The 71279-nt window shown below is 46.9% G+C and overlaps 1 protein-coding gene across 1 annotated transcript; it reads left to right on the forward strand.

Annotated features, from left to right (window-relative positions):
* The first annotated feature begins 44118 nt into the window (after positions 1–44118).
* SIK1 (salt inducible kinase 1) lies at positions 44119–57683 on the forward strand. The gene is made up of 14 exons (XM_065638458.1): positions 44119–44277; positions 44559–44793; positions 45636–45752; positions 48284–48347; positions 48550–48711; positions 48992–49116; positions 49231–49354; positions 50352–50575; positions 50815–50964; positions 51609–51731; positions 51956–52181; positions 52877–53152; positions 53706–53937; positions 54713–57683. Exons 2-14 carry the CDS (start codon positions 44641–44643, stop codon positions 55131–55133), a joined length of 2397 nt encoding a protein of 798 aa, XP_065494530.1. The 5' UTR covers positions 44119–44277; positions 44559–44640; the 3' UTR covers positions 55134–57683.
* Positions 57684–71279: the final 13596 nt, after the last annotated feature.

Below are 71279 nucleotides of genomic sequence, written 5' to 3' on the forward strand. Positions count from 1 at the left end.
CACTACAGAATGTGCCTGCTGCTGTGAGACCAGGTGTCAGAGCTAGTGGGTACACACCAGTATTTCCCCATGGAATAGCTGCCTTTCTGATGGAAAGTTGAAAACTAACTGTTTTCACCTGAAAATCCAAACTCTTTCTCCAGAGAAAACCCCAAATCCAACCCTTTCCTACACCATTTCAAATATTTCAGTTTGCAGGTCTGCTCTTTTCGACAACAACAAAAAAGAGGTGAAAAAAATCAAGATTTTCCTGGGAAACCAATTTTTTAGTAAGGTTTTTCAGTTTGTTCTGTAACAGAACATCTTGTAGCTGACCTCCTGGTTTGAATCCCGGCAAGGGCTGGAGGCTGTGAGGCAGGATCAGGTCTCCTTTGCCCAGCTCCCAGGGCTCTTACCGTCTGGTCACACACCACAAACTGTGCCTGGTGCAGGGTGGGCTCCACAGAGGAGGGCTGTTCCCTGTTACAGAGGAAAAGCAGCTCGTATCTTAACACATTTCGCCTGTCAGGCATTTCAAAGGTTTCTCCTCTGAGTCAGGGCTGCAGGCACTGCCTACATTTCCTTTTTGCAGAAATTGGCAGGTTGAGCTATGCAAAATTCCCTAGTCCTGTTTATCTGCTGTCTCCTTCCCAAGAGGCACAAGGCTCCCGTGGCCTCTCAGAGTTTTCTTTTATGCTGTTACCAGAGTTATATTTGCCTGCTTGAAGGCCAAACAACAGGCAGGGCGAGAGGAAGGCAACCCGGGACCCTCGGCACTCCAGAATTTGGGATTTTGGCATGCAGTAAGGCAGACAAGTGCAATGGCGTTGTGCCCTTTCAGTCTTTCCTGGAGTAATAAACTCTACGGCAAGTGACTTATGTCCAGGGCAGGTGTAGGGCACGTAAAAATACTCCATTGCCTAGGGCTACAAGCAGCAAAATGATGATTTTAAGGGAGGATTAGTGCAGTGGATCGCGCTCTGCCTTGCGTTTCTATCCTGTCCTGATGCGGCAGGATGAGGGTGGCCTGAGGATGGGGGCAGGGGAGCCTGAGGTGTTCTGGACCAAAATCTTGATCTCAGTGTCCTGAACCGCTCGATGCAGGGATGCTGCTCTGTGCCGCTGAGCAGCTGAACTTTGTAGCCCCAAGGGTTAGGAGAAAATAGATCAGCGCTATCCTTAACCTTTGCACAGGGAAATTCACTTCTGCACTTCCCAGGAAGGAGGCACTGGTCTGGTCCTGAGGGTTTCTGCTCGAGGCCAGGTATGCCAGCTGGGCTAGTGCTGGGGTGCCCATGGGGGACAGAGGTCTAATTGAGGGGCTGACCAGGGGCCAGGGTGGGGTGGTGGCAGTGGGTCAGTTTGCAAAAGTACAAAGTGACGTGCTGCCAGGGTGGAGGAAGAGGAAGAGCTCGAGCAAGGGCAGCGCGAAGGAGGAGGAGGAGAGAGGAAGGGTCTCTGTTTTGGGGAATGGCCCAAGCCCTGTGCCACGGGGAGTGATGCTCACCTGCTTGGCTAGGACTGGAGATCGTCAAGGCTCCATGTGGCTGCTGTGGTTGGAGGCGTGTGAAAGCCCTTGAGGTGTCTCAGCTCTCTCCCCTCCTGGCCTACAGATGGTTTGTGCATCCCTTACTCCATGAGGTCCACAGCGAGGGTCCGGTGGTGAACTTCAAGCTCCAAATCCCTCTGCTGAGCGGGATGAGGGCCAGCGCACCACTGCTGGGTGCTCCCGAAACAGGGCTGGTGGTGCACATACACACGCAGACACAGACACCGTGCTCAGTGACCCTTGGTGCTGAAAACTTGACTTTGCAACCTTAGCGCTGTTCTAGCAAAGCTTGTGTGTGGGTATTGACTAAGAAGGGATCCTGTCTGGATATGATTCACCTTCCTTCCCCCTCAAAGGAGGTACATTTGGGAACCTATCACCAGGCTGGCAGCAGCTCTGAGAAACACTGACTGTCATCTTGTGGGGCTAAGAAGGGAGGCCACCTCAAGTATATTTCTAAAATCAGTCTCTTTCTGTTATTTACGACATTATTTTGCGTAATGAGCGTTGCTCATGAGCCTGTTCTCTGGGATGGCATACTGAAGGACCATATGTCATGGTTTGGACTGCCAACACATCAACATTGCAATCGTTTGCAGACTGTTTTATATTTCTTTGATTTAGGAATCTGTGTAATTAGCTCCCCAGAACAGCCGGGTAGAGGAAATGCAGTCTGTTATTTAGGCAGAATTAACATCCTTGTTCTCTGTATTTTGATCCTTAGTTTTCTAGAGCTGCTGCCAGAGCGGTGGAGAGACCAGTGCTGAGACATTCATTCCTTGAACCTGCCTTCATTGCAAAACTATTTCTGCTCCTTTGCTAGGCTATCCTGAGGACCCACGAACTGGTACAAGATGTGCCAGTGCCATAATTAATAAATACCCTCTGCAAGTGGCAGCAAAAGATTGATAGCTGCCATCGGAGGTTTCAGCAAGAGGAAAAGCACCAAAGCACTTACACTCACCACCAGTACAACAGTTTGCTGCTGTTTACTGTGTTTTTCTCCAGCATCCCAGCAGGGTCTAGCTAGTATTTCCTACCCTTTGTGAAGCAGAGCTTGTAAATAAATCTTTACTGACCTGTTGTGGCAGAAGTCATGGACGAATGTGTCAGTGGGGAAAGAGTTATGTTATTTTAGTAGGTTAACAAGCCCATGTAGGCTTCTTCACTGTCAGCATTTGGCCTCATACCAGGCATATGATCATTCTATTATGCTTTCCACTCCTATTCTGGTGGTTTATGCAGCTTGGTTTTTAGCACTGTCTATATACAGCCAAAATGCAGGAGGAGAGCACCTATGTTAAGTGGCCTCCCACTCCCCTGTAGGTGGGATCTTCATGCTTGTGCTTTGGAGGCAGGTAAGGGCTCTGCCCCAGGTAGAAAGGGAAGCAGGTAGCTGCAGGTGGGGGGTTAGGGGTTAGGGCAGTGCTCCCCCAGCCTTAGCATGAGCACCAACCCTACCTGAGGGCATCATCTGAAACCTGTGATGCACATGCAAGTGAAAGGAGAGCATGTTTTCATAGAATCATAGAACACCAGGTTGGAAGGGACCTCAAGGATCATCTGGTCCAACCTTTCTTGGCAAAAGCACAGTCTAGACAAGATGGCCCAGCACCCTGTCCAGCTGAATCTTCAAAGCATCCAATGTTGGGGAATCCACCACTTCCCTGGGGAGATTATTCCAATGGCTGATTGTTTTCATTGTGAAAAATTTGCCCCTTGTGACCTTCTGTGCCATTGCAAGTAGCATGTCTCCCAAACACATTACTAGCAAGACAGTCCTTGGTTGGCCTCAATGTCTAAGACCATATGAGCTTGGCCAGAGCTGTTCCTGGTGTCTGGACACTCTCTAGTCATCTTTCTTCCTCACCCCTGCAGAGGCATGTGCGCACATGGATTCTCTGTTGCCTGGTAAATAGGGAGTTTATACTGGTCTCTCAAACGGGATAAATTCTCTTTCTGGCCAGAGTAACTCTTATGGGAATGAAATCATCTTTGATACCATTGCCTCTCAGTAAATTTAATCAAAATTGGCCAATATGTTCAAAAGTTATTAAAGCTGGGAGGAGGGGATCAGAGTGCTTTGGTTCCATATGAAAACAGGCAGAAAGTGTGTGTGTGTGGGCAGTTATAGAGGAGAAATCAAAATGACTATTTGCAATCTTAGCATGCTATAATTTATCCCTCTTTCCCTTTTCTTCTTTTCCACGAGTAATACAAATATTTGAAATTATCATTATTTGTTCCCATTAACCCTTTCTACTCCCTTGGCCAGCTCCACAGACAGCACAGACAGCCTCCTCGGGTGGTTTTGAACACCTCCCTCTCCTCAGCTGCTCCTTCTCCTCAGGAGACCTGTCCTCACTGTGCAGGGAGGGACACACTTGGCTCCTCAGCTACAAATGAAGCAGAGTTAGAGCAGGGGTAGTTCACCAGGTACTAACTCATCCCCCTTGGCTCGTGCCAGTGACCCTCTCGTCCTGCCGAAAGGCGCTGCGGACCTGCTGGGTGGTTTGACACAGCGCTGGGTGTAATAACAGGAGGCATAGCCCAAGTTAGGTCTGCTGGATGTGCTGGAACATGTTCCCCCTGGGAACCACCTGACTCAGTTGAAGTAGCTGGCCTGGAGCTGACCCTCGGACTTGTGGCATTTTGGCTAGAGGGATGCTGTTTTGACGATGCTTCTGCAGATTTAATGTCATTTTGGCTTTGCTCCTACTGACATTGTGTGTCAGCTGGCCCCAGCCTCTCCTCATGCTCATCATCTCCTTTCTGCTGCGTTTTGCCTCGCTATCCTCAGCCTTAGGCTGTGGGCTTTGCTTCTCTGGGGAAGGGCTCAACAGGCTGCTTCTGCCTTTGGCTGTGCCTAGATCCCTTCCTGTCCCGCGTGTTGCCTACTTTGGTTCATAATCTTTAGGTGTTTCAAACTTCAAGGTACTTTTTAGTTATTTAGTGCTGTTTCCAGAGGTGTTTTGGGGAGCTTGATGCAGCCACCCCTACTGCTTAGTATTATTTCTCCTTTGGTCACCATCCTGGTTTCAGTCCCTTTGGCTGCCACTTGACCATCTAGAGTTTTGGGTAGCTGTAGTGGTGTAACCAGGCAGGAATTCGACTCCTGAAAAGGCTCCAGAAAGAACTGGACTCGAAGTTCATTGGGAGCTTGGTCCGTCAGTGTAACAGAAATTACTTGCTCTGACCCAGAAGATGGCATTGCGTTTGTAAATTGAGTGAAAAGCGAGAAGGGCTCATGATGCATTGATTTGTTTGATCAATATCTGCTTGGAAAGTAACAAGGTTTTGGTAAGATTTTTGTGAATGAGGCTGCTGTTAATACCTACTTATAGGTTATGGTGACCCTGAAGGTTTCTGACAAGACATTTGCAAAGTCATTGTGATTCTGTGAACATACGTGTAAATGGACTGGTATTTCCCTAATGATAAAAGGCCAAATCCAACATGTTGCAGAATATCTGCAAATGAATGTACAAAATAGATATTTGAGGTCATAAAAGGACATGCCTGAGAGATTGGTTTTGGGTCTTTTCCCAGGGTGATAGTCTTGGTCTGCTAAGCAAAGGAGGCTGTGAGCATGGACCAGATAACAACTCGCTAATAAGGTTTGTTTTGTAAAAAAGCCCCTTTGAGCTAGTTGTTGAAATGCTCTCCCTTTGACTTTTGCTGGAGTAAGCCTCTGACTTTCTGTAGCAATTTTTATCTGTGGGTCGAGCATTTAACCTCCAAAGCATAACTGGTCTGCATTAATTAAGCTTCATCTAATCTCCAGCTAAACTGATGGTCAACAAACAAACAGAGCTTTCTCAGGATGTGCATGCCTTGCATGTACATGATCCACAACGTAGTTTCACCTCCTGGACAGGAAGGTGTTCCTCAGTCAGTTTGTGGTGCACTTTCTGAGGGGAATGAATCCCCTCCTTACAGCTTATTTGTGTCAACCATATAATATTTGTAAGCCTCTTCTCCCAGGAAATGTGGGTGCCAGAAGAGGTCTGTTCGGACAGCACAGTGTCCTCCAAGCATCCACATGGTCCGACAGCTGAAGTAAAGTGCTTGTTTTGTAAGATCTAATCTTATTTTGCATTTTTTAATTTCCCTCCTTGCTGCGTCTACTTGCCTAACCTAATGCCTCTTTGGAAAGAGTATGGATTTACATTTCCGTCATATCCAAGCTGGAAAATATTACTAAACCCATGTCTTTCACAGCATTGTTTACACAGATTTGTGGGTACATCCCTGAGACGGGAGTCAGTTTGCCATGTTGCTGGCAACATAGGCCAGATGGTCATTTTGAAATGGAACTGAATGAAAGACAAGAAATTATGTAGTAACAAAATAAATACCTAGTGTATATATACTGGGCGCCTGTGCATGTGTTTTCAAGGGATATCAAGCTGCTACCACAAATGTTTTCATTAAAATTAAACCTATCAAGACATTACATTTTCTCAATAGGATTCTTAGTTTTTTTTACTTGTTTGTTTTGTGTGTGGGGGGTGTGTGTGTGGATGTGTGTGTATGTGTGTTTTGTTTTGTTTTGTTTTGTTTTGTTTTGTTTTGTTTTTTCTCTGAGGCAATCTCTCTCTTGTTCGCATCTGAACATGAATATCCTGTTCCAGCCTGATTTTATGAGAGTTGTGAAAGATCTGGTTAACTCAGGCCTTCTCATGATTTCTGAGTTTCAGTGAAGCAGAGGTGTCTGGTCTTCTCCTGGCTCTAGAGATGGAGCTGAGCAGCCCTGCCCCAGGAGGAGAGACAGAGAGAAAATAAAGGGAAATATGCAATAGTAATGCACATGTGCTAAGAGAGCTATGAGGGAACCTGAAGCCATAAATAAAAAATCCCTCTAGGCTCAGCAGGAGGTGCATCACCTCCTTTCAATGTGTTTTCACCCTTGAAACCTTCCATGGGAAGAAATGCAGAAGGAAAAACCTTTTCACTTGTACATGACAGGATGCCAGCAAGTGGCAGCAGCTCCCTGCCTGACAAAGAGAATGTCAACATCTCACATCAGCTGCCTGCTTGGTTGTTTATCTGAAAACAAAGTGACAAAAAAAAATTTACAAATCACAATCTCATCTGACACTGCTGGAATAACTTAGCCCAGGACTGACTTGAGGGGCTGCAAGAGGTGAGTTGGAAGCTGGGGGAAGGATCCTGCTTTGATCCCCTTGTGGAGACGTCCAAGGAGGAAAGGAGAAATGTGGGTTTTAGGAAATACGGAATTCCTTTTTTGCAGGAGGAGCTCCCGTTGCTATTCTGGTTTCTGTGTCTTCAATCATCAAATGCAGCTTTTGTCTTTTGATAGGGCAAGGAGGAAAGTATTGTACAATAGCTGTTCTGACAGCCCGGCACACCCCACTTCAGTAGTTTAAAGCTTTCTTTGTGCTGAATTTGTTCTTATAGTGCTAATGACTATGTTGCCATAAATAGGCACCAAATAGGTCTGGACATGGTAAAGGCACTTGAAGGTCAATGTTAGCTCCCATGTTGTACTTTAGATCTCTGTATCAAAGGACTTCATAAAGAAGGGGAAAGTGCATTTTCAACTTGGGCTTCCTTTTAGTTACCGAGGGGGAAACTGAGGCATGAAAAAGTGGTGTGACTGCGAGTCACACAGCAAGTTGCTCATCAGAGCAGGATCAGGATAAGAATGGACATGGGCTCTGCCTGATGTCCCTCAGGGTCATTGCCAAACAGCAAGTCATCACCATAAAAGGCAAAATTAATCCCCTGATGAAACCAAAGGTAAAACTGCCATTGACTTCAGTAAAGACAGGACTTCATCTGCAACTCAGCCTGAGCAGCGTAAGCTTTGAGCCAAGTGTCCCATCTAAATGTCCAGTATGAGGAAGGCAGATGTATTTGGGGTGCTGGGGTGCAGGTGCTATGCTGGCCACAACAGCTGCATCAGGAAGGATGAAAAAGGATGTGAAAAGTGCTTGTGTGTGAAAGCAGGGGCTAGATTGGTGGCCCATATGGACTTGATATCTAGGAAGCTTGTAACAGGCTTCCTAGAGAGGTGGCTGATGCCCCATGCCTGTCAGTGTTTAAGAGATATTTGGACAATGCCCTTAATAACACCTCGAGGGAGGTGATTCTGCCCCTCTACTCTGCTCTGGTGAGACCCCACCTGGACTCCTGTGTCCAGTTCTGGAGCCCTCAGTACAGGAAAGACATGGACCTGTTGGAGAGGGGCCAGAGGAGGCCACAGAAATGATCAGAGGGCTGGAACAGCTCTGCTGTGAGGACAGGCTGAGAGAGTTGGGGCTGTTCAGCCTGGAGAACAGAAGGCTGGGTGGAAGAGAGAGTCACAGCACAGCACAACCAGGGGACGCCAGCTCAGCTCCCAGTAGCCGTCGCTGCTGCCGGTGCCAGGGGTTGCCTGGACATCTCGGGTGGAATCAAGCACTGTTCCTGCCTATTAAGGTTGGTTTTCACTTCAAGGCTATGTGAGGTCATTCCGGGTTGGCAATGCTGACCTGCATCCCACCGCAGTACTCTGGGGAGCACGTTGCCCACCATTGCCAGGGGTTTGTCTGGGCTGGGCAGAAGCCAGCCTCACTGCTGTCGCAAAGGGCTTAATGGATGGGTGAGGGACACGGAGCCATCTCACGGACAGCTGGTGCCTGCAAGGACACAGCTTGCTGCTTTCTGGTGACACACACCAATTTATACCAGGTGGGGGGTCACGGACATGACTGGCTATATCTGTGGAGGCATTGCCAGCCATTGCTGGTATCTGCCAGCCCCTGTGGGCCTACGTTTAGCTTGCAGCAGCTCAGGAAATACCCTAAAAGGAAGAAAGATAAGGAGAAGTTGTCCTGCAAGCGAGGCTGTCAGCTGTGGTTGACCTAAGAGGGTCAAGCTCATTTCTGGGCAGCTCTCTGCAGCCACTTCAGTTCATGTAGGTCTGGTGTTTGTGAAGTACCCTGTAACAGCTGGCCAGACCCAGAGTGACCTGTTCCTCTTCTCTTTCTAAGAAATGAGCCCTCCCTTTTGACTGCTTTATTTTTTCCTATCACCTGTGCCTGGTCAGAGGTTCCCTGACGGGGATCAGCTGCTGTTGGGGGCTCGGGTGGCATCTGCTTGCAGCCCAGGAGGGCAGCGCTGGCTGGGAAGCTGAACCTGAGCAGGTGTTTTCCAGAACAAGGCAGCCAGTGCTGGGTACAGAAACCCACTTTCTGAGCAGGGCAGGCTGGGTTGGAGCCCAGGGGATGACCTTTTCTGTGTGGCATGTTCCCATGTAATGTGACCTGGTGTCATTCTGCTGCCACGCGGTGTTGCCACAGGACTTTCTGGCCTTTGCATTGTGCAGGCAGGACGTTGCATTCCTCCCCCTGACCGAGGCACCACTGGTAAACCACACAGGATGCCAAACAAATTTTGCTGTTCATTTTATGTTGCTTAGAATGGAAGTATTTGACCTTAAATTGCTCTTCTTTTTTGAAAAGGGAGCTTGTTGTTTAGGAAAGATGGATTTGATTCATAGGTTTTAGAATAAATCTGATATGAATCTGCCCATTGTTTGATGCTGCCCATCCTTCCCACCCAAACAGGGAGGCTACTGTATTGGCTGGCATTAGATGTCTGTCAGTCAGGTAGGGAGTTTGAACCATGCTCTGTGCTCTCCTCCTGTGTTTCAGGCTGCGATCCAGGAGCGGGTACACTTCTGGTTGCAGTGCAATGCAGGCTGCGTACCCAGTGTAAATTAATTTTACCGCACACAGGTAAACAGTTCCGTTCTTTAACACATCAGCTCAATCAGGAGACAATCTGGTGCAAAATGCTTGCGTTAAGATTAAGTCACTTCTTTTCCACTGTCTCACTTCATCCTAATCCTAATAGCTCTGTCTTGAGCCTGTGCAAGTCTCTAGAGAGAGTGAAATGCAAAGAGGTGGAAAATCAGCTCTGAATCAGCCACTGCTAAAATGAACTCCCTGGCTTCTCATTTTTAGCAGACTTCTTTCTACCAGTGGAAAATGTAACATCTCTTCCCCTAATTCTCCTACCTTTTGCTTGGGGCATTAGAGAAGCAAGATGGAAATGATGGACATCTTTGATAGAAATGTAAAAATGGAAATATCCAGAAAAGGGACAGAGTAAGTCAAAATTTGAAACTGCCTTCCAGAGGACTGCACCCAAGAATTTAGGATTTGTAATTGCTCCAGTCAAAGATAAGTTTGTGGGCTCCATAGAAAAAATGGGATAAGAGCCAGCTGAAGAAAATAATGTGACTTTTGGAAATCAGGCAGTCAAATAGTAGGATTCACTGTTAGTATTCCAATCTAAAAGAAATCAATGAATAAAATGCTCATTTTACTTAGATGGCCAATTGTTACCATTTACATGTCTTACTTTCCAAAGTCAGCACAGTTATTGGGAAAAGAATTGTATTGTTTTATTTTTGCTTCACATTGTCTAAATTCTATCCACAGCTTTTTAGTTATTGGTGCTACTGATGGCTCTGTAAGCAAGCTGGCTTGACTCTGGGAATGCAGTTGGGCTTTGCAACGGTAGCACTTTAGAAGACCTTCCTTTTGACCTCCTGAAGCAATTAGCCACGGTCTCACTGAGAGACTTATTGTGCACAGAGCATCCCCTCTGAGTACAGCTGCAGTGAACAAGCAGAAATTTCTGAGACAGCACAAACTTGTGAACTCTTCCACAAGATTATCGAATGACAGCAGGTTGAAAGTATGTAATGAGAAGCACGGGTTCACTGACTAAGCATCCCTGAAAGGACTGATGCTTAATCCTTTCATAGAGGGTGCCCTCTCACCCCACTCTGAAGGAGAAGGAGGCAAATGCACTCTAGAGAAATGACATAATTAAGAGTAAGGTTCATCTACTGCTAAATGGGAGCAATATGGAGTTTGCAAATGGGAGCAATATGGGGTTTGCTTTTTTACTGACCTGCCTAGAGCAGCCCAGTCTATCAATTAGGCCGCTGCACATAGCCCTTGATTTGTTCCTGACCCCTTGCCCCTGCTCCTCTCTCCTGGGAGGCCAGCGAGGGCTGCCACTTGGCACATGGCAGGAAAGGCGCTCAGCCTCAAGGCAGATGAGGCCGATAATCTCAGGTGTTGCCTTGGGTCCTGTGCCAGCTCTGCAGTCCCTTGTTCTTACATACACCGAGAAGTTTTAGGAGATGACTCCACTTCCATACAGCTGCAATACTGAAGTCTCAATCCTAAACCAAAGTTGGAGTAAGGAGCTGGAATGTGAGTTTGCTGTAAATCACTGCATGAACTACTGTCCACTTGGCTGCAACAGCTAATTCCTGCTGCTACAGAGAGTACTAGGTACAGCCCAGGCTAAAAGGGGTGCAGGGTAGCCAGCTACAGGAAAACTAAAGCCATCAATAGCCATCTTTGCAAATTCTTCCCTGGAAGAGATCACGGTAGTGAGAATTAAGTTCCTGTGTGTACGTGAGTCCACTTCCCTCATGATTAGCAGCTCTGGCTATCACAGCTCCACAGTGGGACATGCAAGGTAACCCTGAGGGTTTGCCATCCAGCCAGCTCATGCACTACTAGCAGGGAAGAGGGGACAGTTTGAGTACCGAAGTCCTGCACAGTTTTGTACAATCCGTGCTGACAAGCTTGTGTTAGCATTTCACTGGTGTTTTTATCCAGGCTAGGTCTTATGACACCAGCTCATGTGTATGTACTTACATACCATCATACCTCCTGACTGGACCTACAGGGAACACCCCAGCATCACCCCAGCATCACCCTGCCATCCCAGGGGCTGCAGATGACTGTATTATCTCCCTGACTGCTGGGGGTGTCCTGAGAGCTGAACAACTGGCAGCTGGTTTGAGGCACTGCGAATTCCACCTGCGAATGTCCTCCTCTGCCTCACCCCTGCCTCTGCCCTCAGTGCTCTTGCTCTTCAGCAAGGGGGCTGCATAGCAGAGGAGGCATCACACAGATTTGGCAGGCAGGTTTGTAATGAGAGGGGTGTGATAACCCTGCACATTCATCAGACTCTTGTTTTCAGCCCGGACCCATCTGTGATATTTTTATTTTTATTTTTTTTCCTCCCTCTGCTCGCTCAGGCTGCTTCAGGAGAAGTGGCACGTAGGCACATATGTCCTTGCGCACACTATACTTGTATAAACTACATCAGGAAGTCATCTGGCTAAACTTTCCAGAGCTCTGCTTTTAACTCTTCCCTAGGCAGGCTGTGTTGGCAGCCTGAGGATTTCCAGGGCATGTGGACATGTGCTGTTCTGTTTATTGATTCCCACCACTCTCCTTCCTACAAGCCCCAAGAATGCGGCTGCGCAGCTTTTGAACCCATCCTACTCCAAGTTCCAAAGTTCCCTTCAGCTGGACACATGCAAACTTGCACCCACAGGCACACGCAGGGCTTTGCAGTAAAACGCTGCCTTGGCTTTCCTGGAGGATGAGGCAGCAGAAGCCAGTTACCAAAAAGTGCCACAGCAGCAGCGGCTGCCCCGGCAGGGCAGGAGAAAGGAGCGCTGGTGGGGCAAGGGGACAATTCTCCCTTGAAGTTGTTATTTCAGAAGTGTGTCCTTACCAGGCACATGAGTAGCAAAGGAAGTTCTCACAGCCCTTAAATGTCTGCTGTGGTCAGGAAGAGATTAAAAAAAATACCCAGCCCCTTCAGAAGTGACGCTCTTCAATGAAGACACGTCTCACTGTATGTCCCACTCTGCACAGAGGCACGATTACACACCCACATAGGCACATCAGTGTGCGTATAGACGTTTCCAAGGGTTGAGAAAAACCCTGTGAGACTGTTCACGTAGGAGAAAGGCTGCTTTTCCTCCCCATGACACGTGTGGATTAATAGTTCTCCTAATGGTTAAATGCAAGATAAAAGTAATCTCATTTTGTTGGTGCTTCTTAACTGCCCATTGCCAGATTTCAATAGCTCTTACAAGAGTATGGAGCCTACTGCATAGGCGTGAATAAATGGAATTGTTGGAAATATTATCCCCTGAGAGCAGATATGGAGTGGGGGTTTCTGATCTCATTTGCTGTTTCGCCAGTGGTGCCAGCCATTTTTTGCTCCTGCTTTCCTTGGTGTGAGTATGAAACGTGTCAGACCAGCAGATCTCTGCTGGAGAGGTGCCACCAATGGTAATGCTGTCTCTCTTATCTTACACCACTGTAAAGCAGCCCAGAATTTAACCATTTATCCGTGAAGTTGTTCACAGATATTTCTCTCAGGTTTTAGTGCGTATTTGTTAATCTTCTCTAGTGTTACAAAACCATGACATTGTGAAATAGATTCGGCGTGCAGGTCTTGATTCTTCTCCTGGGCACATGGGTTGAAATCAGAAGTAACTTCATTAAAGTTAATTCAGTTAGTGTTGTGCTAATTTTGCCTCCTCTGTCAGATTTACAGGCATCTGTCTGAGATAGAGGGGTGTATGTTTGCACTCAGCCTTGCTCAGACAGCTGTGGTATAGCAGGGATTCAACCGCCAGAAATTCCCGAAAATCTAGACATGACTTTTACAGCAGACTCATCCACTGCAGAGATGTTTCTCCTCTCAAGCAGCTGTTCACGTGCCATAAACAGCAAAGGAGCCTTCTGTTTCTGCCAGACTCCTACTGAAATTCATGCCATGCGAACCACGACTGTTCACCGATTGGAGTTGGAGGTATTAATAGTGTTGCCCAGTTGAGTCTTCTCCTGCAGTCGGAGGAATCAATCAAGCTCTTGTGGTCCCTCAAGGAGGTAGAGAAGCTCTGAGAGCCAAGGAACATGCCGTCTTTCGACCATGCATGGTGTTTTCATTTTCTCTTAATTTGTTTCTTCAGATCTTTTGCTGACATGGGTTATTCCTCTGTCTCCTCAGCTGGAGGATCATAAGTGTAATTTTTGCCCCAAAATCTAGTCTCAGTTCCCCCATCCTGACAACTCATTGTAGCCTGAGCTTTTGCATGGTGAGTGGGGCATGTACAGTGGTATCCTTACAGAAGGGGTTCTCTGTGCATCTCTGTCTCACTGTTAAGAGGCCTGGGGTGGCATTCAATGTCAAATATTTTTTCTCTGTGCAAGTGATTCCCATCAAGGCATTAAAGAAGGAAACTACCACTTGTCCTGCTCAGTTTGTGCCTCAGAGATTCAGCTCTATGTGTGCTGGTGTGAAGGATGGGCTTGCTCCATCTTTGCCAAGTGCTTTCACAGGCTGACTGGGGCTCTGCTTCCAAGGCTGTCCCTCTCAAACAGCAGCGGCAGACAGGGACTTGTCTCCTAAGGCACCTTACTGCTGCTGCTGTGACACCATGAAGCACTTGGATCTTCCTCCTGTGGGCAGTGGAAGGAAGGGAGGTGAAGCCTCCTTGGCATGCAAACACCTGTAACACACTAGAAATGGTTGATGTTTTCACCAAGGCCCTAATTTTTGTCTGATGGGCCAGAGTGAAGAAACTATTAATCACCTAACTCATAACACCTCCCTCCATCACCTTAGATAAACCAACACTCGTCCACTGACAAGCCAAAGGCAGCTGAGTTTGCCTTCCAGTTTTAATGGGCTGCAAATTAATTGTGTGTAAGTACTGTGTGGTTATTCTCAAAATGTCCAGCAAAAGACACAACCTTGCACACCTTGGGGATTGGGAGCAGGGCTGTGAATTGACAAGGACACCTTGTGCAGGTCCTGGCCAGAGCTGGCACCACCACCCAGATCACTCCAGGGTCTGATTTGCTTTGCCTGTCTCAGAAGTCCCCTGGGGTAGGTCAGCGCAAGGGTAAATCCCTTCTCGCCAAGCTTTAAACGTAAACCAAAAGCAGGAAGAAACTGGCTCATGCCTGCCTGAAATCCTTCATAAACTCGTCCTGACACTGCAGACCTCAGGACGGGCTTCCAGAGGGGACTTCCCATGCGGCTGCCGGGATTTGTGTGCAGAGGTAATCTTATGGGCACCCTGGAGAGAAGGTATCCTTGTGGCTGCACTTCCACCTCCATCACAGAGCCTTTGAGATTAAGTGTCCGATATTTAGGAAGCGAAAGGATGTACAGTGCTCAGTCCTGACCTCGCTGTAACCTGTGGAGAAGAAACAAAGATTCCATTTAACCATGTACGGTGTAAACAGCGAGGAGCACGTCCATAACAAAATGAGAAAGGAATCTGATGGATAGCCCCAAAGATAAATGCCACTTTAGGCAATGTTGCTTTAAACTGTTGACAGAAGCACCATTCAGAGAGGAGCTGTGAGATTTAAGTGCTTCTGGGTGGGATAAGGTGTCATGTAAAATGCGTTTTGTGTTTTTGTTTCATCTCTCTCTCTCTACTCTTCTCCAATGACAGCATACATGCTGGAAGCATTAAAAACAGACCGAGGCGAGTTTGCTTCAATAACACATCTCCACATCAAAGGCATCACTGGAATCTATTGATTCTGGCAGAATTGCAGAAACCGGTTATGTATTCAGTGAGAAATCATGTACCTCTCAGTTGATTTCGGGAAAGAAAGAAAGAAAAAAAAAAAAAAGAAAGAAGAAAAAAAGAAAAAAGCTCCACCATGTGCAAAATTTCACCCTACTGAGAGGCTGACAAATTGCAAAATGTTTCAGTTGTCTCCCTGAGTGCCAGTAAGTATTCAAGAATGCCTTTATTGACAAACAGCGGAGCTTTAGCTCATACGATGTTATGAAAAAACAGCCTATTTTTTGTTTTCCTTGCTTGTGAATAACATGTGACACTTCTTATCTGACCTATTGTTTACTTCCTATTTCTGATGTGAATGCACCCTATGCCAGTGAACGGCATTGGCACACAGCCTCATGACTTATCTCGAAAAGCCCAGAGATTATCAATGACTTCAAGTCAAAATCATAGGACAGACTACTGCTATGCTTTGGGAGCGGTCCGGGCAGATTCACCTCCCCTGTAGGTGTACCTTAATTGCAGCCTCATTGGCAAATCTACTTCTGATCAAAAGCTCCATCAGCTATTTTGATCAAAAATACATTTTCTTTTAATTTCGCCTCTTAGTTATGAAACTGTTGTGTTTGTATATTGCTTTAACATATGTTTAACTGAAACTACTCTTTCTACTGAAAATGTCTCTGTGCTGTAAGACCTGTATTAACCTTGTGATTCAGAGCAAAACCTGAAAAGGATGTAGATCAAACCACGAACTGGGAGGAACTGTTTTGCCCTGCTCTGTTTCCAGGGCTTTAGTATCTGTAAGATTCTTTGACTCTACTTTGTTTGCACCCTGCAGATGAAGGGCTTCCAAAATGTGAAAGAATGAAGGTGTTTTCCAAAGGTGTCTGCACAGAGGTAGAGGACGTGGTTTATACAGACCACATCTATACCATAGACCTGCTGGGTTACGCTGGGATATAAAGAAGTGCGATCCTCACCCAGACAGTTTGCAGACTCCCTGAGCAAAAGCATAGCGACCACCAGTTCGCTGCAATAGTTCACTCGGCATTGTTCAGGGAGATGCATGTGGATCTACTATGTTGACCCAAAGCACAATAAAAGCCACGTGCCTTGCTAGTCTTATTGAACTCAGGTTGGTCAGATACTCCCGTCACAGGTGTGGCCTAATACAATGGGTTCATAAACGCTGTTGAAAAGAAAAGTCATACTCAGAGTCACAGCGCCAGAGGAGCCTTTTCCTTAGAAACATCCTACTTGGGGTCTTCCCAGTCCCAACCAGTGATTTCCCACACACTGTAACTCTCTGATAGGATCTCACCCTCTTGTGCTCAACACTCTTCAAACACAGCCTCTAAAGGCAAGCTGACAGCTGTAGTCCTCAGGTGTGGGCTCTGCTGGTAGCACTGTTCTCCCCCTGCCTACCAAGGCAATGGTGCCTTCTACTGCCTTCCTCACCAGCCCTAGTCTGTAGGATGTTGTGACAATCCAGCCTTGCCTCCTCAGGGGGAAGAGTATCTGCCTGGGTATCTAATTATAGTGAGATGGAAAAACGTCCACTAAAGGATGAGGATAAGTTTTCCAATACGTACCGCAAGAGTAATCAATACTTGCATCAGTACTTAATTTATCTATGTCAAGCGGAACAGCTTCAGCAAGAGGGAATGAGATCATCTCTTCCGACCCCGGTGTGCTATGCAGTGTCACATGGGATGGGAAATGTGGGTTTAAATCCCTTTACTCAGAGGCCTTAATTCTCAAATCCTTGCATACAAGGGTGCTGCTGCCAGGAAGACTTTGACAGGACGGACCCACCTTTAGCTCATGAACAGAAGTAACATCTTAATCCCTCTGCAAACCTAACCTCAGACCCTTAATCTGTGAGTAAAACCCCACTGGGATTAGTGTGAGTCTCCTTTGATCTCGGGGAACTTTTCGGCTGGCCTCTGATGAAAGGCATTTACCTCATGGTCACTGAGTTAAGCCCCTAGAGGACCCTCGTTGCTCCTTCTAAAGAGCTGCAGTTTCAGTAGGAGGCTACAGCATTACCCAAATATCAACCCCCAGGAATATGTACTCCCTTGCTGTTCAGCCAAAGGTATTTGCAATATTCCCTGAGAGATATTCATTTTTGGGCACCTCCCTGCAGGGACATCAATGGTGTGACTCAGTGACACGGAAAGCTTGCTGGGAAGTGGGGGAGAGTTGTCTGCCATGCACAAGCGGTGACATAAGTGGTGGGCAAGAAAAAAAACAACAATTCTTCTGTTGCAAGAGGAGGTGAAGGTTTCGACTCTCCATGAACGGTTCCCCTAATGGTGACTAAGCTGTTCCCTCCATCCAGCTAATGGAGAGACCGTGCAACACGCTGCGTATTCCTGTAAACCATCTGCCTTCAGGTCACCCTATTTCAAGGCTTCTCAGAAGGGATCTCTCAGTTTACTGGTTTAATGAAATCTGCTGAATGCAGATTCAGTTATATTTCAATCACTCTTTCCTTTCTCATTAAGCACTTCCCACAGGAGTTGCAGCCCCTTGGTTTAGCTGACAGAAAGGTAAGCGCGTCTTACCCTGAACTTCTGTCTGTACCTATGTTTATAGCTTGGGTCTTGCTCCCGAACAGTGGTGTGCCTTATTACCCCACTGCCTGCAATAGGAGATGACCATGACCATTTCCAGGTCACTCTGTTTTTCACATGGGCCTGTCCACACAGAAAATCTATCTGGTGTTAGTGACAGCTGTGAATTTAAAGCACAGTACCTCCTCCTGGGCACCTCAACCGAAATGGATGGACTGAGTCACATGTGTACTCTGGGACAGGGGTGCTGGCACACAGGCTTGTCCAGGAAAAACTGTCCCAGAACAGTTCCAGGAATCACTGAAGAAAACTGAAGAGCCTAAATTGGTCCCAGTTGTCTGCATGGGTTCAACAAATACCCCAGATTGCACGGAGAGCTACCAAACCAATTAACAGCCATTCTTCAAGGGCTTGTGTTTCTAAGGTTTCAATGGACCACGAGTGGTCCTCATCAATGTTTATAAATATGTAAAGGGTGGGTGTCACGAGGATGGAGCCAGGCTCTTCTCGGTGACAACCAACAGTAAGACAAGGGGTAATGGGTTCAAGCTGGAACACAAGAGGTTCCACTTAAATTTGAGAAGAAACTTCTTCTCAGTGAGGGTGACGGAGCACTGGAACAGGCTGCCCAGGGGGGTTGTGGATTCTCCTTCTCTGGAGACATTCAAAACTCGTCTGGACGCCTTCCTGTGTAACCTCAACTAAGTGTTCCTGCTCTGGCAGGGGGATTGGACTAGATGATCTTTCGAGGTCCCTTCCAATCCCTAACATTCTGTGATTCTGTGATTCTGTGATTCTGTGAGTGGTCCCTGTTCACGACTACCTTGAGTTGTTAGACCCTACTCTGAATGCCTCTAATAGGACTATCTTGTTGTCTGATAAATGGTGCTCAGCACTTGAGCAAGCGCCTCCCCCTGTCCAAGCAATCAGGCTGGCTGCCGCTTCTCTTTTTGGGGAGAGGACAAGAGAACAAACATGCCAAGCATTCATCAGATAGCCAAGTGCATTACCGGAAGGGTCTCAGACGTTGTCATGATAAGTAAATACGACAGCCTACTCAGAACACAATAGAGGCTTCAGTTTATTCCTAAATTATTAATCTTCCCTGAGGAGTGGCTTTATAGTGCTGACTTGGGTGCTGTGGGAACACGGCCTCTTCCCAGCAAGGGCGGCGGGCTCCTCCCCGCAGTATCTGCTGGTGGGATCGCGGCGGAGCTCGGCCTGTCCCAGGCGGGTTATCCGAGGGGGCAGGACGTGACTTTTGGCGCCGACTGGGAGGGGACACCTCCAGCGTGGGGTGGCAGCTTTCTGCCGTGGATGGTAAATGTCCTCTCTCCTGGTTAGCGGGCTGGCAGCACCTTTCCTGATGGCAAATGTTATAGCTCCTTGCCTCGGGTTTTGTGAGGGGGCTTTTCATAACCGCTTTTTCAACTCTCTGTTGCCTGCCACCTACATGGGGGGGTGACAAGTCAGGACTCGGGCTCCTTAGGCCTTGCAGACTGTGTTTCTTCTGCGGGCTGTAGTGAAATACCCCTTAAATGCTTTTAAAGGCATCTCGGTTCAGTCTTACTGGAGCCTGGTGAACATGTCAGAGGGCACGAGCAAGGAGTTCAGCTGTGGGATGCCAGAGATGGTGTAGACTGCCAGGGGGGACACGTGTGTGGGAGCTCCTATGCATTTGAGCCTGAGGCGAAGAGAGGGGTGAGGGAACCCCCGTGGTGACAGTGAGTTGGGATAAAGGATGTGAGGTGAGTTGTAGGAGGAGGCACTCTGTAGAACTGAGCTTACAGCCAAAAGAAAAGGGTAGCTGCGTGTATGACTATCTTGTATACATACACATGGCATGTACATGTTTGTGCTTGTGGTATGCCTCTAAAAGTGAAAGGATTCATCCAGATGAATCCCTCAAATCCTCTCTCCACTGAGTCAGCCAGCAATCCTTCGGGAGGAAACAGAAAAGGTGGGATGGTTTTCTACAGAGCTGCAAGAGAGGGCAGGGATTGGGAAACGAAGAACTGCAGTTACCCTGGGATATTTTTGTCAGAGGTACTCACGCCAATGACTGTTGCCTGTCACTGAACTATTTTTCCCCTTTGCTCACTGGGTCATGTTAAATATGCCCGGGCTGCATCATTCTCCTTGATGGACAGCAACTGGAGATGCTTTGGAGCACGTGGGGGTTGCCCAAGAGCCTGCAGATGGTCGGAGCCAGGCTGGAGCTCCCAGAAGTCAACCTTTTGAAGAAGTTCAACCCCCCAGCTGTTTTCCAAGCAACCCAGCTGCCTCCACCCTCACGCAGGAGCTGTGCCTCTCCCCAGGGCAGCGCGGCACAGCACAGCCACCCGCCTGGGCAGCCCCAGGCCTGGGCACCAGGCTCTGGCAAGACACACGTCTGCCAAGGGAGAGGGAATGACACAAAATGGTCACGGCAAGGGGATGCCCTCTGATGGCTCCTGGCACCCATTGAGGCAGTGAAGGGGTCCTGGCTCGGCTGCTGAAAAAAAGAGTGTTACCAAAATTCCTCTGTGTCTCGGGGAATTATTGCTAAAGCTAACAGGGAGTAAATGGCACCTTAAAACATACCTCTTCCACTATGAGAAACAGTGGCAGCTGCAGCCTGATAGGAGGGAAAAATAACTGAATCCCAGCAGACAGGACCTGAGATGAGCTAGAGAGAGTGGGGTAAGACGAGAGATGAGGAGAAGCTAATGAGGCAGCCTTTACACTGTTCCACTTCTCCTTTTTTCAGTCATGTGGCAATGCCATTCATTTGGAAACATGGATCGATGGCATTTCCCCACTGGTCACTCCCCAGGGGACTGTTGCAGTTCTCCCTGAGACCTCATATTTCTCAACTGGCTTCTCTCCACTCCTGCACTCGTGCACACCCAGGGCTGTGATGGAGCGACCAAGCACTCTCCTTGCCCGTGTGTTCTTCCCTGGCTGTAGACCAGGAGGGGTTATCTGGTTAACCCCTGAGGTTATCTGACAAGTCTTTTGTCAGACGTCAGCAGGAGCAAGGATTGGCACGAAGACAGTGCTGCAATATGGGAAGTCGTTGCGTTCATCCGTCTTGCCCTGCAAAGGTGGAGAAGGTGGCCCTGGCATTTATGACCTTTCAAAGGCACAAATGGTTTTGGCATTTCCTGACAGCCTAAGAGATTTTCCTGCCATAAAATCACCAGCAGTATCAGGACGTTCGCTTCACCTGAGCTCTGCTGCATCGCCTCACCTGCAAGGAGCAAGGCTTTATTCCTGCTCTCAGGAGGAACGATTTTCTTCTGGCTCAATAGCTTCCCAGGATGGGTTGATTTACGCTGACCCTGGTTGAGCATGGTAGAGCATGGACGCTATCGGGTCTGGAGACCTCCGTCACAGGTTTTGTTCCTCACTTCAATGCAGAGTGCAGCAAGAGCTTCAGCTGTGGTGATTTTGCAGCAAGGCACCGAGTCACCAGCACAGGCTCTGAACCCAGCCGTCTCATCTAGACACAGCAGGACATCGCGAAATGTCACATACGACATTTCATGGTAGATAGAGTGGTCGTCCTCCTTGGGCACTCTCCAAAATGAGGCTGCCCCAGGAAAATTGGGCACTTGGGTGCTAGCTCTGAAGGTGGGTGACACTCCCAGAGAAGAAGGGAAACCGTAGCCAAGGGCATTGATTTCAACAGCAAATGGCACAAAGCCAGTGAGGAAGAAGGGTCGAGCCCCTCCGGAGCCATCTTATCACTTCTAGCACCCTCAAGGGTGAGCAAACTCCAGAGGAAGAGGAGGGTGCTCCCCATAGCACTCCCAGTCCCCACGACTCCCACTGCTTCATGGGTGGGTAGAAATGCTACCCCACCTCGTGCCACCTGCAGGAGCCCCAGGGTCCCCAGCAGAGCCCCGCAGTGGCTGTGGCCACCAGCCCCGTGGTGCCACAGGACTGTCCTCCTGGGTCACACCCTTGCATGGCGCTAGGGCCCCAGAGGGTTTGGTGTGGTCACTGAGGTTGCTGGAAAATGAAATTTCAGTCCTGCTGGCAGCCTTCCAATTTCAACATTTTTTCTTTCTTCCTTGAAAGAAGGCAAAGGGGGAAGCGAGGCCAGGGGAGTCAAAACAGAGGCAGGAGGAGCTTGAACTTTGTTTTTGCTCAAGCTTCTCAGAAATGTTTGTTTGGGAATGGGGCATTTTAAAATGTCCTCTTTAGATGGAAAATGTCTAATCTAGTAATAATAGTTAGCCTTCTTCTCATCTGTGACGCCTAAAAAAATGTCACTTGGCTTCCTTCCACGCAGCTGACGGACGACTCCATTCCAGCCCCGCGGCTGCGTGCTGGCTGCACCATGTCCTGTCACGGGTGCTGCGTGGGGGGCACAGGCTTACCCCTCTGGGACACTGGCTGGGGTCCCTGCAGGTTGTCCTTCTTTCCCAGGAGCCCAGGACAGCGTGGAGCTTGCTATTGCCTCCAGCTCACCATCCTGCTGGGTGTTTCGGCCATATCAGTCTGCAGAATGCAGGGAGGCTTTAGTTAAAGGCCACTGACATTTCCATTGATCGTAGTCACTGCAGCCTGCTCCATCATGTCCATCTCCTTCCCCATCTCCATCTCCATCTCTATCTTCTTCTCCATCTCCAATCTCCATCTCCACCTCATATCCAAGACAAGTCCCTTCTTGCCAGGAACACTACCATGTCCCCTGCTTCCTTTCAGTGTCACCACTTGGGGTCGGGGGTGCAAATTGGTCTTCCTCTCTCATCAGTGCAACCACTGCCACAGTTCTCTGGTTGCCTGTCCTCAACTTCCCTGTGGTCTCCCCTTCACAGCCCCGCCTGGTAGGGTTAAAAAAGCTCCAACTACTGATGGGCGCCGCAGCCACCTCTTCTAGCTGTGAACCACCACCATCCCTGGAGGTGTTTAAAAGGTGTTTAGATGAGGTTCTTAGGGACATGGTTTAGTGCTAGAGTTAGGTAAGGTTATGGTTGGACTCGATGATCCTGAAGGTCTCTTCCAACTGAAATGATTCTATGATTCTGTGATCAGCAGGTCACCCAGATGGGCAGGGGGACCAGCCAGGCTTGGGAAGGGTCTGATCCGTATGTGCAAGGGCACCATGGTCCCTGCTGATGGGAAGAATAAAGGACTTTCAGCAATTATTCTGCATCTTTTGGAAGCCAGGATTTCAAAGCAGCAATTGAGCCCTAATTGATTAAATGCTCACCGCATTCCCAGGACTGAGCTGCTGCCCCTCAGATAAACGAGAATAAGTCACAGGCAATTAGTGATTTGCCTGAGGTGCTTCTGTACGTTGGCAATGTCTGGACTCAGACTTGTCTGGCCTTGTTAGTCACTAGACCACATATCCGCCGTCCTCTCCGGATGGCATCCCAACAGCCCTGCCAGGGTGGAAAGAGCAAAATAATGTAACTTCACGTTTATCTAGGAAAAAAGTTTCCCACAGTCCCTTCTGGTTCTTTTTGTTTTGATTCTGAGGTTTTGTTTTTCTGAAAAGTTAAAATAAATCTCAAACGGCAACTGTAGGGCTTTGTTGAATGCAGTGTTTGTTGCTGGACAATCTTCTGAGGTAAACATTAGAAAGTAGTCTAGCACATTATTGCCAGAGTCAAGATGGCTGAACAGAGTTGATCGAGTATTTTGGGTGCAGTGTGACATTTATGCATCGCAGAGAGCAGCTGTGGTCTCTCTGAGCTAGTGACCACTGTTTCTGTTCCTTCTGGACAGGAAACATTTCTTATGGCCTTTTTCTCCAACCCTTTGCTTTGCTATGCAATACAGAGCCTGACTTCCCTTCTCTTGTGCAGCTCCCAGAGTGCAGGGGGACCAGGAGACATTTCCCACCCAGTGCTCCCTACTGGTATCTGACCATCTCTTTTGGACACATCAGCAACGCTAAGGGCAACTCTCAGTCAATAACAGTGTCCAGTGAATACTGAATCACGCCTCGGTCATCCCTGTGCCCAGCCCATAATTTGGGAATCAGTGAAGAAACGTTTGTTCTTTCATGCTTGCTTTCCCTTTAAAGCCACTTTAAAGCAAAGTCTGCTTTCTTTAACAATGTGGTATTTTTGAAAAGCTTTTAAGATTGTTTTTATCTTTCTCTTTTCCCCTTTGCTATTCAGTACTATCAAAAGTGACTGGAGTGACATTAATGGAAGTTAAACAGGGTCTTGACCTTCTCCAGAATGTCTAAACCAGCACTTAAGAGTCTCCATCTCACTGCACATAAGTGTGGTTTGAAAATCCTTCCCATGTGATAGTTGGGATGATCCCATCTGGAGGTTTCTTTCTAAGAAAGCCCAGAAAAAGCACTCTTTTTACAAGAAAATCAATGTTTGTAGGTAACGCATCCCTTTTCCCTGGACTAGCTATTTTAAAGTTATGCAGTAACCACCCAGAGAATTTCTTCAGCTGCACACAAACTGTTGGTTTTTAAAACCCTGAACTTTGCTTTTAGTTGGTGTCTATTTGTTTGGGAATATTTTGACCTGCTATTCTGACAGTGTGGGATGGAAGTGCTCGACTGCTGGCATCTGGGGCAGCTGGGAGGAAGGGACTCTGCACTAAGAAATCGTTCTGCACTCTGCCATGACTGACATCAGCCCATCGCAGTGAGCTCTGGGAAAGAGCAAAGTGCCTCTGTGTACAAAACTCACGGCGGGGTCATGGTCGTCTAGCACTGAAGCCCAACTTTAAATGCCTCTCATGGACCAAAAGATTCACTTAAGCCCACAGTGGGCTAAACTATGTTTAGAACTTTGTTTTGGGGTATTACAGATATTTCATAGAATCATAAAACCATAGAATCGTTTAGGTTGGAAAGGACCTTTAAAATCTTTAAGTCCATCTGTTAACCTAGGACTGTCAAGTCCACCACTAAACTGTGTCCCTAAGCACCCCATCTACACAACTTTTAAACACCTCCAGGGATGGTGGCTCCACTGTTCCAATGCCTGACAACCCTTTTGGTGAAGAAATTTTTCCTCATATCCAATCTAAATCTCCCTTAGTGCAACTTGAGGCCATTTCCTCTTGTCCTATCACTCATTACCTGGGAGAAGAGACCAACCCCCTCCATGCTCCAACCTCCTTTCAGGCAGTTGCAGACAGCGATCAGGTCTCCCCTCAGCCTCCTTTCCTCCAGGCTGAACAGCCCCAGTTCCCTCAGCTGCTCCTCATAAGACTTGTGCTCCAGGCCCCTCACCAGCTTCATTGCTCTTCTACATAATGGACAGAGAAAGCTATGCCCATGTACTTCACTTGAAGATGTGGCCTTTAAATTGTAATTAGCTGTACCTCAACTCTAATCGAAGTGGTCTTACAGCCAAGTTGTGTCCTCAAAGCTGACAAAGCAGTATTCCTGATCATTACACACGGTTTTTTAATATCTCAGTGCTAGGGTTTAATTCTCTGCAGCCAGTGGAAAAACCTACAGTGACTCACAAGGGATAGGAACCCTTAGGAAAATAATCGTTGCTGGAAAACCAACACTTCCCCTCCATTATCAGTGATCGGTGACAGCAGGGGTGAGAGCATATGGCCAGCAAGGCTGCAGGAGGGCTTTTCCCACCCCCACTGGGTCAGGTTACCTTGTGGAGTAAGGAAGGCACCAGCAGCCCTGTCTCACCTGCCAGATCTGTCCAGGACAGACACGCTGACAGCAGCCATTGCTGTCAGTGTCAGAGAACAAATCTGGACAAGAGCTGAAGGAAAGCCTGTGTGCAACAGTTCTTCTTCAAAACCATTATAGTGTGGCTTTCCTGGGCCACGCAGCACCATTTACTGCATCTCACCTGGCTTCCCACGCAGAAGCACTAGGAGATGCAATCAGAGATGCAACCCAATGGAGATGTGCTCCCTGGGGCCAGACATTTGCAGCCCTGTCTGTTGACGCTTTCACGGTGGGTCTTCAATTTGTATTTTCCTGCATCTCCTTTACATTGCTGCTGCTTCTGTATAGCCAGCTGTTCCTCTGGCTGCTGTTCCTAGCCTGAGGATGGGATAGGATGAAGTAGGATGGGATGGGATGGGAGGGGATGAGGTTGGGGTTGGGCATGCAGAGGAAGCTAGTTCAAGGTGTGAGTGGCATTGCCAGCAGCCACCAGCCTCATGAAAGGCTGTGCCACTACATGTGGGTGGCAGCTCTCCAGAGGAGCCCATCACAGGAAAACCTTCTCTGGTGGCTGGAATGTATGAAGCTGATGTGAAAATACCAAGGGAGCTCCTCCTCCTGGGGGTGGGACCTGAGCATGGATGAGGTGCCAATAGGGCAGATGGGGTGAAGCTCTCACTAGGGATGGGAGCTGCACCTGTGGTCCTCCACATCACTGCAGGGTGATGCTCCCTGGCCTGGGCCTGCCTGCGAGGAGCCCGCAGGGGTCTCCCCTTGGTCCATAGGCTGCGTTTCCCTCAGGCCCAACCGTTCAGCTGCAAGCACGCCTTGGCCTTTCTAAGATGGAGGAAATCTCCCTTGAAACCAAGCAGCCTCTCTAGCTGTAGCTTTATCTCCTCCCTATTTACTGCAGAGCTCCCTGAAAGGGCCGTTTGTTCCCACTGCCATGGCGCCCGGCACTTCTCTGGGATGTGAGGACATCTCCCACTACCACGGCAGCGCTGTGCTGCCATCTCTCCTTCCCCCTTGCTCTGCGCCCACCCCGCGCTGGGCAGGGCAGGTCCCCCTGCAGCACGCAGGGGTGCCGGTGCCCTCCCTGCCTGCAGGGCTGCCCCTTCCGTCCGCTGCCATCCCATTCGCCTCCCTTCCATGTCTGGTCAAGCTTTTCATCCTGACATTTAAAACTCTGGGCTGAGCAGCCTCTGCCCACAACCCTGCTGGACTTTCCTCCTACTCTTTCTCTTCACATGGGAGCACCATGGGCTCATCTCTTTTTTCCGCTCTCCCCATCTCTGGCTACCACCTCCCGCTTCCCACCTCTCCAGGCCGCTCCCTTGGACTGCGAGGACTCTTGATTCCACCCGGAGAACAACTCGCCCCTCTTCCCCACACTGCCCCGGAGCTGGCTTCCCTTGGCTTGCGTTTCACCTATGCTCTTTGCTCAATATTGTTTGTTCCTCTTTTGGGCTTTTGGACAAAAATATCTCCCCACCCAGGCAGGCTGTGCTGCCGGTCAGATTTCCTTGTGAGTTGTGTGAGCAATGTTGTTTATACGCTGGGCAAATGCACTGACCCAAAGGGAAAGAGCAGACAGTTCCTGTGAAAACACTTGTGCGCAGTTCTCATATTATTGCTTTTCTTCTACATCTGGTGGGTTTTTATATATAATTTTCACCACTTTAATGTTTGATTTTTATTTTCAAACACACAGGCACACACCCCGCTTATGTTATTGAGTGCAGGACGTTGTTAAGGTGTTGCAACTCATTCAAAGAAAACTACCCGCTATACAGTGTAAGAAGTGCTGAAAGCTCCAAGGGTCAGAGCCATAAATCCTGCTCACCTCCCTTTCTCTTGTTTGCTCTCTGTCTAAGGTGTGTTGGACATCACCATGCCTCCGCTCCCTTCCTTCTGGGGTGGAACCATTTGGTTTGTCCTTCTGGCAGCAAAAACAAGCGACAAGTTTGGCACGGATGGAGCCCCTCATCTGACCCTCAGCAAACACGCCCTGGTGCCTGTTCCCCTCCTGGGAGGCGCGGGGCTGCCGGTGCCCCCGTGTCCCCAGGCTGAGGGCTCTGGCGCAGGATGTGGGTGATGCAGAGACAACTGCTTCACCCCTCGAGGGAAACCCACGTCTCCAGCCTCCTCCGCAGCGTCCTGACCACGTCTCCGCGCTCTCTGAGGGTGGGTTGCTCTCAGTCTCTCATGCTGGAGTTGTTCCACTTTCCGGAGGCTGTTTAAATAGCCAGGAGCCAAAAAGAGGATGACCTGGGAGTTAAGAGACTTCCTTGTGTGGTGGCACATCCCACTTCCACCACTTGGACTGAAAGAGGCAGACGGATTTCCCACAGCTCAGCTCTGTGCCCTGACCACAAAATGCTGGTGCTGGGTCCCAATGGCTTTGTGATCCCTCCTGACATGTCAGCTGCTGAACAGGAACTGCATGCTCCACAGCTGACTGGAACCGTGTTTCTTGTGAATAAGCTATCAGTCAGAAGAGAAATCATACCTTAATAAAGTTGTAGCTTAGAGACAAGCAACAGCAGATACAACCTCTTGTGTCCCTGATGCGGAGTAGCTCCTTATAGTGCTTGAGATGAGCAAGATGATTTTCGCATCTTCTTATTTAACACTTAGAAAGCAGAGGAGAATTTAGCTCAGTCTCCAATCTCAGAGTGTGTTCTTGAATCACTGTGACCTGGCTGGCAGTGGCCACAGAGTCATAAAACCACTGACTTGTCCAGGTCTGGCATCACCTTGGATGACATCTGGTCCCAGCCCCTGCTCAGAGCATGGCCAACATAGACCAAGCTACTCAGGGGCTTGTCCAGCTGAGCTCTGAGTATCTCCAAGGCTGCACATTACACAGCATATCTGGTCAGCCTGGTCCTGCGTGTGACCATCTTCACAGGGAAAAAAAACCCCAGCTTTTCTAGTACGTAATCAGAATTTCTCTCTTACAACCAATTCCTGTTGCCTCTCGTCCTTTCCCTGTGCATTTCCACAACCACCCCGTTACGCCCAGAGAACTCCGATTCCTACACTTGTGCTTTTCAAGTTCTGGCCGCTGAAGATGTCAACTGCTTATAGGGTATTTACAAAAAGCCAATGGTGTGCTTAACTTTTTGTCTGTGTGACACAACCCCTGGCACGGGAAGTTTCTGATCCAAGAGACACATTAAATGCATGAGGCTTGGTGCCCAGCCCATCTGCCTGACCTGTCCAACCCATTAGCAAAGCTTGCATGGTATAGAGAGCTGGCCATTTCATGTCCCTGCTCCCTAGACAGGGCTCTGCAGTCCTTCAAGAGGATTGTACTAGCCCCACTGCATTTTAGTGCTCAACAATGTTTGGATGTTACTAACATGTATGTACTGGAGTATTTTGGGCATTTCCATCTGCAGCCAGGTCACTGGATTCCTGATGAGCTACTGAAAACATTGCAGTGCTGTTCAGTGCAGTGGCAGAAGGACTGAGCCCTCCAGAGTGGTGTGAGAAAGGACAAGATTGGGCTCTTGCCACAGAGGAAATGGGAGCAAACGGATCAAAGTCTGTGACTAATGATGTAAGCCACGTATCCAAAGGGTACTTCTACTCCCGAGAATACAGGTAACCCCCTGGCCTGGGGTTCAGAGCAAGCACGTCTTCGTCGAAAAAAGGGAAAATAAAGGATGATAGACTCAAAATTGCACTCCTATTGGGATCTGTTTGCTCAGAGCTGCGCAAACTCTTCATAGCTTGGACCCCAGCTAAGAGCAAGATTGTCTTGGAATTACCTCTCCTCTGACTCACGGTGTTTCTGCAGGACGCCTTGACTATAATGTTACTTCTTCCTGAGAGCAATTATTAGGGAAGCATTCATTTTCACTGTTTAACACAATGCAGACATTAAAAATGCCTTGTGTGCAGGCGGGTGGAAGTCAGCATTGTTTGTCTGGGACCTGCTGAATCGGTGTGCGTGCTCTGCGCTGTGCACCAGATCCTAGGGGCCAGATCCTGAGAACCGGGTCGTTGCTCACCTAAGCCCCTGTGGCACTCACATCTGGCTAGTCAAAAATAAAGCCACCGACTGACCCTGTGCAGTACTTGCTGGCTCACTTCCCCACTGTAGGATTAGGCCCCTTCTGAGCAGACTTGTGTTGGAAAGAGCTAGCTGGTGCCGTCCAAAACAGACCCATAGAGTCAGTGAGCAGTTAAGCAGTGTGGACAAGCAAGGCTACGTGCCCTTCTTTGCTTATTAATGCAGACAACTTGTAAGGGACGTCCTGTGGCTCATGTACTGAGTCGGGCTCCTCCACACAACCTAGTATCAAGGGCTTGTTCCTGCTGCAAAGACTGTGTGTCAGGGAAGTCTTCCTCATGAATCAATCTCCTTCATTAATTACTCCATGGTGTAGAGGCAAAAAGGATGTTCCTACCCACAGATGTGTGTTGGTCTCTTGAGTCAGCAGGGCCTTTGATGTTGGGGGTGATTGTGGAAGCAGAAGGGTTGTCTATTTCTTTACCTGCATTTGTTCAAACTCTCTAGTCATTAAAACAGAAGTTCAGCCTGTTTGCAGCTTCATATCTCACTGCTGCTTATTGACCTGGCAAATGCATCTTTGTGCTGACATGGCTGTTTGATAGAAAGGCTCTTTCTCCAGGAGCTGGGAGAGGAGGAAAGTGAATAATGCTGGATCACAGTGGTTAGAGAGAAAAAAAAGTGCCCATGATGCAGAGGCTTTCTTGTTGTTTTTTTTTTTCCTTTCTTCTTGTGCATAGATTAATTGAAGTCAAGACTTAATGCTGGCCACTGAGCAGAAAATCTAACCTGGTGGGTGGGCAGTCAACCCTGCCAGACTCACCACATCCACTCTGTGGGGGTACCTGAGCGCTACCGAAACTTGTCCAAATCCTTTTTACATACTTGGCCAAATTTTGCAGACGTTTCGTATTTTTTGCAGGGTGAATAATGAGGATGCACTGATCTCCTGACTGCGTGGGGTTGCTTACGCACAAAGGCACTGCAGCTTTGGAAACTGAAGAACACATCACCACAATCTGTTTTGGGTGGCAATGTGTACCTTCTTCCAATACCTCTGAACACCAGGTGACGTGCTGTAGCCAAAAGCCAATTGGGCTCAAAGCAGGCAGAATATACCACTCCTGTGCCCATCTGTTATCACATAATTACAGAGCAGGTAGGGGATTTCTTTTGCTTGCACTTATGGATTCAAGAAATGGAGATGTCAGAAGCAGCTCACACGAGCTTGTTAGGGAAAGAAGCAGCACTGCTATTATCGCCTATAGAAAGCAGCTCTTGGTTATCCCAGAAGAACAAGGAAGATGAGGTAATTATGGTTTTGGCACAGTTAGCACTGGCTGAGGGCATTTTCAGTCAAGCCAGGACAGACAGTGTGCTGTTTCTTTCCAAGGCAGCTGAGACAACTGTACACATTACAGGAGCCCCCTCTCCCTTTCCAAAATACAGCTGCTAAACAGTGCACGTAAACACTAACCAGCTGCTGGAGCTGTCCGCGAGAACCTGCGGGGTGACGTTTAGGTGGACAGGATGCAGTTGTCTTCAACTATTTTGGACCTGGAGCACACTAATTATCCTGGCTCCAGAGCGAATGAAAGACTTGACAGCTGCAAGGGCTTTCAAGGATAACCAACTGCATCGACGAAGGTGAGCCAACTGGGAAACCCAGGATCAACCTTTCCCCTTACACTGCCCTCAGGGCCAGGAAGGGTGGAAGATGGGACATACAGCCAGCCTGGCTTGCGCCTCCCTGGACATGCAGAACTGGCTTTAAAAGGTGGGAAGCAGAGCATAGGGTCCCTCCTGGCTCAGGCATTCACCTTTCACACTTAATGCAAAGACTTCTGCTGTCAGGAGATTCAGCGGTGGAGAGGAAGGGACCCAGACTTTTCCTGAGAGAAGGAGCTTGCAAGGTATACAGAGCTTCCTGCACCTGGCAGGAGCTAAGTGGAGCCCACAGAGGCAGCATCCAGCAAGGGAAGGGTCAAGGCTGCCAGGAAAGGGTTTCTCCGGAGCAGGTCCCTGCTGCTGGGCAGAGCGTGCTTGCTGGCAAATGGCAGAAGGCAATTTTGTCGTTGTGTGCCTTCAGGACTGCTGTGCAGAGCAAAGCTGAGCAGCTGCTGAGACTTTCCGCTCACCTCCCCAATGAGGGGCTGTGCCAACAGCGGGCGGTGGTGCTTTACATGTGTCCACGCTTCTCCCTGTGCTACACAGACACACTGTTCCTGCCAGGAGGGTCAGATCCATTACACGGTCTGCAGGAACAAAGGCAGAGAGAGAAAGGCGCTGAGGGGGAAAAGCTTGCAAATAAGGGCAATTGGCAATAGAGACAGAGGGGAAAACACAAGTTTCCATAACGCACTGAAACACACACGCAGAAAGAGGGGGAAATGTTGCAATTTTCACTTTTATTTTTGTTTGGTTTTTTGTTTTGTTTTATTCTAGTCTATTACTATCCACCCTCCAGGGGCTTCAGCCAGCCTCATGTACCACTGGCAGTTGAGTGAGCAGGAAGCGAGACGAATACCTGTGTCTGTGTCCAGCAGGGGTCACTGATGATTTTCTTCCTTTTAAAACTTTTTAAAGCTTGCTTTCTCCTTTTTTCTTCCTTTTTTGAGGGGTCTGCCATCCCAAGAAAGCATCCATGTTGTGGGTAGAAATGCACTGTTGGAGCAAACTAGAAGTAGGGGGAAATGTCCTCTTGCTAAAGCAAGGAAGCCTTAAGCCACACTGCCCGCAGCGGGCCAGCACTGGTGGGACAGATGCAGGGGTTGATCAGGTGTGGCATCCCCTACAGTGGTACCGCAGCAGGGCAGTAGTTGCAGCAAACCTCATGGCCAGCAGACCAGCTGTGGCTGTGAAGGTCTATCCAAACAAGATATCCTTGCGTCGATGGCTTGCTCTTCACTGCTTGCATGAGTGCTTGATCTCATTGCTCTAGTGCTAGTTCAGCTCGCAGATGGGCCAAGAACGAAGGAACCTCTCCAAAAAACAAATATAAGATCTCCTCCCATCTTTCTTGGGCACCATAGGTTACAGAAGCCCAGGTAGGATCTCCTTGCATTTGATCTTAAGTTGTGGATGCCAAAGGAGCCTAGGGTGATCCTGACTCTGAGGAATGTGTGGCTCCCCTCTGCCTGTGGGGCAGGGGTGATGTACACGTGTAGTTTCCTACCCAGACACAAAACAAGGACAGGTTAGGCGAGATACAGGCCAGGAGAAGATAACTAATCACTAGCACGCCAAGCACCAGGCGTTGTTGCCAGGACAGGCTGTGATCAGGGCTGGGTAAACTAGGTGCTGTAGTGGGGCAGACCAGCGCTTGGGAAACAGAGCAGCAAAGCATCCTTGTGTGCCTGAGACTGTCCCTCCTCGGCCTTTCCAGTCTCCCAGGTGAGGAGATGGATGGTACCCACAGCTTCAGGAGTGTGCATGGCCTGGTCGTGTCTTCACTTCCCAACTCCAGCGGACTCCTAGCTGCCTACCCAGCACGAGTCTCCAGATTTCTCATGCTATTCCAGTGATGAAAATTTCTAACCATTACTCCAGGCCTGGACCCAGCCTTTTTTGCCTTAGGTTGATTAGGATGACTGGTTTATGACTCACTGTGTTTTCACTGTGTCCACTAATGGCTTTTGTGTAAAACAATTCACCAATGAGACTATAAAGGTCAGCAGCCTACGTGAGTGATATAGCCCCTCACGAGCCATCTCTCTGATGAGAGGCACCAAATTTTTGCAAGCTTCTTTCTGCTCAAGAGGCTGTGACATCCCCCAGTCTGTAGTACCAAGTCCCGTATTGCTACGTCCTATCACGATGCTTCCACCACCCAGGCTCCAGTGATATCCTCCTTCAATTCACCTTCAGGCATTCCCAGGTTTTCCTCAAACTTGCAGTGAGTAGTCAGAGACACAAAGTCCCAGGATGATCATCACCCATCCCCACTCTGCTCTCTACCAATGTGGGCAGTTTGCCATTAACAATGTGTTCAAGAGAAACCGTCTTTCTATCTGTTTGTGAAGCTAGACACAGGCTTCCTGGGAGCTCGTTATCAGTGGAAATTCCTCAGTGAATGGCTTCAGTGAGCAGCACTGGATTGCCTGGTGAACTGTACTGCCGTTCATGCCTTTAATACTCATTGCTCATTCTGTGGGTTTGGTCTTGGCATTTTTTTCTAACCCCCGATTCCCAAACCAATATTTCTTTTTCATAAAGGTTGTTGCATGAGTACATTCTCTCTAAATACTCATGTGGCTGCTGTGTTATTTAACAAACCTCCTGTTTATGAAAAACAGGAAAAAAAAAAAGAGATTCTGAAAATAGAGGAGCCTGCTGTAGGTTCCTCCATAATACTTTTCTGTCTTGTGAAGATGTGGTAACAGATATTCTCACCACAGCCCCATCCTACTTGTGGTGATGAGTGTTGTTCCAACCCATAGTTTGTTCATACTACACTGCAAGCTTGTGCTTATCCATTTCAATATGTGTTCTGTAAGGAAGCTTATTCTGCTTTCCGAACAGCATCAGAAGTACCTTCTAGTATTAAAAGAGAAGGCACATATCCCTTTATGGCTTATTACCTTGACTTCAAATGTGAGAAATTTACTTCTTGACTGAGGAAATATTTACCAATATTGTTAGTAGGTTAAAACCTTGAATCTCAGATTAGACTTCATTTGATACTACAAAAGCATGTATAATTTCATGCTGTCAAAGGAATGAACTAGAAAATATATTGACTGTCTTATCTGGTATCTCATATTGTCTTTAACAAATGAGTATGCATAATGGCTTGGCCATCATGTTGGTTTTTATTGACACACAGTGAAGGAAGAAGATGCCTCTGGAGACCTTCCAGACTATACACTCTGTTACCATCGCTTCTCTCAGTTCCAGACCATTACTCCTGATGGGATGTGCCATCTGCAGCTACAAGCAGTGCACATGCATGTCCATATCAAGACCTGCCAGAAGGGGTTTTGCACTGGAACCCAGTGCAAATTCATACACTTTTTTTTTTCCTTCTTCACACTCTTGCTCCTTGCACTATGAATGACAGAATTCAGAGGCTTTCAGCTCAAAAAGCCCAGCTGACGTGAATGACTGGAAGAATCCGGGTGACAGAGCTCAGCTCCTATGTAGGCATCTAGGTGACCAGAAGTTTCAGATTAATTCAGCTCCTGACATTCCCACCCTTGCTTACAGTGAGAATTGCTGTGTAACTCTTCCTCATGTGACTCTCTCTGTTTCATGCATCTAGCAATGTTATTCTTTAAAATAAATACCTATAGAATATGATCTTGCCATACTCATATAACTCTGATGATATCAAAAACATAAAATGCTAATGAGGAAAATATAGTCCAAGGATACCTGATCCCAAATTACCTTCTAAAAGGACATCTCTTTAAACCAAGCCATCAGTCTATTTTAACCACCAAGATCAGTAGTTGCAGACCTAATTGTAAGGATCTTCTCCAGGTATATACTAAAAGATTGGGGAGTCATCTGCCAAACAGAAAAAGCATGAATTGACAGGGAAATAAAAGCTCTATGAATGATCTTCTGAGAGGTAATGGCTATTGACAGAAAGAAAATACAGTCTGAGTCAACACAAAACTGATCTAAAAAGTGCAACGTGAAAACTTTCTGAAGGCTTGTGAGGCCACACCTCGAATCCTGTGTTCAGTTTTGGGCCCCTCACTGCAAGAAAGACATTGAGGTGCTGGAGAGAGTTCAGAGGAGGCAATGAAGCTGGTGAGGGGCCTGGAGCACAAGTCTGATGAGGAGCAGCTGAGGGAACTGGGGCTGTTTAGCCTGGAGAAAAGGAGGCTGAGGGGAGACCTGATCGCTGTCTGCAACTACCTGAAAGGAGGTTGTAGCATGGAGGGGGTTGGTCTCTTCTCCTAAGTAGCAAGTGATAGGACAAGAGGAAATGGCCTCAAGTTGTACCAGGGGAGGTTTAGATTGGATATTAGGAAATATCTCTTCACAGAAAGGGTTGTCAGGCATTGGAACGGGCTGCCCAGGGAAGCGGTTTAGTCACCATCCCTGGAGGGGTTTAAAAGACATGTAGATGAGGTTCTTAGGGGCATGGTTTAGTGCCAGTGTTAGGTTAACGGTTGAGTTCAATGATTTTGAGGGTCTCTTCCAACCAAAATGATTCTATGATTCTATGATAACGTGTCCCGCTGAATATGAGGACAAAGCTGTGTGCTATTTGGTTATACTGGCTGCATAACGAGGGTAGTTCTAACGGAAGTATGAACGTCTGCTTTCCTATTTGAGGACTCACAACCAATCTTCTCCAGTAGCAAAAACTGCTTACTCCACCTGAAAGTTAAAACTCTTTCAAAACAATCACTGGAGAACCATCTGGTTTTGAGTTGTCTTGTCACTATCTGTCTTGTGAAAGATATTTTCAGAATGTTAACAAACAACTCCATCCAAAAAGTTCTTCCATGTTTCTTGTCATCCATGATTGTGTATATTTAGATGCCATATGCCCTGTACTCTGCTTCCCTAGAAACTCAGGGTTGCCTCAAAATTGCAGGTAAGAAATTTGCCTTGTGTGTGTTATTGTTCATAGGCATTTGTTCAGCCCCTGGGACTGAGGCGTAACATGCGCGTACATATTTGAAAATAGATTGTCTTGGTGTCCCACTCACAAACTGTGAGCCAACTCACCTCCCCCACTCCTTCTTCATTGAAGTCATTGCATCAATTGACACTTACGAAGCAAGATTTTTGCTAACCCTTTGTTGTCTGAAATGTTATTTATTGTCTTCCCCTTCATCACAGCCTACGTGCAGAACCAGTATGTAAGAATGTATGATGCATGATTCAATGCCATGCAAAAATTCTGCTGAGCTTCTCATGTTCAGCACCAACAGTAACCTTTGTCTGGTCTGTGACTGGAGAAAGCCAGCTCCCGAGTGTGTAAAATGTGTTTCACTTTACTTTCAAACTTCCACGTGCCCACTCAAAATGCCAGAGAACTCATTACATTCATGGTCTGGAAACTGGTGTTTTGTTGTCTGTCCCTGCTCTGTCTGACTTTGGGTGAATGCAATTGGAAATGTCAGAGATGCAGCTCCTATGTAATGTAAGAGGAGGATTACAGTTTTCCTGACATCGGAGGGTGGGTTACAACAATGCAGCTGACGTAGGAGGGGATGGATTACAGTGCATCTGACATACTAGCAATTATAGGAAATGTATTTACAGGGATGGATGGAAAACGAATTTAATATGCTGTTCCAGAGGAGGACAATAAAGGTGTGTTGCAACAGTCTTTCCCCTCTCTGGAAAGCCATATTTCTCACTTGTCCATCAGCACAAACAGGCTGTGCTGTATGGCAGGAAATATCAGACGCAAATATCGCATTAATCTCTAAGGAAGGATACCTGTTTTCATAACTTGGTCATTCACTAAGGTCTCTTAGTAGTGGCTCAGACAATAGGTGGATATATCAGGTTTTCCCTAAGGAATAACTGTACCACCAGCACTGTGCTGCAAACACGACTTTTATTTTGTTTCTGTTTTCTTTCAGAGTGAGCAAAGTAGAGGAGGGGAGGGGGGAGGGGAAAAGCTCCTGATTTTTCAGTATGCGGTAGACAAATGTCGTTAATACCCCCTTCGCCGGCAGGGGTACAGGCAGGCACAAGCAGATTAAGCAATTACTTGTGACACCAGGAAAGCAATAGCCTTTCCATTTGAAACTGCAGCGAGAGCACGGTGGATCTCAGATGTTAATGCATTAATACAGAGGAAAGGTGAGGGGGTCCTTATTCAATTTTGTCCCTGGGGAAGAATGTGTAGCTTTCTGCATGAATCACTCATAAGTGCAGGGAGAGCAGAGGAGGCCGGAGTGAGGGGACATCAAAACTTCAACACTTTGATCACTGTTTCCAGCACAGCAATCAACAAAGCACATACGTGTGCAATGAATTCCATTGTCTCAGGCTACTTCCTCTTGGGCACGTGTCCACAGCGCCCACAGCTGCACTGCTGGGGCACCTCTGCATCCTATGGCACTCCTGTCAAAAGCAATAAGATGCTGGTGAAGGTCAGGCCAAAAGGAATGAGGCTGAATTACCTTCCTGACCCCACAGATTGTCCCTCCAGCCCAGCACAGGGGCAGGTATCCAGTCCACAGTGAGGGCACCTGCACTGGCTGGAGAATAACTGGCAGGACTTGCCCAGGTGGGAACACCTCGTGGCAACCCCAGCAGCCGTAAAGCCAAAGGCAACAGCCTTCAGTCTTCTGGCCTGCCCATGGGAGGGTTCCCAAACTGGTTTCTCACCAGTTCCATCAGGCTGGCAGAGTTGACCTCACCTATTTGTAGGGATCCCAAAGAGAAAAGATCCCTGGCCAGGCAAGGGAAATGGGGCACGAGAGAGTATGGCTTAGAGTTTTGGCTTATTCAGAGCTCGAATGTGGAGTTCCCACCAAGAGCTCTGCCTCAGGTTGGAGGTGTCCTGGGGCTGTGAAGCCACAAGACATGAACAGTGGGGTGACCGTGTCCCAACTCCTATTTGACAGCTCAGGACCCATACAGGGCAGCTTCTGCAGCTTGTCCCTGCCCCAGCATGGCTTTTTCACATAACCAGCCCTCCTGCAACACTATCAGCAGGTTTCCTTCCCTCACCGCTGCCAGAGGTTTCCAGCACTGCTTCCATGCTGCTTGTTTCCTTTTCACCCTGTCTGTAGCCTCTTCAGTCTCAGACCCTTTGCCTCCTTCTCAGCCTCCAGCTCTGTCTGGAGCCCAGGGAAGCCCGATAGCTTCAAATAACAGCTGTGCCTACAGTAGTGAGCAGGGAGGATGCTGGGCCAGAGAAGGGGAAAGGTAATTTCACAGGAACTAAGGCCCCTGTTAAATGGGTCGTGGACATGTCTTCCTCCTGCCTCTTCTCTCATATCTGAAGTCTACTTACCATTTACTTTTTTGCTTTGGATCTGGCAGCTTCTGACTGATCTTACACTGCTAAACTTCCCTGTCAGGTGTGACCTAAAAAACCCTGGACAGCAAAACAATACATGAGCTACTACAACATGTAGGATGTTCCAGGGAGCTGTGAGAAGTAACACACACTTTTAACAGAACCTGCTGGCAAACCACCACAAATCCTTGGAGTAGTACCCTGGTTCCCTGAAAATAAGACAGGGTTGGTATAAATTTTTGCTCCAAAAGATGCTTACTTTTTTACATGTATAGCTGCCCGGACACTATTTAAATTGACTTCTTTTATGAACTGTAACTAGGGCTTATTTTTGGAGTAGGGCTTATATTTCGAGCATGCTCCAAAATTTCTGAAAAATCATGCTAGGGCTTATTTTTGGGATAGGTCTTATTATCAGGAAAACAGGGTAGAAAGCTAGCTGACTCTGTTTGACCTGCCCCCAGCTGGAAGTGGGGGGCTAACATTAAATTACAAGTATTAATCTTACAGAAAGTCCAGCCTGATGTGAAAAATCACATATAAGAACTGCCTGTTGTATAAGCTGTACTAAATCCAGTATGTACATAGCTTTATTTATACCAGCTGTAAGACTACCATTAATAACTTCATTGCAGTGTGAAGGAAGGCCTTGCCGTTAAAGTACTTTACCTGGGCTCAGGACACAGAAATGTATTTCATGGCTCTACCACAGACTTGCCACATCACCATGGGCAAGTTCATCTCGTAGTCTTTTTACCCTCCCAGTAATAAAGTAGGAAGAGTAAGTGGGAGAAATGACATTTTTCCTTAGCTGTTGTCCATTTTGTCTATGAGGATCATACACTGTTGGTGGAAAAGTGCCATTTCCAAGTATTAAGTCTATAGGGATCTGAAGTCCATGTGCTTCTGCCCCAGAGAGGCTGATGCTAATAGTAACAGTAACTGAACATGGATGTACTCAGCCCCAGAGGCTCTTGGAGTCCTCTTTAGTCAAAGCCTTTGGTAGAATATATGCTTTACCTCACAGGATACCTTGCAGATAGATGTGTTAAGAGATGTTGAGCAATTGCACCTTCCATTAATATCAGCAGAAACTGTGGCTGCTCACTCTCTCTGAAAATCAGCCCATATACTATAAAAGACTTTCATATAAATTCAAATGGGCACGGTTAGATTACAGATGTGTATTCACTTTTAGTACCATCGCCACCTTTGGTCATTAAGCCTAAACAATTGAAAAAATCCCCGATTCAAAAGCCACTACTCAATGTTGGTTGTTCAGCTTCTGCATGTTATTTATCTCAGGCAATGGAAATAACCTGGCCCACTTCTCTTCTTACATAATCCTTTCATGTGTTTCTTGGCAGTTGTCAGTCAGGTTCACACGCCCCGGCACAGTGGAGCACTATAAGAGTGACAAACATGGAAAGGAAATGATTACAATAAAAGAAAGACGCTCTCAAGGGCACAGACCACCTTGTTTGTTCTGTGTTTGTACTTCCCTTAATACAAACAAAACCAGCCAGAGCCTTGGTATTAGTGGTAGATTTTGTAGCACATTATATTTAGGAAAGTAAAGAACCCTAACACATCCGGTGGTGACCCTTTCAAAATCTATTTTATATCCCTAGATAAGGATGAATGCTGAAGAGAAGCCCTAGGTACCTTTATTCTGCAAGACAAGCTCAATGTATTATGTCAGTGCAATGTCATCACCTCATTAATTATGAAATGTCATAAACATTAATGACAAAAGATCATTGTTGTGATCATAATTATGTAACTCTGATGCAATGTTATGACCAAAGACATTCCAGTGGTCTGAAATGTATTTCTGGATACCATTGTGGTGCTTCAGTAAGGATATTCTGGCTTTAAAGTATTTTTGCTAAAATTGAAGCGGCAGCCTGCCTTCTTCTAATTCAAAGACACTTTGAAGTCGTATTAGAAACAATCATGCACTATCTTTTTCAAGATCATGCTTTTGTCTTTAAAATAACCCTACAAGTATTTTAGTTGATTATCTCATCTTCTTTACTTTAAATGTCACTTTACCTATTGGAATGTGACACCTTCCATTTTATTGTTTTCTAGGCCAGAGTCCGACTTGGTGTGACGAGGAACAACTCTATTGACTTCAGCAACATTTTACTCAATTAAATGATGAAAGTAGCCCAACAAATCTGATTTTCAAAATAGTCACACTGGTGTTTTCTGGGAAAAAAAAGAAACTAATGTTATACTGCAAGTAGCGCCCCAGCAAACTTACTACAGCAAACCAGGCTGACTTCAGCTGTGGAGGGTGAAATGGGTAAGAAGGAATGCTACCATTTCTCAGTTTTGTTTTCTTTTCACCAAGTGAAGAAAGTTGCTATTGCTGTTAGTTTGTTTTGAAACTGATAGAAAACGCTGAGTGAAATGACTAAAGATTGAATTGCTGGAAATATCTGCAAGATGAGTTCTGGAAGGCAGCAGCCTTCATACATATTCCCATCCGTAGACCATGCCACTCTTAGTGAGGGAGCACAAGGCTGCTGCAATGGAAAAACTTAGCAGTTGTATCCTCCCAGTTTCTCCCTCTTCCTAGAGAAATCAAATCCTCGTGGACATGCTTTCGAAACTACCTCTCCGCTTTCCTCGGTTTTCTGTCCTTGTTATGTACAAGTTGGCTCCGTAATTATACCTCTCCTGACCATGGATGTTCCTCTGAGGTGATTCCGCATTCAGGATATCCAGAACACCAGAGGGCAGCAAAAGTGTTAAAGCAGAAATTGCAAAAGCATCAACCTTCCCAACAGAAGCACCTCTGTGATGATAAAACGGGATTGAGTAAGACATCCATAATGCCTTGACAGTATCAATTAATAGAGAAAGTGGTAGAAAAACAATGTAATTATGACATTATCAACATTGTGCAATGGCTACTTCTGAGCAGCGCTGCTGTTAAGCTGTTGTGACCCATATGTATGAAAATGGAAGAGAAATACCAAAAGGTTGCTGACAGTAGCAGATGCAGGTCTTTAACTCTCAGTAAGTTATACAATAGTGTTATAACTCTTAAAAATTACGTGCTCCCTCCTCCACTGCAGAAGCCGTATGTACCCCACGCTCTGGACTAGAGAGTGCAGGCCTGTGTAAATATCTTCCCCAGGTAGCAACACTTGCCTGTTCTTCTTGCCTCTTCCATCTAATGCAGGTAATTAAAATCAGGATGGTGGATTCTCCTCGGTGTAGCCATCTGGTGAGGTCTTACGCTCTCCAAGGAAGACCCATGGCACAGGTGCCTGCCTCTCCTTAGGAGGTAAAAATCGTGAGATGTCAGAGAGCGCACCAAATCCAGTCCTCTTCTTCCTATTTGGGAAAAAAGAGATGCTGAGTCCTTCAAAAAGAAATAAAAACGTTATGCTCCTAGCCTTGAGTGTTCTTTCTAAAAAGACCAGTTCTGTTTGCCATCTTAAAACACTTAATCAATTTCAAATGAAAACAGCAGCTATAATTAAAGGGAGGAAAATCCCACCACAGCAGAGGAACCATTATTAAGGTAATTTTTTTCTTTATAACTCCTGGGGCACTGTTCACATGCAGTTGCTACTGTATGTGTTTGTGCGTCACCTCCTCTTCATGAGCTCCATGGAGGATATACTGTTAGCTTAATAATAACAATAATAATAATAATAAGTCAGCTTTTCATGTGAGTTATTCAAGGCACTGTGTAAGCACTAATTGAATGTTACAATAGCCCGGGCTGGCTGCATGCGATTAACCCCCTTACAGCAACTGGCATAGCAGTCCCATGACCTGGGTGACACCACCGACTACATGTGAGCAGCTCCTGTCGTTCAGCTCCTGGCCACCACCTCTGCAAGCTGCTGCTGTCTCCCACTGCCACTCAAGACCCACACGCTGCCAGCCTGCCTACTCACAGTAAATAAGCACAGGGACAGCACGCGTTTTGTGTGATCGTCAAGATAAACCAAGTTTGGGGGTTAATTTCAGGTGTTATTTCTCCATGATTCTAGGAGAAAGAGCCTACATCCTAACTCGCCTCCCAAAAGGCCAGCACCCACCTTACAGCAGGGGACGCAAGCAGCCTCATTCATTAGATAAGAGCAGAGGAAGCTCTGCTTGCTTTGCTAGAATGTCCCGATGGATCTCTCTCAAGTGTGTTGATGACATGCGGTTTATATATCACGTAATTTGATTTATATAGAGGACCACATTTTTTCCATCCCATCTTTAGAGTAAATTTACAAAAACTGACAATAAGCTGGCTTTCCTCCCACAGTGAGTTCCTCTTGAACCCTTCAGAAGCCATTCATGGACCCTAAGGAGATCACCAGCTACAGCTGAAAACAAGCGTAGCAAATGCTTTGAAATTTTCATTGTGAAGCTGAGCTATACCTCTTCCACCTCTTCCACCTTATTACAAGCAGTCTGGGAAATCCCACTTGCATGGTACCTCTGGATGGCAGAAGAGGGTCACCATCCAGTATGCCATTGGTCATGGTGGTCAGGCTTGGGGTTCGGGTTGAGACAGTCAGTCTTCCAGTCAGGGGCCCAACCGCCGACTGGAGATTAGTTATCTGAAAAAAGCCTACACTGACTCTAATAGAGCTGATAAAGTTGAACAACAGATGTGGCAGGCACCATTGAAGACTTATTTTCAAGGCTAAACTGGAATTTGAGACCAAACGTACAAACACTTTGGTCACTTGCTGTGTGAAGGCTGAAGACCTACATGCTTGAATCCCGTGCATCTGCCGCTTTGTACTTGCCCTTGAGAGGAACTTCTCGGTCACTTCTAGGATGCTGAGGCTCAATGCCAAACAGCCTCCTTCAGCCTCGGTGTGCAAAAGGGTGCTTCCCAAGCCTCAATTCCAGGCTGACCGGAGACAATAGCACTGCAGGTGCACTCAGCACGTATGAGTAAGTTGCCAGGTATCACAGGACTGAGCATATACATAGGCTCTTTATTATTACTTCTCTTCCTGCCCATGCCCAGCTGGTGGACGCCAGAGGATTGCTGTCCCCAGGCCGCGTGGGGAGTGCCACACGGGACGGTCGGCAGGAGCCCCTCACAACTCCCCTCCATCACCCACTCCCTGGAAACAACCGGGAACGGCAGGCGGCCCTGCGCAGCGGAAGGCGGGTCAGCGTCCCGCCGCGGGCGTTGCTGCGAGCGGTGGGCGGCCGCAGCCCTCCTTGTGCTTAGGGATTAGGGACCAAATGTCCCCCGCAGGACGACAGCCACACGCTGCCAGCGGGACAGTCCCGCCGTCGGTGGCCGCACAGCCCCGGCGGGTGCAGGGCTCCGGCACACCGTGGGGGCTGTGTCGCTGGCGGGGATGTGGCTAGCGGGGGCCTGGCGGTCACCAGGGCTGCGCTGGCGCCGGCGAGGTGCCTCCCTCCGTCCTGCGGGCTTAGCGCGGCGCTCGCAGTCTCCACATCTCCGCCGGGCCCTCGGCAGGGTAGCGCGGCTGGGGGCAAGCGCGGCTGGGGGCAAGCCCTGCCCGCGGCGGCCGTCTTGCCGCCGGTGGCCCGGGCGCTCAGGAGCTCCCCGAGGGGACGGGCGGGCGGCGCGGCGGGGCGGCCACCGGACGGTGGGCGGCTGCCGGCGCCCCGCGCGCTTCAGCGGTTGGCGCGGGCGGCGGGTGCGCCGGCAGGGGGCGACCCCGCCGGGAGAAGGGACGCGTCACGTGACAGCAGAGAGCTCCCCCCGGCTCCGGGCGGGGGGGACGACAAGAGACCCAGCGGCCCCCTCCTTCCCTCTGCCCTGACGTCACCGCCCCTCCGTCTCCCGGGCGACGGCTCCATCAGCGCGCGCGTCAGCACCGCCCGTTCCTTGGCAACGGCCCGGTGTCTCGCTCTCCTTCAGCCTCGCGCCTGGGCGCGCGTCTCTCTGGCGTCAAAGTGACGTCAATGGGCCCGTCTCGGCTTTCGGCGGTGGGCGGGGGGAAGAGGCGGGAGGGAGGGCGGGGTGTGCGTGGAGGGGGGCCGGCGGAGCGCGGCGGGTGGCGGGAGGCGGGGGGGTGGGGGGGGAGAGGGGGCCGGGACATCCCGCGTGCTCCCGCCTGCCCCCCCGGCGCACGCCAGACATACACACGCGCGCACACACACACACGCACACGCACGCACACACCCCGCCGAGGCGGCACAGCCCGGCGCCGGCAGCCGCGGAGAAGCGCCCGCCGCCCGCCCAGGTACGGCGGCTCCACGGCCGCTCCGGCGGTTGGGCAACGGCCGCGCGAGGCGGCCGGGGGGCGGGGGGAGAGTGGCGCGCGGGGCGGTGGCGGCGGCGACGCGCGCGCGCGGGTCCGGCGCGGCGAGTTATGCAGCGAGCGCCGAGCGCACCGGGGCTTGGGGGAGCGGGGCCGGCGCTGCCGCGGCTCCGCTGTGGGGACGGAGGAGAGCCCGCCGAGTTGTGAGCGGGGTCCGGCGGCGGGCGCGGCTTGACGGGGCGTGCTGTGCCCTCTCCGTGCAGGTGCGAGCGCCCCGCGTCCCCGGGGCAGCGCGGATGCTCCCCTCCTAGGCACGGCGTGCGCTGCCCGCCACCCGCCTGAGCCATGGTGATCATGTCAGAGTACAGCTCCGTGCCGGCTGCCGGACAAGCCCAGCAGCGGCCTCTGCGAGTCGGCTTCTACGACATCGAGAGGACCTTGGGAAAAGGCAACTTCGCGGTGGTCAAGCTGGCCAGGCACCGAGTGACCAAGACGCAGGTGGGTGCGCAGGCTGGCGGGGGGACAGGGGGGCCAAGGGCCTGCCGCTTGGCGGGCCGGCTGCCCTGAACACGTCTTGAGGGAAGCTGGCGCTGGAGAGGAGGGAGAGCGGCATCGAGCTTTGCGAAGTGCAGGCGGCTCAGCCCGCCGTGGTGACTGAGCACCAGCAGTTGATGTGGCTCTTGGTAGGAGCTTCGAGTTTTCCCGGTGTGTTCAACAGGGTTCATGTAAAATTAAAAGCGAGCAAGAATATATGTGAAGTTAACATTTCCGAGTGTGACGGTAGCTTCACTGAATTACTTCGTCTTAGTTTGCTAAAGAGTCGAAAAAATTAATGATCTTTTGAAGACTTTAGACAGGTTTAATTTTTTCATTCGATGTGTTCACTTCAGGTACAAAGAACTTGCAGTGTTATTTGCAGAAATGATTTATTAATGGGCACGCAACCGTATCTCCATTTGTAGTGCATGTCAAAATCACATCAGTCACTACAGTAGAAAGCAGTCTGTTGCAGGAATCTGTTTTTCACTGGCTTGGGATGGATTAAAAGATTTACTGAATCCTGTCCAGTGCTAATTTCTGCAGTTCTGTTCACTACCTTATGTGTAATCCTTTGATGTAGAAAAGAAAAATGAAAATGTTCTGCGTCATGAATTCTGTGCAGTTCAGAAAAACAGAATCAGCTTTGTCAAGTCTATACTTTAAAAGCTACTTTACTTGGATTTTGTGAGTTTGTGTGTGTGTGTGCTGGGTGTTGTCTTTTTTTTTTTTTTAAGAAACTTTAATAGTAAGAGTACCTATTTTATAAAACCTGCGGTTTTATTTTTTTTTTAAATCTGCAGGTTGCAATAAAAATAATTGACAAAACAAGGTTAGACCCAAGCAATCTGGAGAAGATTTATAGAGAAGTTCAGATAATGAAGCTTTTGAATCATCCACACATTATCAAGCTATACCAGGTAAGAGGTCAGCTTTGAAGTGCAGCATGCAGGTGAGATATGCTTGTGCTTTTCTCTTGCACGATTTTACGTCAAATATTTGCAGAGAGAATGCATATTGAAATACTTTTTGAAAAACACTTAGACTGAGTTTTTTAAAAGTAATTCATCATTCTTTGAACAAGACTCTGGTACATTGAACAGCTTTTTGACAAAGTGCACTGTGAAATTTACAATTGAAACCTATCTGAAGTTTGTTTCAGATCCAGGAACTGATTATCTGGACTTGTATTACTAACTTGCCTTTCCTAATTCCTCTGCTTTTCCAGTTTAGAGGACTGGAACTTCTTAAGTGCTTTTGATAAGAGGAAGACTTAAACTCATGTAGGACAGTAAAGAAGAAAGCTCAAAAGTTGAGTTTGCCATAAATGGAAAGGATTTTAAATCAACAACAATTAAACCAAATCAATCTAAGTAGAAAATCTATGTAGAAGTCTGATCTAGGAATTAGAATTCTAATCTAAGTAGAAAAGAAAAAGCCAGTAAATGTTGGTATCTTAGAATATGTCATAAAAAGACCCATTTGGTTATTCTGTTCCGGTTTGTGTAGTTTTGAAAGTGAATTTTAACTCTCCTTCCCCTTGTAGAGTTTCACAACATGAATTTTCGTTTAGATTTGTTCAGTTTCTTCACTGATGGGTATTTTTAACAGTAAGGAGAAATTAATGTGTTGTGCAGAAAACAGGATGACAGCTGTATAGTGAGCAAGGACTGCTTTGCAAATTCTAAATAATCAATCTAATTAGCATTTGGTATAAATTCCTCTTAATCATCTTAAATAGTGCCATGTGGGTTTAAGAAGATGAGGTATTGCACTCTGTCTGGACCTGTCTAGAAAGGCAAGGGGGAGAGAAGAATAGATGGACGAAGCAGCAGGTCTGAAAGTCCGTGTGCAGTAGTAAACACTATTATCAGCTGCAATTTTACCGTTGGGTTTGTTAGCTTAAAAAAAAAAAAAAGTTTAATAGTTTAATTAATGTGTAAGGCTGATGAGCCAGTAAGGCAGGTGCTTAGGCAAGGCAGTATTTTTAAAGATGTTGACACACATGAAGTGCTTGATATTTATAGTATTAACCATCACAACAAAAATTATTCTATGTTAACATCTGACATCATTGTTGCCCATAGGGCAGCATAGGATATACAAAAACATTCTAACAGTTTGGTTGATTTCATTTCAGTGGAATGACGTGGGTGAAAATACTATTTCGAAGCTTTTAGAAAAGCAGGTTAAATACCATCTAGTTGAACCACCTCACTTGACAGAGCAAGTGACGTTGGTAGTGGACCATAATTTCTTCGCCGTGAAGTTTTCTTTTCTTTGTTGTTGTAACTGATGCTTTACCTGTTTGGTGGAGACTGAGAAGCAGGGATGGAATTAGATGACATGCCAATGTAGGGTGTGTGTTCTTGTATTATTTCATCATTGTTTTAGTTTCAGCACAGCGTCTTAATTTCGTCCAGATGGCAACTTTCCCAGAACACTTTCCTTCAGTTTTTTTAAGCTGGGAACCTCTCTTCCTTTGCTCCCTGTTTATTTTAATTTTGTGTCTGTGTGTACTTGTAGTGAGGGGAGGACAAGAGTCTTCAAAAAAGTTACATGTTAGGAGCCTGGAAATTACAGCCTCTGAAGTAGCATTTTTGATTATTAACCTGTTGTGAGCCTTCTGCTTCCCAAACAAAATATCTGCTCCTTGAGAGTCCAATTCCAAGGAAACGGTGTATTTTAAAATCTGAAATGCAACATTTGAAAGATGTACCACAGTAACTGAAGATTAATTTGGAAATGCTCGGCATTTCTCATTCATTGTTTAGTTTTCAGTTATTTTTTCCTCCAACAGAACAAATTAACAAGTATCAAGGGGAGTTTATACTAGATTGATAGGTGAACACTGAGCAATATATTGACAGTTGTTGATGTGCATCAAGCTCTGCCATTACACAAACAGCAGCCTATTGTCACTTGCATCAGAGGCTTGCCATGTCCCTGGCCAATACCAAATGGCAGAGGGGTATTTGATACTATTTCTTGATTTGTCCAAGTTGCAGATATCTCTCCTGATCTGAGTACCTGCTAACCTTGAAACAAAGACTTCATATAAACTTTAAGTGACTTTGTATGTTCAAAATGTTATCAAATGAATTGTAAAACTATATTTACATATTTTAACAAAAAAGGAATTCAGGGAAGTGTATGAAATTATTGAAATTCTCATCAGTTATCTTATGGAGATTAGGTGGCATGGTAATGGTGAGAAGAACAATGGCATGGGAAGCCATTGTATGTTGTAGTCACATAAGCATTGATTTGTTATCTTATTCATTATCAGTTTGCTTGGAAAGAACACTGTGGTGCAAAATTAGATGCTTTCACTGCCAGCTGTTGCGTCAAAGAAATAATTGAACTGATATATTTGAGAATACACCTAGAAAAATGAATGAAACTACAGAGGTCTGCATTTTTTTAAGCATGTCCTCTTGTGTCTTCACAGGTTATGGAGACAAAGGATATGCTTTACATTGTTACTGAGTTTGCAAAGAATGGAGAAATGTTTGGTAAGTCCTTACTGCCAGAGCTAACAGTTCTTTAAATTTAGGAGCCATGGCTTTATTATTGTCATTCCTGAGTAATATATATATTCTGATTAAAAATCCAGAGTTTGTGTTGTCAACTGTCAAACAGTGAGTGCAGCACCTGCAGGATTATGAAAAATTTCCTCCGGGTGTTTCTAAATCATATGCCTCTTCTGTCTTGCAGATCATCTGACCTCCAATGGGCACTTAAGTGAAAGTGAAGCACGGAAGAAGTTCTGGCAGATTCTTTCAGCGGTGGAGTATTGTCACAGGCACCACATAGTACACAGGGATCTCAAAACAGAGAACCTTCTGCTAGATGCTAACATGAATATCAAGTTAGCAGGTAATAAGAAATACATGGTTACTCTATAAACAACACTAGGCATTGAGCCAAATTCAGGCTTCTTAGGATGATCCTGCAAGTGTATTTATGGTAACTGAAAATAAAAAAAAAATTACTGATATTTCTCTGAACGTATCCTCTGGACAAAAGAGAATAGCTTAATTGAATAGGCAGTGAACAAAAGAATACATCTGCTCTCTTCTCTTCATTTTCTGCTACTTCTGAAATATTAGTGTGTGGTTGAGTCGTGCCTTACCCCAGACTTTTACCTTCATTCCAGACTTTGGCTTTGGAAACTTCTACAAGTCGGGAGAGCCCCTCTCCACTTGGTGTGGAAGCCCACCTTATGCAGCTCCAGAAGTTTTTGAAGGCAAAGAATATGAAGGACCTCACCTTGATATATGGGTGAGCTTGATGTTCCTTAGAAATTTAATTTTACGCTTTGTGAGGGTGTGTGGGCTTTGAAAATCATTGCTTCTACTGGAGTCACTCACGTGCTGTGCTGTTTTCTATTGACAGAGCCTTGGGGTGGTGCTGTATGTCCTTGTCTGTGGTTCTCTGCCTTTCGATGGACCCAATTTACCAACTCTGAGGCAAAGAGTGCTGGAGGGGCGTTTCCGCATCCCTTACTTCATGTCCGAAGGTGCTTTTTTCAGATCCTTAATGTTAGAAAAGGGGCTACAAATAAAGGAGTGAGCTGTCCTGTTCTTTTTGGGGCAATGACAGGTGGGGCTTGTTTTGCAGCTGGCAGCCACTTTCTGTTTATGTAGCTGGTAATTTCTGTAGGGCAGCGCTTATAGCTGAGGGGCTGGTTGCATACGTTTTCTTTTCTGGGATCTGCTTTATGGTGCATCTAAAAGACTGTCGTCTTCTTTCTTAGAGTGTCTTTATGGATTACAAAAATACTTGACACCCTAGCTGGAGAAATAATCACTCACAAAAGAGAGAAAACAGGATTTTAATGAGACTACCCTGCGAAGCTGAGATGAGCGTAGTTCTAAGATATTAGAACTATGCAGAAGGGATATATTTCAGTGTGGCTATGCTGTCAAGGAGAGCAGAAATAGTGGGGCTTAGCACTGTTTCTTGAGCACTCCAACAGTCTGGTGAGAAAAAGGAACTGAAGAGTATTATCACTTCACTCTGATTTGGATTAAAAAACAAGTGAATGTGCGTCTCTCTTTAAGGGAAAAGTATCTTTTGAAGTCTGACCTTTACCGGCTATAGGTGAATGGCTTTGATTCCCTGTTTATAAACAAGTAAACAGTATATATGGACCAGGAAGCTGTATGCGATGGGTTCTGTACTAAATTCTGACCTATTTTAAGTGGATGTAACATCACTAAACCCGTACCCACTCAAAACTAGCTCTCCTACAAGGTGTAAGGCCACATGAAACCTGCCAGTATCCAATACAGCTGCATTTCTTGTAGTGACGTGTTGCTTTAGTTAAATGTATGTGGACATCTCTTGTGGTGTTTTGAATATCTGATAGTCAGACCAGGCGTCAGCTGCTAAGAAACCTTTAATTCCCATTTTCATACACATCACACACTGTTGTTGGGAAGTTTTCTTGGCAGTGACCTGTGGCTAGGCTGTTATTTTTGCCTCTTGCTCATGAGTTTGTCTCTGTCATCCAGACTGTGAAACACTAATCCGACGGATGTTGGTCGTGGACCCAACCAAGCGAATAACCATTTCCCAAATAAAGCAGCACAAGTGGATGCAAGCTGACCCATCTCTTCAACAGCAGCAGTCTTTGTCCTTCTCCATGCAAAACTACAACTCCAACCTGGGTGACTACAATGAGCAGGTCCTTGGGATCATGCAAACGCTTGGCATCGACAGGCAGAGAACTGTTGAGGTGAGAAGTGCTTGCCCCTTAGACGCATCTTCAGTGACTACCAGAATGCCAATAGTGCAGTCATATATATGTCGTTCAGTGACTGGCCTTGATCCAGTGTCACGGTGTAGTAAAATCTTCACTGCCCTTCTGGGTTTTTACTTATTTTCGAGTATGCCATTATGAGGCCTTAGTGATGAGCTTTGGCTCCTTATATCCTGAGTTACCTGTAACTCAAGGGTCCTTTCAATGTCTTCTAGTCTCTACAAAACAGCAGCTACAACCATTTTGCTGCCATTTATTACCTGCTCTTGGAGCGCCTCAAGGAGTATCGAAGCAGTCAGCTATCGAGTCGCACAGCAACTGGCCGTCAGCAAAGGCCAAGGAGCTCCGAGATCAGCAATGCTGAGGTAAGGAATTGCATTACTTACAGGGAAGCTGTGTCCATTGACTCTCTCATTTTCTGCCCCTTGCTATGGGAAAATAGAAGATGGAAACTGTCAGGCTTCTGAAAATCAATTTTGATATTGGTGCCCTCTGACAGGACACAGCCTACTGTTTTTCAGTGGGAGGTTGATTGAATATTAATGGCCCGTTTCCTGAGAAGTAGCTGTAGGTCATGGTCCAAAGAGTACTCTGCCCTCAGTGTGGGTCAATAATGAGCCAGAAGATTAGTCTTCTCATGGAAATTTGGCCTCTTAGGCACGGATTGGTTACAATTCTTTGTTACATACCCTGTAGGATTCTCAGAAGTATTCCATGGGTCAGCTTGTGTGTTTCTCTGACATTCTTTTTCTTTTCCTCACCCTAACCCCTTTGAAGTGTGCTCTGGGTGCCTTTTCAAATTGTACTTCCAGTTAAAAAGCCTAGCTTAGGAGAAGGAGTTTTGTGTTTGCGTTGGCATTGCAAGACTAACTTTTTTAATTTTGATAGAAAGTACGTGGAGAAACCTTGCACGGAAGGTGGCTCTGAAATTCCTTGAGCCTCCAGTATCTGAAAAGTCATGTGGAACTGCGGTGTATGTGATGGCTTCTGTGCATCACTCTCTCTCCAGATGCCTCAGGACAGTCTCACTAGTGAAAGCCTACGATCATCTGTGCTTTACCAGCAACCCCAGAGCCTGATTCAGCCATCCTTGCAGGCAGAAATGGACTGTGACATGAGCAATCCGTTACAGGTTGGTGTTCTCTGCTAAGCTGTGTTCTGTCAATCCAAAACAACAGGGGTTGTGATTCTGTTGTTCTCTCCCTCCAATCTTTTGTTTGGCATTTGGACATGGTGTCATGGTAGCCTCTCAAACAATATGCCTACTGAAGGCATGCCACAGGGCTGTGAAGAGTATGAAAAGGTAGTGCAGAAATAAGCAAAACACCATTCAGTCTGTGATTTGATGTTTTGCAGCCTGTGTTCTTTCCCGTGGATCCCAACTTCAACGGGCTCTTCCGGAACCGCTCCATCTCCCCCAACAGCCTGCTGGACACCACCATTAGTGAAGAAGTAAGGCAAGAGAAGGAGCTGGAAGATGAAATTAAGGAGTATGAACACCCCATCCGCATCCCTAGCAACACTAGCAGGAGGCACACACTGGCCGAAGTGACCACTCATTTCTATCAGCATGCCCCTCCATGTAAGTAAGTCTGGGAGAGATGAAGGGTGTCCGTAGTTAGAGGAAAAAGACATAGAAGGAGTGCCGTAGTGGACAAATGCCTGGGGAGTATGTGTTGATCTTACCTTGTCTGGGATAGGAAGGCCCAGAAGAGAGGTCTGGACTCTGCCCTCCACACTTCTGTCTTCCCTTAGATAAGCCTGGCCCTTAAGGAAGAGGCGATGCACTGTTGTATTGCATCTAGGTCACTTTAGAGGGGATCATTCTCACAAGCAGGAGATAACCCTTCTCTGCTTGCTTCCGCTGTTGTGCTGGGGGAGGTGGGGGTGCCTGAATTTTAAAAAAAGGTCATAACTAACTATTGGGTACACATTGAGACCCCATGAACTAAACAAACAAGCAAAGCTGTTCACAAAAACAGTAATCCTGTGTCAGCGCTGTTGTGCTGAGGAAATGCTGAAGGCCTGATCAAGCATAGCCTGGTGGTGCTGGAGTTGCTGGCAGAGCCCTTCTGGCAGTACAGGAGCCCCATCTTTGGTTATTCATTGGTGGCCCCTTGCTGGAGTCAGGCCCTGTGACAACACGAGTTATGGGACACCTCTTCAGCTCGCAGCTGCTTATTAGTGCCAGTGTAGGTGAGCAGAAGGCTCTGATGTCATGTTCCTTCATGTACTCATCTTGGGAATGTTCTTTCTCTCCTTCCTTCCCCTACCTAGGTATAGTCATTTCCTCTTCTGCAAGCCCCACAGAGGGAACTAGTTCAGACAGCTGCCTTACTTCATCTTCAAATGACAGCTCAGTGGCCCTGAGCAGCTGTTTGGCAGGTCAAATAATGACGGGGAGCCCAGCCACAGCGAGGATGACGTCGCCATTCCTAGCTTCCCAGTCTGACGCTCCGGTGTTACAAGTCCAGGGCTGCATGGGAGGTGCTTCTCTCCTGCCTGTCAGCTTCCAAGAAGGAAGACGAGCATCTGATACCTCATTAACTCAAGGTAATGTCTTCCTTGCTTTATTGCTGGGCAATTGCACCCTTCCAACTGCCACTAGAAAAGGGTAGCGTGCAGAGATACTTGCTTGCTCATGTTATTGTTAGACTGAGGCCAGCCACCTGGATATTCTACGTCTTATATTCATGGTCCCTGGGGCAGGATTGGATGACGTGAGGAAGGTGCCTAGATAAGAGGTTCTCAGATACTGATTCAACTTGCCCATGAAGATATTGCTGCTGCTGTGAGTGTGATGGCAGGCTCCACCTTCCTCCTAAAATATAGAGTGCACAACATCCTGATTTCTGTCAGGTTTCTCCTTTGCTGCGCATGTGTCCGTCTACACAAGGGTGCAGCTGTCCCAGACCCTGTTCCGTTACAAAAATTTTGGTCTGTCCATCAGGCAGAGGGGTGAATATGAACTGAAGAGTCACATTCTCTTCTAGCGCAGTTCTCACGCAAATGAAGGCAGCTGCCCAGAAAGGCTGATCTGTACAGGAGGCTCCTAGGCAAATGCTAAGGAGGATTAAAGTGCATTTCTTTTCCTCATGTCCCACAGGCTTGAAGGCTTTTAGGCAGCAGCTGCGGAAGAATGCTCGAGCCAAGGGGTTTCTCGGCTTGAATAAAATCAAAGGCTTTGCTCGGCAGGTGTGTCAGTCCTCCTCATCTCGCGCAGCAAGGAATGCCATGAGCCCTTTCCAACACACGCAGCCGAACACCTGCATGTACAGCAGCAGCGGGAGCAGCAGAGAGGGAAGAAGCCTCCTGGAGGAGGTGCTACAACAGCAGAGGTGAGATGCTGGCTGGGAGGAGTTTCACTCTTTTCATTGGGTTTACTTTGATTAGGGGCAAGCAGGGAGAAGTAAACACAGCAAAAGGGGTCCGGGAGTTTGGTCACTGGGGATTCCTATCCTCCATCTTTGCTGTGTGGCAGCAGATAAACTGGTTGGCTTCTTTTGTGGCTTCCTGTGTTGGCATGCATAACACAGGACATGTGGTTCCACTTAAAAATCTCAGCGTCCAAATATTTGGAGGTCGCTGAATTGAGAAGCAATTTGGTACCGTGGGGGAAAACATTACTTCTCCCCATTGCAAGCTGTGTTTTTCTTTGTTAGTTTTGGGAATGATTTCTTTCCTCCTCTGCCTCCTCCTGTAATTTTCCCATGGCAAGGAAGTGAGACCTTGTAATTTGGAAAAGTTACAGCCCACAAAGGAGGCACATTTCCAGTGACCTCAAATGTCATGTGTGGTGACACCTCTTCATTCCCATAGAAGCAAGATGGAAAATGGCGTTTCCGGTTTATCTGCACACGTTGTCTCTAGAACATCTATTATTAGCAAGCCAAATGGTGACTAGATAACTTACTGGTGATAGTCACCCTCTCGACATGAGGAAACGCCACGTGAAAACATGTCGACCTGGTACGGTCAGCTTGCTTTAGTTGTACTGGCTGGGTAAGGAGAGGTTTGATAGAAAGAAGGAAACAAAGGGGAAATTATGGTCAGAGATTGGGGCAAGAAAGAAGGAATTCAAGTTAACCTTTTCCATCCTTGATTTTTGTCCAGAATGCTCCAGCTCCAGCATCACCAGCTACTCCAGACAGCTTGTCCTCAGACTTCTCAGACATCTGCAACAAATGGCGCCCCTTCCTCTGATAGCGTAGGTACCTGCAAAGCATCCAATTCTCTTCTGTTGTCAGAGCTCCAAAGAGAGAACTCATTTGAGCTGACCTTTGCTGGCAACAGCCAACTGCTCCAACCTCATTTCTTTGGTGTCAGCGTGTCTCCAGTGTCCTCAGCAGCTCACCTTCTAGACACGCACCTGTACATCAGCAGCAACATCTCTCCAGTTGGCGCCACCTTCTCTCAGCAACAGAGTTTCTCTGCGCAGTCTCCAAGCTATGATGCTGTCACTCTGCAGCACGGGGATTGTGAGATGGAGGACCTGACTTCCAACCAGCTAGGGAAGTTCGTCCTGGTCAAATGAGAGCTCTGGCTGCTACAGCTCATGCTGCTCTTGTTGCAAAGAACTGTCACCGCTGTTCCATGGCATGTGTGGGTCCATGGCTGGCTGGTGTTGTGTGGACAAGTGACTCTCAGAAGCAATAAATTTTGAAGTATGTGAAGAGGCTGTCTGGCTCAGAAAGCTAGCAACTTTATAGAACTGAAACAAGCAATATGTATGTCTTTTTGCTTCTACTGTTCTTGCACTGAACAAATATGAATAGAAACTGAATTTTTTAAAGGTAAAATAATGATGGGGAAGATGGGTGGGGCATTTGTGGGGACAGGGAGGGATGTGGTTGGGGAAGAACTCTTCGGTACTGTACTCAAGTCAGACCAATACAGCTCTGCTTTTATGCAAGATTAGCAGCTGTCAGTAGTGGTGACACAGCAGGGAGAGGCTTTTCAAAGAAGGGACCAGAGCCTCTCTTTTTCACAATATTCATTTATGGGTTTGTGAAGATGATTACCTCTTTTAAAGAAAATAAACAGAAAACCATTGGCATGCAGCATTATGCATTCATAGAAGACAAAAATGGAAGCATTGCCATTTGTTCTTGTGTTTTTTTCCTCCCGTTAACACACATTTTATTTAAAGGAACCAACATCCCCATTCCACACCTCCTAGATATGTCTGCTTTACATGAAAACTGTGAACTTCTTGCTTGATACATCAGCTTGAAAAGCTTAAAAAAGTCCCCTTCTCATTAGTACAGAAAAAAGTAATCTATTGAAAATGTATCCCTTTGGTATCAGGATTGAAATTGCATGATGTCTGGTCTTTTGCAGGGTTGTTTGTTTTGGGGTGGGGTGTGTGTGTATACATACGCACCTACACACATGCATAGATTTTGTTGGTCTGAATAGTCTTCAGGAATCTTTTTATAAACACTAAGTTTTTTCATATTCTTGCAGAGGCACTGAGGAGGGAAGCATTAGTAGCGGTGGGGTGATGGGAAGGGTTTTCTTTTTAAAAAGCCCTCCTAGAGGTTGCCTACAAAGTGGCCTGAGGGGTATTTCTTAGTGCTGCACGTTGTTATTTCCGCTGCTAATTATGTTTTTATGCATTTCATTATCAGGGTCCAAACAGAACTGACTCTTGGGGAAATGTGCAATATTGAGGTTATAATTATATACTGACAAAGACAAAAGGAATAGGTTAGAACGGAATTCTACTCTAATGGAGTACAGCTATTTCTGAACAAAACTGTATTAAAAGTGAGTAAAACAGCACAATCTTTGGGTGTTTGGTTGGTTTGTTTTTAGCATATTAGCAAAATGAGGTTTTGGATTAGATAAGTGTTTTTTCGTATGGTTTTTAATGCTGTATATGTATATAAATAGGAAGCAGAAGACTATATAACAGTAGTTATTTTTTATATTTTGTAATATGCTTATATTGTGTTTCTGGTATAAACTCTGCTCCTCTCCCAAGGCAGAGCATGGCTTGTGTTGGTATCAATAGAAGTCCTGCTTAGGTGTAAAGGGGAGAGCAGACTGTGCTCCTACAGAAATGAGTTGGGTAGGGCGTTCATATTTTGGAAGCAGGTGAGCAAACAGCGAGCCAGCTTGGCTGGAAGCTGTCATCCGAATGTCAGAAAATAGCTGCATTCTGTCAAAATGCTTAAAGGACCCATCGCCCTAGCGTGACACAGGGTGCCTTCAAGTCACCGTGGCTTCTTGCAACCTGCAGTATTACACATTTGCAAATAATATAGATACTTGGTTTTTTGTTTGTTTTGGTTTTTTTAAAAAAGAAAAAAAGCCAAAGATTGACCAGGTTAATTGGTGGGAGTAGGAAGGGTTGAAGATGTCATGTGGCTCTGTCTGTGGCTCTCCATAAACAACCTCTTTATCTGTGTGTTGTATCTATACTGGTGCATCTCCAGCTCACCACTGCTGCTACGTGGTCTGGAAGCTTCAAAGTGAGAGAAAATTGCTTGAGTTGAATTTCTGTTAATGAGTGGTGCCTTGCAGCAGAGAAAACACCAAAGTCTCATGCTCATTTGTAGTGGTTTAAAAAAAAAACAAACCCAACCCCCCCAAAAAGATTGCATGGAGATGGCTGGAGAGGAGGGCAAGAAGAAGCCAGCTCATCACAAAGCAGCAGCTTTGCCTTCAGTTTTGTGAGGGGTCGCACACGTGCTTAAAATGCCGAATTTCCTCTTCAATATTTGTTTTGTTTAATGCCATGGATCAAAAGGCCACAGATTATTTTATTTCCTGTCCTGAGCAATGACAAGCACTTTACCTTCATAGTATTTTTTTTTTCTTTTCCAATTGCTGTAGAACCTCTTTGAAAATATTGCTGGAGCAAAAAGAGGTCATTTTAAAAGTCTGGGTTTTTTTGTAGGTATCCTGACAGTGCTGTTCTGCAGACTGCAATGCAATAGGGTATTTAAAGACACTTCGTGATTGGTTTAATTAAGGTGTATAGTTTATTTTTTATCGTGACTGAACAATCATTTTATTATGTTAAAATGAGGGGTGTACACCAAAATGATTAGTCGATGTGTTTTATTTAATATTTAAATAAAAAATGTTTTAAAAATGTTGTCCTGCAGATGATTCTGTGGAGTATCATCCCCTGATACATACATCTGACTGACATAGTTAAGACTCGTTTTAAAGCCTAAGTCCACAGGACATTACTGACACTTTCTATTACATACTAAATGAAGAGGAATGGCGGGCTCACAAATCTGATAATGGGATATTGAGCCTTTCGCTGGTAGGCAATCTGTCTGAATCTAACCCAAGTCTGTAGTAATCGGGTTATAAAATCTGACAGTAAGAGAGGTCTAGGGAGTGAAAACGGTCAAGCGTGGTTTAGTTGTTACCAGATGAGCGCTCCATCCGTGTCACCTTGATCTGAAAGAGGCCCCGGACAGATTAAGGCACTGCTGGAAAAAGAGCAAAGGGGAAGAGAGAGAGAGGGGGAAATTCCAGGGGTGATGTTTTTTCTCCTTTCAAATATCATTTGAGAATTAAAAAAATACTGGGAAGGTACAGGCGTAGCTCACCTGGGGATGTGTGTGCAGCACTGGCTGCCCTGTGTGGTGGGGATGCCTTGGCTAGGTGCAACCAAGCTGAGGCTCCTGCTGCAACCTTGCACTGCAGATGCACCTCGGCTCTAGCATGAGCAGTTGTGAGAGCGCACAATGCGGCTGCCTGTGAACGGAGACAGCGGCTCCAAAGCTGGTGGAGATGTTATTTGCCGAGCGTGTGTTGGGGAGGGAACGGCCAAAAGGAGGGGAAGTGGGGGTGTGGCAGGATGCTGGAAGGGTCCTGTGGAGCAATGCTGCAGGGACTGCAGGAGAATCACAGAACCATAGAATACCAGGTTGGAAGGGACCTCAAGGTCATCTGGTCCAACCTTTCTGGCAAAAGCAGAGTCTGGACAAGGTGGCCCAGCACCCTGTCCAGCTGAATATTAAGTGTCCAGCATTAGGGAATCCACCATTTCCTTGGAGAGATTATTCCAATGGCCGATTGTTCTCGTTGTGAAAAATTTCCCTCATGTCCAGTTGGAATCTCCCAGGAGTAACTTGTACCTATCGCCCTTCATCTTTTCTGTGTGAAAGGGAGTCTCCATCTTCTTTGTAGCCACCCTTTAAATACTGGAACATGGTGATAAGGTGGCCCCTAAGCCTTCTTTTCTCAAGGCTGGAGAGAAAGGTCTGACAGTGGAACCAGAACCTTGGTCTCTTCCCAAGTTTTTCTTCATTTGCTCTGTGTTTCCCTTGCGCCTTTGAGAGACCTGCGTAGCCCTGGGCTGTCGCTTGGACAGCATGCACATAGGATGTGATAGAAGGCTTTGTATTCTGCACATGCACTTAGAACGAGGGTAAGGAGGGATTTCACCTGCAAAGCGACCCTTATGTATTTGCAACCTCTAGTTTAACCAGGCAAACACTCAGGGACAAAAAAAAAAGAAAACGAAAGAATTTTTTTTCCCGATGAACAATGGTGTTGTGTTTTTGTTGTTGTTTTTTGTTGTTGTTGTTGGTGGTGGTGGTTGGTTGGTTGATTGATTTTTTAATGTAGGTCTTCATTCTGAAGTTATTTTCAAATCCACCTATCACTATTTGAAGGAAGGGGAAAGTGGTGGGAAAGTAAATGCAAAAAGTTAAACAAAAGCCCGGGGGGAACAGAGATGTTATTTACTTATTTTGCTTTCTAAAGGAGCTGTTTGATGAGCTGGAATTTCTAGAGCTCTGCATGCATTTGCCATGACTCTCAAACTGGTAGGAAAGTGTCACACACATTTTTTCTAAGGTTGTTTAAATGTGACCATCCAAAGTTAGGAACTTTGCAACTATTACAAAATAATGGAAGTATTCTTAATTATTTTTAATCTAGCTTTTAGTATGACCTGGTTTAAGAATAACCCCAAATGCTGCTTCCAGCTGGGTTCTCGGGGCATTATTTTAAACCCCAGTAACTCTGGGAAATCTCAGAAAGTTACTTCTTAATGGATATAGATCAGTGCAGTTCCACCAAGTTTCATTGACATCACTGACCCTTGGGTATAGAGGTGTCTTGACAGCATCATGATTTCTGTGAAATGGTAGGAAAAACAAGAACAAAGAAACCCTAGGACTCTGGACTCAGTTTCCATGTGTATACTGTTTCACTTTTGGTGCTTTAGTCACTGTCTTCCTGCTTTTCCTCTGAAATCTGTCTATGCTCCTGTTTACCATGTTTGGTTTTGTCTTTAATATCTCTCGAGATGCTGTTTTTCTTGGCTTCATTTCTCACATTACAACTTGGTACCTAGTTCCTTTTCCTTTCTTTCCCTGTCCGGGATTGGTGTTTTTTCCCCCCTTTCAGATGGAACAGATGCTGGCATGTTTTGCATAGCCCCAAAAGTGAATGATCAAACCTTGTTTTTTCTTTTAAAAAAGGAAGTGCTTAGAGCTGCCAGGAGATGCTGGACTGGTAGCAATGAAAAACACAGGCTGTTTTAGTGTGGAGCAAGCTGAGTGCGGACACCAAGCCAAATACTCTGGTGCCAGTGGGGTCCAGCCGTGGTAGCGAGGGATTCTCGCCTGAACCTCTCCTGTCCTCCAGCAGAAGACACGTAACTCATCCCCAGACCCATGACCTTCTCCCTCGTCGTGTCCAGAGCAGCAGTCACACCTCAGTGAGGAAAGGACTTCCCCATGGTGGAAGGCATCGTCATGTAATATTGGCCTGTCTCAGCTGCAGAAGGGAGAGCAGTTGAGCGTACAAAATTATGGTGCATGAGATAGAAAGTGATCAGTACTTCCATTCCACCCATCCTGCAAAGTGAGAATAAGGCACGCTTCATGCAATGAAGAATTAATTTAAGAACTAATAAAAGGAAATATGTGCCTCGGGAGGACATAGCTTCAAATGCGGTTTCTGGCTTATTTCATGACTGCTAACTACTTTTAGTGGTGACAGTTAAATCAATGGTAAAGGTAATCCACTGTCATGGTTTATGGGTTTAGCAGAGCATCTGTGGGAGATCAGGAAGAGCTGGTATTCGGTACAGACTGTCACGGGCATGATAGATGAATTTTTTGGACAGAAGTGCCTTTCTCCCAAGGCATCAGATATTAGTGCCTGCCAAAGGCAAGGCATTCGTGTGAGGTGAACTAATCTGATCATCACCTGCAATAAATTCTAGTTTCTTAATATGCATCTCATATCACAGATAATGTCTTATGCAGTGATAGTGGCTCAGACAAGGGGTCCAGCTAATCCAGTAGCTCATTTCAGAAGCAGATGTTTAGGGAAAGAGTGTAAGGACAGGGCAAGTATAGCACAATCCCTCTGTGGCATTACCAGACCAGTAGTGAGCAGACTGTGGTTTAGGGAATTTTTGACTGGCATCTGGGTCATTGTGTTTAACAGCTGCAGTTGGGTTGAGCCTCCAAGAATTTGTCTAACCCCTTTTGGAATTCTTATATAATTCTGGCCTTCGCAGCATCCTGTGACAAGTGCCATCATTCAGTTTTGCATCGTGTGAAATAAGTACTTTCTTTGTATTAGACCTCCAGCCCAACAGCTTGGCTTGTGCTTCCTTTCTCTTGTGATAGAAGACACAGTGAGTAATGCTTTCCTGTTCACACCTCCATGCTGCTCATGAGTTGAGGGGGCCTCTCTCGCATCCCTTCTCTGTACAGGTGACCAAGCAGAAGAACACTGCTGTATTGAGCTTGGCTGACTATGGAAACCATTGCACGTTTCTGTGCCATCTCTCCTGTATCTTCACCGATTCTTCTACATCTTCCTCGGTGTATGCAGAGGTGCACCTTGCGTTTGAGGCAGGGATACCCTAGAAATTGTCACTTTTTCATTCTGCAGTCATTCCTAAAGCTCTTTTTTGCCTCATTGACAACTACTGGGCCGTGAGATGGAGTTTTCAGCAAACTTGGTGACTCTGAGGTTTCCTTCGTGACTGATGTTAATTTAGAGTCTCTGATGGTCTTTGTATGGCTAGTGTCCGTCTTCCTCATGTTCCATGCTTTGTACTTGCTGCTGGCGAGTTTCATATGTCATTTCACCGACCTGCCATTCAGTTTTCTGAGATCACTCTCCACTTGGTTGCAGTTGGATCTTTTACAAATGTGCCAAGTTGCCCAGGTTTTGACAGGAATGGATTTGCGATGCATAAGCTCTCACTCTGCAAAGTTTGCTCTCTCCCATTCTGTCGCGTATCTAGTTATTCTGTTCTTTGTTATACTTTCTGTCAATTCGCCTTGTCCAGCTTTCCAGCCCACAGGTCTCTGGATGGCCTCTAAAATCCCTTTTTAAAAATGAATGTAACATTTGCCACCTTCCGTTCCTGTGGTGCCTCGCCATTTCAACAGCTGCTGTGGCATTGTGCTGAATAGGTCAGCAGTTTCAAGTCTGAGTTTCCTCAGAGCTCTTGACTGAAACTGTCTGGTCCCAACAATCTGCTAATATTACTTTTATTGTTTTATCCTAAAATCTCTTCTACTGACACTTGAGTTCCGTAGTTCCCTGTGCAGCCAGTCACTGGGGTGGGGCATGAAACCGAGCAGATCTACCACGATTGGACAGATGGGTCTGCACAGCCAGAAGTTGAAGCACCCAGACCACATGCTGTCCCTTTTGCACCCCACAGACAGGTGACAAAGCAGTGACAGCAGAGTGGGCGTTGGGGGTTCCCCAGGTCAGCCCAGCGGGCCCCTCGTTATGTGCTCCTGAGATGACCAGGCCTTTCTCCTTCACTGCCTTTAGAGAGATGCGGAGCTGAATTTGTGGATTGCTTCCTCAGCTGATGTAAACTGGCGTAGCTAAATCAAAGCTAATGAGCGACGCTGCTTTATGATATAAATGCTATTAACAGCACATTAAGGCTCTGACCTCCAGAGCCAGACAATCTCATCCTTTGTTTCTTCAGCCACTGAGGCAGTGAATTTAGATTCATTATTTTTGACGGAGCTTTTCCTGTATCATGCTGGGGTGCTTTTTTAGTTCTCCTCTGTCTTACGTCCTTTTCCGCTACCCTGGGCAACTGTTCTTTCACCAGTCCTTGGTTTATTCTGTGACAACAAAAATATCTTTGTCAAGAGCTTAGAAATTCTAGCTAAGTGCTTTTCTTGCCTATCCTTGCTGATCATTTCTTTCCCATTTCCTGGTAAGGTAACATCATTATAATTTGGTGAGCTCGTCTACACACTCAAAAGGTAGATGGGTATTTAGGGCCTCTCACACCCATTAACCTCAGCCACCTCCTGGATTTCCAAATAGATCTACTGCAATCAACATCTTGCAAAAATTGAGCTTTAAACCCCTCTGTTCATGCCATACAAAAAAAAAGTAGCAAAAAATTTGATTTTAGCTGCATTGTCCTGCTTGTTTAACAACATTACTCTTATATTTCCCGGGATATATTCACACTTTCTGTTTTTTGGACCAGTGAATCTAGTTGTGCAGTGATCAGCTACATGTCTTACTGTTTTTTCCTGCTCAACCCTTGTATGGTAGCAAATGCTTTTACTGAAAACATAAAATTACATTTCCGGGAACACTTATGCACATGCCTTTGAAATCTGTTTTCCATGAACATTTTTGCTTTCTGTTCATGGAAAGTGAGCACAACAGGAACAAGGACACAGAGCCACCAAATTAACTGCAAAGCTGGATAAATTGGGCAGTTATTTATATGACAAACGTTCCTCTCCCCTTATTGATATGCCTGAGAAAAACTGGGATGTTGGTCTTAATTTGGGGATAAGGAGGTTAACAATTCTCTGCAGAAGGAGGCCTGAACACTTTGAATTCCATTAAATATGGGAGTGAAAGGGTGGATCTTTGTCCTGGGGGGAGGAAAGGCTTCTCTGTGGATTAGTTGAGGCAAGATGGTTTTAAAAGGCTACAGCGATGTCTTTGTAATGGCTCTGACACAGAAATGCAGCTTTAATTCTACGTTACTCAAATCTCTATTGTAAATCACCAAACAACAGACCCAATGAGTCATAGGCATCCAAATTATGTGGCCCAGTGGGTTGTGTACCCATAAGAGCAGTGAGAAGTGGAGAGGAACAGGAGATCTGACAGGACTAGGTGATTTCATGCCACTCAGCCCACTTCTGCAGAAGGAGGTCCTGTTTAGCAGGAGTCCAACACGTGGTGGGAGGTGTGCTTTCCAGAGGGAAGGGAGAAGCAGCTGCATTTCAGCCTGGGAAGATGAACATCAGATCTGCAGGGGAAAATGGGAGCCCTGTTCTCCCTCTCATGCCCCTTGTTGGTGGAAGCTGCTCCCTGGACAGCTTTGGTGCATTTAATTCCAGTGTCTCTTCTACCACCAGCTACCGGTCATGAATGGCACAAGTGGTGTGAGATACTGGGGTGGTCCCAGGCAGCAGGAGAAGGAACCATGGGGTCCTGTGATGGAGGTGTTTGTGCAACCAAACTATGAGGTTGTATGTGCTGTTGGACCTTGCGAGCAAGGGGAAATTGTCTGAGACTACCAGGCTTTTGCCATGGCCTTACTGTCCGTCCTCAAAAAGAAGTGAAGCACTTTGCTGCATGGGGGCCGTCCTCGCACATTTTGGGGTTAGTCACAGGCTGTAAAATCCACTTTCTCCCAGCTCCAGCTGCCTGTCAGGTAGTGACCACAGGTGTTGTGGGGTGCAGTAATGCCTGGTTGTTCTTCAGCACAGAGTCTGTTTCGCAAGCCCGTAGGAACCCTCCTTGTCTTTCTGTGCACACAGGACCCCACAAAGCAGCCGACAGTCACTAATTGGATTCAATAACTGGCTTAACACTGTAAATGCAATCAAGTCACTGGCTGCATTCATCCCTCAAGCGAGCAGGATTAACCAGTTCCTCAGGGCAGGATGTGCCCTTAAACACAGATTCTCCGTGCAGCAGAGTGAGCAGGAGCCAGTCACCCCAGCAGCACCTTTCCTGTTGGCTTTGCTGGCTGCTCAACCTTAGGTGCCACGGATGCCTGCTCTGCGTGCCACAGCCACACAGGCTGGCCAGGAGTTTTGGTTTTTTACCCTGATAAGCGTTAGTATTTGGCTTTTTCCTGGTGTCCAGCACATGTGGCCAGGACACAGGCTCCTTTGGAGCTCACGGCAAAAAGGTGGATGTGCCAGCACGTGGCCCTTAATGCCACTGCCAAGCTTTGCCTGTGAACTGAGCTGGCTTTCACCTGGGTTTGTGATCTCTGAGATCATACTTTCAGATGCGTGCTCTTTGTTGGAGGAATAAAATCTCCCTGAAAGAACAAAAGCTTCCAGCACTACCAGTTTTTTCCCCTGTCACGCGAGCCGTTACCAAAGTTGACGAGGAAATTACAGCAGCTCCTAATTGCACTCCACAGAAGACCTTGCGTGTCAAGACAGTCCTAGTCATTCCCCTGCCTGCTCAAATCCAGTTGCATCACTGAAACAGGACTTTGCTGGAGCGTCAAAAAGCCTTTGCTCTCTTTGCAGAGATGTGCAAAGCTCCAGGGGCTGTGCTGGAGCAGGAGCCAGGGAGAACTCCCCAATCTGTGTCTTCCTGCATCTGGCCCCTGGAGCCAAGCTGGTGGCTGGTCTAAAAGGGACCACATTTTGAAAGGAAAGGAGCTCTTAAAATTGCAGACAGGTGGGATTTTTGGGGCAGGATAACCCAGGCAGGTGAGGGGTGCAATTCCAAAGTGTTCTAGACCTTGCTAAATGTCCACCTTAATTTCTTAAATACTTGGGGAAAACTTAGCTCTTTCCTCAGGCCCAGCAGGAAGGGCTGAGTTTTCGGATGCCTGGTCAAACTGGTGTTTGTGCAGGAGGTGGCTGTGGCAGGGGGGAAACAAGAGCTGCCGCTGCAGTACACTGATCAGCGCTGGCGTCTGGAAGGGCAAGACGAAGGTTCACATGTGATTATAGCTGTAGATGTGCCCAGTCAAACTGGAACAGTACAGATGAGCTCACCTCCTCTCCCCTGGCTGATAGGCATCAGGAGAGGCAATGCACATGCTCACTCGTGCCTGTGTGAGCGAATACACATGTACACCGTGTGCTTTGAAATCCCCGTGTTGCATTCAGAGCCTGAATCAGTGTGATTTCTCAGTACCATGCAAAATTATATTCCCAGAATTAATAATGACACTCTCAGGAGCTCTTTCTTTGCCTAAGTGGCTGGCCAGTTATTACCTGTTGTTAGTCCTGACTGGTAATGAGGGGCTAATAAGACTTTTCAGGACTCACTAATAGCGAGGGAAACTTTTCCTGGTGGACTCCAGAACTGAGCTCTTCCCTCTGCGAAGGGGTGAGTGACAGGAGGGGGAACCGCAGGCAGGCTGGCTGCCCTTTGCTGGAGCGTGATGGGCAGCAGTCAGCACCCAGCAGTTCCTGCTGCTTTTGGATGGATGGAGAGTTGGAGAGTGCTGAGTTTTGGTGATGCAGAGCAGAGAAAGGCCTGAAATGAGGCACTTGATGCCTTTTTTTTTCCTGGAGAGGTGAAGAAGAGAAGAGATGGTAGCTCAAAGAATCTATTTGGTGGGTTTGAACCCTCATTTTTGTTTAGAAGACTGACTTTTGGCTGAGCCATCAGAAGCGGTCTGCAGGCATGTACATGCACGGGTTTGAAAGAGAGCTTTATTTTTAAGGAGATAAGGAAGGGAATGTCTAATGCTAACTCTCCCACATGTTGGGGAACACATCCCTGCTTTCTCTTGTTACTATTATACTCACACGAGGAGAAAAGGATAGCTTCTTCAAGAATTGAAGTCCTTGAAAGGATGACATTGGTATTAAAATCTAGCAAGTGGCTTGTGTGCATTATTATAAACCAAGATGATCACTGTTATTTAAATAATTTAACCTTTCTTTTTTGTTTATTTACTTTCCTACTATGATTTTTTTCTTTGTGGTACAGACCTACATTTTGTTGTTACTGGGTTAAGATAAATAGACTTGTGGGTACTTTCTTCCCACAAAAATTCCCTGATGTAGTCCCCCCATAAGTCAGTCACTGGGAGGCAAAACCAGAGAAGCTGGAAGGCCCCTAAAGATAATGATCTGAGTCTAAACCAAGTATTTTAACTATGAAGAACAACTAGGAGGCACAGATGTCCCAGCTGTCTTCCGTCATCCTGTAAATACAACATGAAGTGGGTGATGAGGTACACACAGAAGTCCAATCCAGAACCTATGAGTGATGGAAAGCAGCTAATGTACTAAAATGTTCCAAAAATATGAGTTGTCATTTACATAATACGTAGGTCACTGTGGTCAGTCCAGGCTCCAATGTACATAATATGGGTGTATCTGTTTGTGATGTTGCCGCAGCGTTCTTCTGGCTAAGGTCTTGTCACAGAATCACAGATTTATGGATGGAAACAACCTATTAGGTCATCCTAGACCTCCCTCTGCTAATGCAGATTTATTCCCTCCTGTATATTTTCCAGCCTATTGTTCAAATGACTCAAGCGTCCGCTGCTTCCCTTGAGGGACTATTTCGGAGCCTAACAGACCTTGCTGTCAGGATTTTGTTTCCCGTCATATTCCTCCTAAAGTTTCTTCTGCTTAATTTAGTTACTCTTTCTCCAGAACACTGATGAGGAACAGGACTGTAGAAACAGGACATTGGTTTCTTACTTATTCAGCTAATTCCTGTTATCCCATTTTTTATGACCCTGTCCGGTCCTGTTGTCCGGGGTGTTCATCACCTCACACTCCTCTCTTGGGGACGCAGTCCAGCTTCAACTGGGATGGGCTGGCAGCTGCCTACAGACTTTAGAGGGAGCCAGAATGGAGGCATTAGCTGCACAGATACATTTTTTCCATCTCATTTTAATTCTGAACAAAACCCTTAAGGTTTGGCTTGTGTTAAACGTTTATGGGAACTGGAAAATAAAACCATAGGTAAGGAATTTTGATGCTCTATTGAAATTTTCTTTAAAATTTACTCCCTCCTCCTTTCATTAGTTATAATTAAGTGATGGGACAAAGATAAAATAAAGCAAAATTCAGGTTGGAAGATGAGCCACCAGGAAGTCAGGAAATTAAAAGGGGGTGTAATAATAATGGGGTTTCCCAAACAACATGAACTTGGCATTATTCCACAGTCTGAGCACTTCAAGTTATTATGAGAACTGCCATGTGATTCTTGTTTGTGCAGAACTAGATCGCTTTGCAACCAAGGCATTAGATTTAAAGGGAACAGGAATGTCATTGATCCCCTTGAGGACATTTTGCATTGTCCAAGTTGTGGAAAAGGCCTCCACGAAAAGGACAGTCATGTCCCTGAAGTGTAGAGGTTTAACTTTACTAAATGATAAATGAATAGGAATTTACACTCTGATCCCTTTGCTGGTACATCCATCCCATGTGGTCCATGTCCTCTCTTCTCAAGCGGCACACCACCACTTCTACTCCCAAAGGTAACTCCTACAGCCCTTGGGGGTGCCAGCCCAACATTTTTGGTGCGCATGATTGAAACAAGAGCTCTAAATTGACTTAGCTTGCATACCCCCAAAATACAGATTTTTTTTTTTTTTTTAACCACGTCATATTGCAAAGTTGGGTTAGAGCAGAGCCAGTCAAACACAGAGATGGCTGCAGCTGGTGTGGGCAGATCTGTAGATATAGCAGCATAAAGGAGGGCACCTTTTAAGCTAAATCTTCTTCCCAAGGAATTGTAATATGGAAACACAGCCAGAGTGAAGATTGCCAGGTTGGTTTTAGCTTCAGGGATTTGTGTGGCTTGTAGGTGTTTGCTATAATGTGGGCATATTAACATTACTCATGTCAACAGACAGAGCATACAAATATAGTTCAGTATCCATCCTTGATTTATTTTCCAGGCTGCCAGGCTGGAGACTGAAAGATGCTATTGCAAAGCCTTCAGGGAACTTGGTGAGGAGTGGGGATGAGGTCATACCGTGCAGGGCCTGTCACGACTGACTGAACAGTCACAGTGCTACCTTCTTGATTACACCAGTGGCGCTAAATACAGTAATTAAGGAAGAAGCTTGTGTGAAAAGCTTTAGTCATTGGCTTAATACATCATTGGCCTTTTTGTGTGTGTGTGCGTGTTTTCTTTTGTTCCTTTTCTCTGCATACCCTGCAACCTTTCTGTTTTTCTCCACCTGTGCCTCATAGGTCTCTGCCATCTTGTAACTGAGAAAAGTGAATGGGAAAAGCAAGCTACTGTGGGGAAGTGGAGCTTGGGGAAGCAGTGGGAGCTTTCACCACAGGTTTGGACCATTTCAGACCTGCAATACAGCAGGTTCATGTTCAACTGGTCCTGCTTCGTGGGACTGTGCAACCTAATTATTTTTCTTCCAGCCTCTCTTTCATGTGGTTCTGCAGTCCTGGGTTTGCATCCTTTCCTCCCTGCAAATCCTGGCAAAGTTTTGCTGTCCTTTTTTATCTTATTCTCTCACCTTGTCTTTCTTCCCTTTTCCTTTCATCTTAGAGAAAAAAAAATAAAAAAAGGTTTAGCAAAAGCAAAGTCTGAAAAATGCTCCTTTGGGGTTTTCTGCTAAATATATCCTAGCATAGATTTCCCCCGGAAGGTTTCAACAAGAAAAACTTTCATTTTATGTGTACATGTGCACGTGCCCACAAAGGACCTACTGCTTTCTAACACACCACACCAAAGTCATCAGCTTAACAATTCCAGCGGTGCAACCTGGTAAACAGAACTCGTAACCACCAGTCTCCAGTGCAGACTTGAGTGGAAAAAAAAAAAAAAAAGAAAAAAAAAAAGAAAAAAGCATGACCTGTCTGGGATCAGGCGATGAAAAATGAAGTGGATCTGATTGATGCGACCTTCATGCAAGCAGTAGTGAATATGTATTAATTCAGTGCATTACCCTGTTCATGGTTTTGAGCTTCCCTTTGTTGTTACTGCCTGCTTGAAGGTGGTTAAAGATTAGAGCTTTTGTTTGGCTCCTTGGAGATATTTACTGAAGTACACAGGCAAATAGCTTTCTGTCCAACTTTTCAAGGTCACCTGCACAAGCCTTTACCTCACCTTTCCTAATCTGTCGCTGTCAGCTTTGTGTGGCAGTGCTTTGGGTGACGGGGAGATGTGACACCACCTGGCTGGAGCCACAAGCACTGACGCAGTGGTGGGACTGCCCCAAACCCACAGCTCAGCCCAAACCCCACAAACACCCAGCATGGTGGTACCTCATGACCTCTGCTGAACACACGGGTTCTGCTGTCCCGCAGTCACAGGCTGGCACCTTCCTGCCAAAAACAGTAGCCATGGTGAAATACTGAGTGGTGCTGCAGGCACCAACTCACCATTTGAGGCCGCACCTCGAATCCTGTGTTCAGTTTTGGGCCCCTCACTACAGGAAAGACATTGAGGTGCTGCAGAGAGTTCAGAGGAGGGTGATGAAGATGCTGAGGGGTCTGGAGCACAAGTCTGATGAGGAGCAGCTGAGGGAACTGGGGATGTTCAGCCCGGAGAAAAGAAGGCTGAGGGGAGACCTGATCGCTGTCTGCAACCACCTGAAAGGAGGCTGTAGCATGGAGGGGGTTGGTCTCTTCTCCCAAGTAGCAAGTGATGGGACAAGGGGAAATGGCCTCAAGTTGCACCAGAAGAGGTTTAGATTGGATATTAGGAAATATTTATTCAAGGAAAAGTTTGTTGGGCTTTGGAACAGGCCGCCCAGGGAAGCGGTTTAGTCACCATCCCTGGAGGGGTTTAAAAGAAATGTAGATGAGGTTCTTAGGGACATGGTTTAGTGCCAGTGTTGGGTTAATGGTTGAGTTCAGTGATCTTGAGGGTCTCTTCCAACCAAAATGATTCTATGATTCTATGCTCTTCTCCTCCTCTTGCACCCTCAACAAAACAGGCTCTTGCTTTCGTCAAGTTTGTGCCGGGGCTGCGGGCACATGGCTGTGATAGTAGGATGCACCCGCAGTCCCTTCCCACTGGGTTGGTTCATGGGCAGACACAGAGGGAAGGTGGGATGGGGCTTCCTGGGCAGCCCAGAGCCAGCCAGCAGCAGGTCCCCATCCCCCCGGGGGTCCCAGGGAGGATGGCAGGGTGCAGCTGCCCTGTGCCAGGCAGAGGAACCCCCTCCCTGGCAAAGCAGGCTGCTGGGGCCTGCACTGGAGGAGGAATGGCAGCAGGTAGGGAAGTCCTAGCAACAAGCTGCCTCCCTGCAAGAAAAGACAAAAAACTCAAGCCACCCCCCTTCACACCAAACCAGAACAACAGATCTGGTGTGAGGCTCCTCTCTGGGAGATGTTTTGTGCTCTTAATAAAGCATTCAAACATGCAGGCTCACGCAGAAGCCAGCTTCTTTGCGAGTGGGCAGCAGGCTGGGGCGGCCAAGGCCCAGCAAATCCCCTGGGGCGGGCAGGCACCAGCCGCGGGCAGAGCCCTGCTCCCTCAGGGCCGCTGGCTCCCGGGCAGCGAGGAGCAGGGGGTATGAGCTCTGCTGTTCCTATCTCGGAGCTCCACGCTCGGGCAGACTGCCCGCTGCGGCCAGAGGGTTATTAGTCAGGCTCAGCAGTAATAGGACTCCGTTGAAGGAGTGAACTTATTTTCCATGTCATTTATTGCTGCACATGCAAGGAGAAAAATCGGCGTACTGAGCACCTCAAGTCACACGCGTTTCTCCAGGACACATTGTCACTCCTGGGAAAACAACGACAAAAATTACAGATGCCTT

Source organism: Caloenas nicobarica, chromosome 1, assembly GCF_036013445.1.
Source record: "Caloenas nicobarica isolate bCalNic1 chromosome 1, bCalNic1.hap1, whole genome shotgun sequence".
Classification (NCBI taxonomy): Eukaryota; Metazoa; Chordata; class Aves; order Columbiformes; family Columbidae; genus Caloenas; species Caloenas nicobarica.

Bases quoted from the DNA above. Each gene is read 5' to 3' on its own strand.
- SIK1 (XM_065638458.1), top strand. From the start codon at position 44,641: ATGGTGATCATGTCAGAGTACAGCTCCGTGCCGGCTGCCGGACAAGCC. The intron at 48,348-48,549 runs GTAAGTCCTTAC...TCTGTCTTGCAG, and splicing joins AAAGAATGGAGAAATGTTTG to ATCATCTGACCTCCAATGGG. The intron at 53,153-53,705 runs GTAATGTCTTCC...CATGTCCCACAG, and splicing joins TGATACCTCATTAACTCAAG to GCTTGAAGGCTTTTAGGCAG.